The sequence below is a fragment of the Monodon monoceros genome, unplaced genomic scaffold (assembly GCF_005190385.1).
Source record: "Monodon monoceros isolate NGI ecotype Baffin Bay Population unplaced genomic scaffold, NGI_Narwhal_1 Super_Scaffold_12, whole genome shotgun sequence".
NCBI lineage: Eukaryota > Metazoa > Chordata > Mammalia > Artiodactyla > Monodontidae > Monodon > Monodon monoceros.
This window is the reverse complement of record NW_021703768.1, coordinates 122,362,316-122,434,209: the sequence shown is the minus strand read 5'-3', so window position 1 is coordinate 122,434,209 and position 71,894 is coordinate 122,362,316. Positions and strand designations below refer to the sequence as shown.

Sequence of the window (71,894 nt, the reverse complement as noted above, 5' to 3'; positions counted from 1 at the left end):
AGTTTTGATTTGCGTTTCTCTAATAATTAGTGATGTTGAGCATCTTTTCATGTGCCTCTTGGCCATCTCTATGTCTTCTTTGGTGAAATGTCTATTTAGGTCTTCTGCCCATTTTTTTTTTTTTCTTGCGGTACGTGGGCCTCTCACTGTTGTGGCCTCTCCCGTTGCGGAGCATAGGCTCCGGATGCGCAGGCTCAGCGGCCATGGCTCACGGGCCTAGCCGCTCCACGGCATGTGGGATCTTCCCGGACCAGGGCGTGAACCCGTGTCTCCTGCATCGGAGGCAGACTCTCAACCACTGCGCCACCAGGGAAGCCATTCTGCCCATTTTTTAATTGAACTGTTTTGTTTTTTTGATATTGAGCTCCATGAGATGTTTATATATTTTGGAGATTAATCCTTTGTCTATTGTTTCATTTGCAAATATTTTCTCCCATTCTGAGGGTTGTCTTTTCATCTTGTTTATGGTTTCCTTTGCTGTGCAAAAGCTTTTAAGTTTCATTAGGTCCCATTTGTTTATCTTTGTTTTTATTTCTATTACTTTAGGAGGTGGGTCAAAAAAGATCTTGCTGTGGTTTATGTCAAAAGGTGTTTTTCCTATGCTTTCCTCTAAGAGTTTTATAGTGTCTCATCTTACATTTTGGTCTTTAATCCTTTTGGAGTTTATTTTTGTATTTGATGTTAGGTAGTGTTTAAATTTCATTGTTTTACATGTAGCTGTCCAGTTTTCCCAGCACCACTTATTGAAGAGGCTGTCTTTTCTCATTGTATGTTCTTGCCTCCTTTGTCATAAATTAGGTGGCCATATGTGCGTGGATTTATCTCTGGGCTTTCTATCCTGTAGCATTGATCTATATTTTTGTTCTTGTGCCAGTACCATACTGTCTTGATTACTGTAGCTTTGTAGCATAGTTTGAAGTCAGGGAGCCTAATTCCTCCAGCTCCATTTTTCTTTCTTAATATTATTTTGTCTATTCAGGGTCTTTTGTGTTTCCATACAAATTGAAACATTTTTTGTTCTAATTCTGTGAAGAATGCCATTGGTAGTTTGATAGGGATTGCATTGAATCTGTAGATTGCTATGGGTAGCATAGTCATTTTCACAATATTGATTCTTCCAATCCAAGAACATGGTCTATTTCTCCATCTGTTTATGTCATCTTTGATTTCTTTCATCAATGTTTTATAGTTTTCTGAGTACAAGTCTTTTGCCTCCTTAGGTAGGTTTATTCCTAGGTATTTTATTCTTTTTGTTGTGATGGTAAATTGGATTGTTTCCTTAATTTCTCTTTCTGATTTTTCGTTGTTAGTATATAGGAATGCCAGAGATTTCTCTGATTAATTTTGTATCCTGCAACATTACCGACTTCGTTGATTAGCTCTAGTAGTTTTCTGGTGGTGTCTTTAGGATTTTCTATGTATAGTGTCATGTCATCTACAAACAGTGACGGTTTTACTTCTTCTTTTCCAGTTTGTATTCCTTATATTTCTTTTTCTTCTCTGATTGCTGTGCCAGGACTTCCAAAACTATGTTGAATAAGAGTGGCAAGAGTGGACATCCTTGTGTTGTTCCTGATCTTAGTGGAAATGCTTTCAGTTTTTCACCAGTGACTATGATGTTTGCTGTGGGTTTGTCATATATGGCCTTTATTATGTGGAGGTAGGTTCCCTCTATGCCCATTTTTTGGAGAGTTTTTATCATAAATTGGTGTTGAATTTTGTCAAAAGCTTTTTCTGCATCTGTTGAGATGATCATATGGGTTTTATTCATTAATTTGTTAGTATGGTGTATCACACTGATTTGCGTATATTGAAGAATCCTTTCATCCCTAGGATAAATCGCACTTGATTGTGTTGTATGATCCTTTTAATACGTTGTTGGATTCTGTTTGCTAGTATTTTGTTCAGGATTTTTGCATCTATGTTCATCAGTGATATTGGTCTATAATTTTCTTTTTTTGGATATCTTTTTCTGGTTTTGGTTTCAGGGTAATGGTGGCTTTGTAGAGTGAATTTGGGGATGTTCTTCCCTCTTCAATTTTTTGGAAGAGTTTGAGAAGGATCAGAGTTAGCTCTTTAAATGTTTGACAGAATTCGCCTGTGAAGCCATCTGGTCCTGGACTTTTGTTTGTTGGAAGACTTCTAATTACAGTTTCAATTTTTTACTTGTGATAGGTCTGTTTATATTTTCTAATTCTTCCTGGTTCAGTCTTGGAAAATTGTATCTTTCCAAGAATTTGTCCATTTCTTCATGATTGTCCATTTAAATGGCATATAGTTGTTTGTAGTAGTCTCTTATAATCCTTTTTATTTCTGCGGTGTCAGTTGTGATTTCCCCTTTTTCATTTCTAAGTTAATTGATTTGCATACTCTCCCTTTTTTTCTTGATGAGTCTGGCTAAGGGTTTATCAATTTTGTTTATCTTCTCAAAGAACCAGCTTTTAGTTTTATTGATCTTTGCTATTGTTTTCTTCATTTCTATTTCATTTATTTCTGCTCTGATCTTTATGATTTCTTTCCTTCTACTGACTTTGTGTTTTCTTTGTTCTTCTTTCTCTAGTTGCTTTAGGTGTAGGGTTAGATTGTTTATTTGAGATTTTTCTTGTTTCTTGAGGTGAGATTGAATTGCTGTAAACTTCCCTCTTAGAACTGTTTTTGCTGCATCCCATAGGTTTTGGTCATTACGTTTTCATTGTCATTTGTTTCTATGTAGTTTTAAATTTCTTCTTTGATTTCTGCAGTGATCTCTTGGCTATTTAGTAGCACACTGTTTAGCTCCCATGTATTTGTGGTTTTTACAGTCTTTTTCCTGTAATTGATTTCCAATCTCATAGCGCTGTGGTCAGGAAAGATGCTTGATATGATTTCAATTTTCTTAAATTTTCCAAGGCTTGATTTGTGACCCAAGATGTGATCTATCCTGGAGAATGTTCTGTGTGCACTTGAGAAGAAAGTGTATTGTGCCACTTTCAGGTGAAATGTTCTATAAATATCAATTAAAACTATATGGCCTGTTGTGTCATTTAAAACTTGTGTTTCCTTATTTATTTTCTGTTTGGATGATCTGTCCATTGGTGTAAGTGGGGTGATAAGTCTCCTTCTGTTATTGTATTACTGTTGATTTCCCTTTTCATGGTTGTTAGCTTTTGCCATATGTATTGAGGTGCTCCTATGTCGGGTGCATAAACATTTATAATGGTTATATCTTCTTCTTGGATTGATCCCTTCATCATTATGTAGTGTCCTTCCTTATCTCTTGTAACAGCCTTGATTTTAAAGTCTATTTTATCTGATACGAGTATTGCTACTCCAGCTTTCTTTTAATTTCCATTTGCATAGAATATCTTTTTCCATCCCTTCACTTTCAGTCTGTATGTGTCCCTAGGTCTGAAGTGGGTGTCTTGTAGACAACATATATATGGGTCTTGTTTTGGTATCCATTTAGCCAGTCTGTGTCTTTTGGTTGGAGCATGTAATGCATTTATATTCAAGGTTATTTTCGATATGTATGTTCCTATTACCATTTTCTTAATTGTTTTGGGTTTGTTTTTGTGGGTCGTTTTCTTCTCTTGTGTTTCCCACCTAGAGAAGTTTCTTTAGCATTTGTTGTAAAGCTGGTTTGGTGGTGCTGAATTCTCTTAGCTTTTGCTTGTCTGAAAAGCTTCTGATTTCCCCACCGAATCTGAATGAGACCCATGCTGGGTAGAGTAATCTTGGTTGTAAGTTTTTCTCTTTCATCACTTTAAGTATATCCTGCCACTCCCTTCTGGCCTGCAGAGTTTCTGCTAAAAATCAGCTGTTAACCTTATGGGGATTCCTTTGTATGTTATTTTTTGTTTTTCCCTTGCTGATTTTAATATATTTTCTTTTGAATTTAATTTTTGTAGTTTGATTAATATGTGTCTTGGTGTGTTTTTCCTGGCATTTATCCTGTATGGGACTCTCTGTTCTTCCTGGACTTGGGTGACTATTTCCTTTCTCATATTAGGGAAGTTTTCCACTATAATCTCTTCAAATATTTTCTCAGACCCTTTCTTTCTCTCTTCTTCTTCTGGAACACCTATGATTTGAATGTTGGTGCATTTAGTGTTGTCCCAGACATCTCTGAAATTGTCCTCAATTCTTTTCATTCTTTTTTTATTCTGCTCCTCTGCAGTTATTCCACCATTTTGTCTTCCAGCTCACTTATTTGTTCTTCTGCCTCAGTTATTCTGTCATTGATTCCTTTTAGTGTATTTTTCATTTCAGTTATTGTGTTATTCATCTCTGTTTGTTTGTTCTTTAGTTCTTCTAGATCTTTGTTAAACATTTCTTGTATTTTCTCAGTCCATGCCTCCATTCTATTTCTGAGATTCTGGATCAGCTTTACTATCATTACTGTGAATTCTTTTTCAGGTAGATTGCCTATTTCCACTTCATTTATTTGATCTTGTAGGTTTTTACGTTGCTCCTTCATCTGTGACATATTTATTTGCCGTCTCATTTTTTTTTTTCCTTTTTTTTTTATGAGCGGGATTGTGTTCCTGTCTTACTGGTTGTTTGGCCTGAGGCTTCCAACACTGGAGTTTGTAGACTGTTGAGTAGAGCTGGGTCTTGGTGCTGAGATGAGGACCTCCGGGAGACCTCACTCTGATGAATGTTCCCTGGTGTCTGAGGTTCTCTGTTAGTCCAATGGTTCTGACATGGAGCTCCCACCACAGAAGCTTCGGCCTGACCCCTGGCTCATGAACCAAGATCCTGCAAGCTGCGTGGGGCAGAAAAAAAAAGGGGGAACAATAACAAAGTAAAAAATAAAATTAGACTATGAAACTGAAAGATGTATTAGAAAAAATATAAAAATAAAAATATAGATGAAACAACGCCTGGAAGGTAAAACAGAACCACAATAGTAAAAAAGAGGAGGAGAAAAAAAAAAAAAGGTGGAAAAGGCGTTGGCTGTGGAGGGTGGGGCCTAAGCAGGGTGAGATTTGGGCAGTGGGCGGGGCCTATGCTTAGGACACACAGGGCTGCAAAAGGCCCTGGGGGATGTGGGGGGTGGGGCTTAGGCTCAACAGAACAGAAGGGGCCCAGGCATACCTCCTGCCTCTGGTCCCAGGGGGTGGGGGGGACCCCACCTGGGAGCTCAGCAGGCTCCCCGGGCCCCCAGTGGGCAGGGCAAATTGCATCCACTCCTCTCCCACTCCTCTCATCCTGGACAGCCCCTCCTGCCTGCCTCTGCTGATCTCCCCAGCCTCCCTCTTATTCCCCCAGGACCCACGCAGCTCCGAGGGTACTTTGGAGGGCAAGGGACCAGCCTGGGAGCCCAGGAGGCTCCCTGTGCTCCAGTAGGCGGAGCAAATGCCCTCTGCTCCTCTCCAGATCTTCGGTCCCTCTCACCTACCTTTCCTGTTCTCTCCTGGCCTCCCTCCTACACCTCCAGGACCAATCTGGCCCAGAAGGGACCTCTGAGGGTGTAGGACCCAGCCCAAGAGCCGGGCAGACTTCCCCCCAATTGGGCAGGGGAAATGCTGGGTGCTCTCCCTCCATCCAAGCCCCTGAGCGTCTCTCCTGGCGTGGGAACCCCTCCCCCGTCTTAGCCACCCCTCTGGGGTGCCAGTCCTGTATGGCCTCCACTTCTCCTCCCCCATCAGTCCCCCCACGTCTTACCGGTTTGCTTGGGGGTTCTTCCCATCTCCTTGGGTGTCGGGGTCCCCCCCAGCATCGAGCAGGCACCCTAGTTGTTGGGAGATGCGAACTCCGTGTCTTCCCACCCTGCCATCTTGACTCCCTACACATATATTTTTAAACTGATGCTCAAGTCTGTTACTGGAAGACTTTTTTAAGTGTGATTGGAACTACTTGGGTATGTGAATCTACTTCATCAAGTATCAATCTTATGAAATTTGAATACTGATAAAATGTTTCTAGTATTTCACTTGTTTCTTTGTACTTTTTTAAATGTTGCTAGTGGAAAATTTAAAAATATATATGTGGGTTACATTACATACATATGTGTATTTCTACTGGAGGGTGCTGAGATCAAGAAAATTCAGGACCGTTTTGCAGCCTCTGAGAGCCCTTCTTGCTTTCTGTCTGGTAGCAATGTACAGCAAGTCAGAAGTGAGAGAGGAGTTAGAAAAACGAGTTCCTTATTCTCTAGCTGGCAAACCAGGGGCCCTAGGGACAGGGTCTTTGCAATGGTAGAATAATCCCAAGTGATTATTATTTTTTAATGAAGTCCCAGATTTTGGCCTGTGGTTTCTGGCAGGGTTGCTGTTTTTCCACTACACTCACCCTCTGCTCGGTCCTCTGGGAACCTTCCCTTTACCTTCTGACATGGGGGTTTTGGCCCGTGATGCAAAGACTTGTGCCAGCTCTGCTCAGAGGCAATGAGGAAAAGGCATTTCAAAGTGCAAGGAAGATGGCCTATCTCTCCATTCTGGTGAATTACAGATAATGCAGGTGGTTAAATTTCAAAGCAAACTATGGGGTCTCCTCTGAGACAGAACATAGAGACCCAACCACACTGGTGGCTAAGTTATATCCCAGCCACAGAGAGGCCTCACTGATCATATATTCAAAAGTCTATTATGGGTTTTAGATTACGATTAGACTTCTTAAAATTAATTTCTATCCCACTTTTTAAAAAAAATATTTATTTATTTATTTCGCTGCAGCGGGTCTTATTTGTGGCTCAAGGGATCTTTCGTTGTGGCACGTGAGCCTCTCTCTAGTTGTGGGTGTGGGCTCCAGAGTGCATGGGCTCAGTAGTTGCGGTGTGTGGGCTCTCTAGTTGTGGCGTGTGCGGGCTCTAGAGCCGTGGGCTTAGTTGCCCCGTGGCATGTGGGATCTTAGTTCCTTGATCAGGGATCGAACCCACATCCCCTGCACTGGAAGGCGTATTCTTAACCACTGGACCACCAGGAATGTCCCCTCTATCCCACTTTTAAAGAATTGACCTTTTTCCCCCAAGTGATCAATTTGATGATGTAAGAGAAGCATGAACTTTGGGGTCAGACCTAGGTGAGTATAGCAACTGACATTTCGTGTCTCTGGGACCCTGTGCAGATAACATAACCTCTCTGAGCTTCAGTTTCCAGTTTTCTTATCTGTGAAATACCTCTCTCACACATAGCAAATGCTTAATAAGCTGTAACTGTTTTTCACTATGAAGAGGGTGAGAGTCAGAGGTGGGGAGAAGTTTTAAGCAGATAAGCATCTTCTAACGGCATCTCTGAGACATTTTTCTCAGAACACTGGTTTCCTGAAATAGAATTCCAACAATAAAAAGAGTTTTGTGGGCACTACATTTTGGAAATGCTGTGTCCCCTGGTGGAAGTCGACAAAGTACATTAGTATATTTAACATTCTAAGAAGTTCTGCAGTAAAGAAATTAGTTTAACTTGACTTAACCCATAATTTCCCAAACTTATTTTATGAGGATTTTTTTTCCCAAGAAGTAACTTTTAGCTCTGTCGGTCACACTTTGGGAAATGATGGCGTGGAAGAAAATGTCTTACCCTCTAATCAGAGCCCTTGATCTCACACTTTGGATGGGCTGGTCTCCTCATCAGATTGTCCTGTGATATGGGGGAAGACAAGTCACCAGACTATGTTCCATATCACCTAGGTCCGTAATGAAAAACTCATTCCTGTGGGAGCTTAGACAACCTTGTAAAATTAAAAAAAAAAAATAGTGAGATATGAGTCTCTTGAAGTATTGCCTTGGAAATTTCTATTTTGGTTGTGATAGAGTAGGGGTACTCTAAACTTAGATTTTGTTTTTTATAAAGTTGCATGAACCCTCACAACTCTCTAGGAATGATCAATAACTATAACAATGTTCTACCATAACAATATTTCAAAAGGAAATGCCAGACTGGGGTTTAAATACACACACACGCACACACACACACGCACACACACACTATGTAGTAATGTATGAGCATTTTAAAAGGATATGTTTAATTTATAAGCCCTACTCTGATTAGAAAAGATAGATGTGGAAAGATCGCTAACGGATAATGTTTATACTCAATTTGCAATAATTGCACATTTCTTTCATCAAGACACATATTTAATATAATCTCCCAAATCCCAAAGTACACATAAAAATAGAGTCCAGTAAATGACATCAGACAGGATAGGATAAAGATTCTACTCCAAGAAGATTCAGAATACACTAGGTATAAATCAAAATGCATACAAGCAAACATCTGTGAATATTTTTCTAAGCACATTATTTGCCCCCAATTTTTATCATAAACATTTCAAACATTAAAAAATTAGAATAGTATAATAAACAACCGTAAAGAATTGTTAATATTTTTTCCATTTTTTTACTTTATATATATGCATATGTATTTAAGTATGCATATATACTGAGGGGATAAGCTTTTTTATAATAAATTGCAGACATTATGACATTTCACTTTAAATATTTTAGCATGTGTCTCCTACAAAAAGGACATTCTCACACATAATCACATAGTGTTATCCTGCATAAGAAAATGAAGAATAATTCTCTAGGTCCCTCTGATACCAACTCTAGAGTCAAGTTTCTCCAGGAACCAACCAAGGTTCATATATTACATTTGGTTATATCTCTTTAAATCTAAAATGTCCCACTCATCACAACATTTTTCCCCAACGTATTGACTTTTTGGTGAGACTAGCTGTCTTGTAGGATGTCCCACATACTGGCTTTGTCCATCTGTTTCCTCTTAGGGTCATTTCACTCATACTTCCATCACCTGTGTTTCTTGTAAATGAAAAGTTAGGTCTAAAGTCTTGATTACATAAATATTAAATATTTTTGGCCAAAATACCTCATCAGTAGGGTGATTATTTATTCCCGTTTGTCTCCTCTCCCAGTGTAACTATAAATAGTGACTTTCAGTGTCAAGAACATCTTGGTTTGGACACCCCATCTGTAAATGAAGCATCTCATTAGGAGACACAGAATGTCAGTTTGTCCCACCATTAGGGACACCAAGTCTAATCACCTGGTTAGGTGTCCATCAGAGCTTTTAAAAATTAATGAGCCCCATAATGAGATTATAAATTGATTGATTTTGTTATGTAAGTCACCTCTACTTTCAATAACCCATCAAAATTTTCTGCATCTGGGTACAATCATGAGTAAATGATTCTACCCTAAGTTTTACTTAAGTTAAAATCACTTCTTTTTGTGTTAAAATGGTATGAAAAAAATATATTTTTACAATAAAATGATATAATTTCCTATTAGTTGAATTTATCCGGAAGAAAAATGGCAGTGGTTGAAGATTTAATGTTCTCCAGCCAATTGCATAAATTCATCTGTATTTTAAAATGTTAAGGCAGTTTACTTTTAAAAAACCTGTTTTTCCCTAATATTAAAATCAATATTAGCTAATTATGGGAAATTTAGGAAAATACAGAAAAGTATAAAAAAGAAAATAAAAATCACCCCTAACTACCTTCTCAGACAGAACTATTTTTAACATGTTAATGGATTTACTTTTGTCTTTTTCTCGTATAAAATTTTACATAGTAAAGTCTATATCACAGAACAAAAAATTTTGTTACACCTTTTCTCACTTAATTTGTTTCATAAGTATTTTTCCATATTATTTCAAGCTCTGTAAATCTTTTAAAAATGACTACATAATCTTTCATTTTGTGGAATTCCTATGTTGAACATTTAAGTTGTTTTCAAATTTTTTTCCTACTGTGAATAATTTATCCATACAAATATTTTTCTCCACTTGAAATCATCTCCTTAGGAGCACTCCTAACCACTTCCTGTTTGGCACTGATAGATTTGAATTGAGTTTTGCTCAAATAAACTCTTAAAAATTTTAATATGCCTCAGTTTATCTTTTCACAGGTCTGGTGACATAAGAGGGAACCCAAGGAGACCCCCGAAGGCCCTCAGGAACAACGAGCGACAGCAGTGAAGGCACCTGCAGAGCCCCTTGCGTTGCTGCTTCCTCGCTGCCTTTGGAGGTGGTGGGTAAGGTCCCTCCATCCTCCATCCACAGCTTCTGCACTATGCGCTTTCAGACTTTATTTGAACATTTCTTTCTGGAAACTGCTGAAGTTGGCCTGGGTCTACTTGAGAAACCAGACTGGGTCCAGGGTTGGACTGGTTCTGACTTAAACTTGACTGGGTCCAGTGTGAAGCCTCAGTTTCTGGTGGCCAGGAGGAGTCCCGCTGGGACACCCCACCGTCTCCGGGGCCTGCAGATGGCATCCTGGGAAAACTGGCAGAAGCCCACAAGGGGTAAGAATCCTTACCAAAGTCAGCTCGCCCAGATCTCTGTGGTGTCTGCTCAAGAGAGGAAGGTAAAATTTCACGTTGTCCCTTCCTTTCCAAATCCAGATTGGCAGGAAAAAACAGTTATCAATCCTTAGTTTCCCAGGGACATCTATTGCCTTCTTGTTTGTCTCAATTTGTGTCCTGAGAACTTGGCTTGACATCTGTTAGGTGGGGCCCCCAAAATATGACCGTACAGGACTGTGGGTTGCACTCCATTTGCAGCTAGGGTCCTACCGACTGTTGTCAGCTCTCAAGGGAATTTTCTAAGTCTTTCTTTTTCTTGCTTATCTTTGGGAGGAGTCCTGAGTCTTGGGAGGATCGTATCTTTTGCACCCTCTTTGGGGAATGCCTCTTCATCCAAGGGGTTCAGTACTGCCAGGAAATTTACTATTTGCCCTGATTGAAAGCTAACAAGACATTCAAAAGGTTTTTTTTTTTGTTGTGTGTGTGTGTGTGTGTTTTCTTTTCTTTTTTTTTTAATAGCTCTATGGTCAGAAGTTGGCCAAATTAGAAGCTGATATTCAGAGCCTGGTAGGAACTTTTTTTTAGGCCTTCTCTCCTAGACTAAAATGAAACTGTGTATTCAGAGGGAAAGAAAACATTTTGAAGCCCTTGTGGAAGGGTTTACTCACGCATTTCAATGACACACGGCTCTCAAGCTATAGTACAGGAATCTTTTGACTTCCGTCTTAGTTGAAGATCTTTTCCCTGATATAACCAAGCAAACTGAGTATGATGTAATTGGGTAATCAACCTCTTGATTGCGCAACCCAATTCTTTACGGAACGAAAAACAACTGTGCTTGTCTTACAAATTGAGTCTTGACAAGAACAGAAATTCGGCTCTAGAAACAATTCGAAGCCACCTATTCTTTTTTTATCCAGTCCCAGAATATCCCCTATTCATCTCAGAAGCCTTGCCGATATTGTGGAAGATCTGGAGTTAGGGGGAAAAAGAGTCCTTTTTGGAGATAGCCCGTCCTTTCTCTGTGCCTTTGAGATATAAATGTTCTACCTGGTCTTCTCTAGGAAACTACAGCCATCTCTTGAGATGCCAACTTAAAGGAGGTAATTCTGATCTAGAAAAAAAAATTTTTTTTTGGAAATTAGCTGCATTAAAAATCTTGAAGTCTTGGGGGCTTCCCTGGTGGCGCAGTGGTTCGGAGTCCGCCTGCCGATGCAGGGGACACAGATTCGTGCCCCGGTCCGGGAGGATCCCACATGCCACGGAGCGGCTGGGCCCGTGAGACATGGCCGCTGGGCCTGCGCGTCTGGGGCCTGTGCTCCGCGGCGGGAGAGGCCACTGCAGTGAGAGGCCCGCGTACGGCAAAAAAAAAAAAAAAAAAAAAAAAAACTTGAAGTCTTTACCACAAATATTAGTAAGAGCCCTAGCCATCAGAGAGGTAACCTTAACTTATTGTATTCACCAGAAGCACAATTTGTATCCAAATGTTCTTTTATAAACTAGTGAGTTTTATATTATTGTAACTGTCTCATGGCTAAAATTTTAAAATGAAAGCTGTAAGAGTTCTGCATTTGTCTGTATGTTTATGTATGTCTATGTATGTATGTTATAGATACGTGGTATTTTTCTACCTCCTAATGGTATTGCCAAAATTAATTGGTAAAGAGCTCTATTTAATTGGCTTAAAGACAAAAAAAATTTATATAAAATCAAGTATACTCAGAAATATAGAAACTAACCCAAATGTCTTTCAATTTCATGTGATCTAGGATAATCTTTGACAAATAAAAGCTAGTTTAAGCCTGTTGGTTTAATTAAAACAGGCATGTCTTTAGAGTTACAGTATTAAATAGAATGCTTTCATTCTACCTAGGTTTACTAAAAGTCAAATAAGCTCATGTCTTCTCTGTTACAGAATTTGTCAGCAAGAAACATAACTTAAGATGACGGTTAGCTGTTTAATGTCCCATGAAATTTTCATGAGTAATCTAAACATAATTGTTAAGAACAAGTAAGTTAAATAGATGTAAGTAAGGTTAAAGCTTATAAATAAACTTTTCAACAATAATAATGCTTTAAGGAATGTCTACTTAAAAATAATTTCCAAAATATTTTTGATAAATTGAAACCTTAAAGTTATGTTGAGATCAGTTAAATGATGGATATTCATTGAATAGCCTGATCATTTCCAAATAAAATAAAGTACTGAAACATAAATTACTGACATAGGTTTATCCACTTTTGCCTTCCTTTTAGAGAGGAACTAAAGATATTTGGATCTATTAGTAGACACATTTTGTAACACATTGAAAATTTTACTATGAGGAAGAATATACGTCTAGAAATTGTGAAATATATTTATGAATTGGCCAATCCACAGAATGCTACTGTAACAGTCCACAATTGCTTACTTCTTAGTTTTTATTAGGAAGAAAGGATTCTAAGGGTTAAGAATTCTAATCAATAAATGTAATTAAAACTACTTAGAAAAGTTAAAGGAAACAACTGTGTGAAAAGTAGGTAAGGAAAGTAAAATGATGGGTTGTTCCAGCTGAGGAAGAGAAAAATGTAGGACAAAACCTGAATGGATATTTAAAAAAAAAAAAAAAAAAGCTGTAAAAGTTTTGTGGAAAAGGATGTTGGAAAAGGAATTTTATGTGTGGTCAAGCTGACTAAAATGAGAATGGATTTATTTAAAATTTTAAAATATGAGTTTTAGTATCAGAAGTACACTGATACAGAATTAGAATTTGGCTTTCTCTCTGTTAAAAGGACAGAGTTTTCTTGGAATGTGGGTTTCCTCTTGATTGTGAAAGTTTGTTGTTGTTTAACTTTTTGGGTAATCTACCTGGAAAGCAAAGATTTGGTGTCTTCCAAAATAATTTATTGTGCTTTACTTTGCCTTTATCAGGTCTTTGATTACTTAAGAAAACCCAGTCTTCTCAATATTAAAAGATCTAAGTTTTGTTTACAGCTTTGTAACCTTCTGTGTTTGCTTTTAAAATCTTCTATTGTCAATTTAGTTAAATTGATAAGTATTATTTCATAAAGATATGAGATCCTATTTAGTCAAATGTTCAAACCTTTTGACATTTTGACAACTTCCCAAAATCAAAGTATAAGTGCAGTCTTTTTGACCTCAAAGTAACTTTGAAATTTCCCAGAGGAAGCCTGGAAAATCTCAAAGGATTTGTTTCTCACCTTGTAAAAGAGAGATGTTAACCTAATTATGTCTATTTGGTATGTTAAAATATGTGGGGTGCATTGTCAAATAGTAAGTAATGACAAACCTTCTTAGGTTATATGTTGTTGGATATATGTTACTAATATAGGTATTCTAGAAATTGTTTAAAGTTTCTAGAAATTTGTCAGCACTCTAATAGTCCAATTATTATCCTAAATTTTTGTATACTATAGAAATAACTACATTTCCTTATCAAATGCACTCTCGTCAGATGTTAGTCCATGGCCATTTTAAAGTTTTGTGTTTTTTTTATCATTTACAAACAGTTATTGTCTTACTGTGATGCTTTTGCAAAGGTGTTTCATCTTTAGAGAGATTCACGGGAAGGACTCTGACAAGTACTCTAGAATGTAAGTTTGTGATAAAGACCATAAAAGTGACTTGGGTGAGAATTTCCAGAACTAATGGGAAACTTGTATTCAGCAGAACAAGAATTAATAACATGGGATTGAATGAACTGATGAGGATGATTATAATTTTTTTTTACAACTTTTTCTTTGAAACATTGCTGGATCTTTAATATTCTTTCCCCCCTACCTCCCAGATTTAAGGAAAACGTTTTCTCCTTTCTCTTAATCTGTCTATGACTTAGAGTAATTTTGTAAAGTATACCTTTATAAACAGAACTGGAACATTTACTTTTTCTCCCTACCCAACCCCTCCAGAATTTAGAAAGTTGTTGCGTATTCTTATTTTCATAGCAATATAGTTATTTGCATAAGTTCAATAAGAATATTTTCTTCTTATAATAAGATACAATTGGAAACATTGGTTATATTACCAAAGCTTTGACTAGAATGTCATATTTGAGAATATGCATAAAATCAGTTTTGACCTGATACTTTTAAGGAACTCAGGTGGATTCTATGGAGTCAATAAAAGCCCTTTGGAAAAACTGGCCTCTTACCTTGCTTAAGGATTCCTGGAAGCCCTACCAGGTGAATGAGGAAGCCCGCTTCCTGGCAGGCCCAGAACCTTAGGGTACCCTCAGAAAGGGAGGAATTCACTCACATCTGTAGGTATTCCAGGTGAAGTTTAATGTTGAGTTCTTGGCCTGGTCTCTTAGCCTGGAGAGGCTTTTAAAAGTCCAATCTAAGATTCCTTATGAAAAGTTCCCACAAAGCAGATTTAAGAGAATCTATATGGTCAATCACTATTCTTGCTGCATTTATCTGAATAATCAGGCCAAATTTAATGAGACTACACTTGCAAACAAATTTGTCTTACTATGATTATCTTTGATAGAAATGAGGGTGATTGTAGAGGAAATAATTATATTTCATAGAAAATTATAACACAGTCTTGTGGATATCGGATTCTAGTCCTGTTCATTGTCTTTGAGGTTTTGTTATATACCAATAAACTGACTGGATCCTTAATTCTAGTTTCCTCAAATATCTGGCTACAACTGCCCAAACTAATGATTCCAGTTTTCTGCCACCCTTCTGATTTGGAATCACTAAGAACAAAGACTGCCCTTGAATCTCCTTGAAAGGGACCATACCAGGTCCTCCTCACTACCCAGATGGCAGCTGAATTTTAGGGACTTGAACCTTAGGTCTACATCCCCCAGTTATAAAGGGCTTCTCCAGACTCTTGGAACTACATACCAGCTGGAGATCTAAAATTAAAATTGACTAGGGAGGTTACTTCCCAGAAGCAGACGGCATCTTGAGGTGGACAGCTCTCCCAAGATCACAGATCAAGATCTTCATCTCCAGTGTGAAAACTTTATTCCTTTTTCGTTTTTACTACTTGCTTTTCCTCTCTGTTAATGCATAGGAAGACAATGCTCCTTAACTCTGGCAACTATCACAGAATCTACCGATAAGGCCATAGCTACACAACAGAAGTCCCTAGACTTTCTTGCTAAGGCAGTTTTACGTGATAGAATTGCTTTAGATTACTTGGCTGAAAAAGCAGTCTATGCCATAGCAAATACCTTCTGCTATACCTAGATCAGCACCTTTGGTATTGTAGCAAATACAAGAAATTAACAAATAAGCCACTTGGCTAAAACAGGTTGATGCCTTTTCAGGTACCTTCTTTGATTTATTTGATATCAACTGGTTTGGTTCACGGGGTCCCTGGCTAAGGAGTATGCTTAAGTCTCTTGGTATTATCCTCCTATCAAAGGTCTTAAATGCATGTTTGTAGCCATCAGCAGTACATCAGATGGTCTTTCTGCACTTGGAGAAACAGAAACTAGATGAACAACGAGATGAACAGCAAAAACAATTCTTCTGTGGATCTGACATCATAATCTGTGAGACAATGAGACAAGAACAACTTAACTTTGATGGTGATTGAGAGGCACTCATAGCAAATGTTTGGTCAGTCTCTCATGTATGAGAAGATAGCAAAAAGAGGGGAATTGTTAAATTAATTAAACAAGGAGGCTATTAAATTGGTGTAGCTTTAATGCTGTGGTGGCCTATGTAAGCAAATCAAAGTCTAAGCCTGTAAATGCCTCATGGTTATGAAATCAAAATGCTAAGGCTGACCAGTCACAAACAGACAACTAGGCTTTGAGCTATAGCCAAACAATGATTGTCTTACTTTGCTTCTGCCTTTTCTCTATAAAAGTCTCTCCCCAAGCCCCTGTTGGTGGAACACTCCTAACCACTTCTGGATTGGTGCTGCCTGATTCAAATCAATTTTGCTCAAATAAACTTTTAAAATTAAAAAGAAAAATCATCTCCTTAAGAAAAATTATTGGGTTGAAAGTAATGAATTTTTTTTCATTTATTTTTCCCCGATTATTAAAGTAAGATACATTTATCATAGTCAAGTAAAATGTAATGAAACTGGGAAGGAAAAAATAGTCATTGAGAGTCTTCCACCTGGGGGCAACTCATGCTAATGTTTTGACATTATTTCTTCTGATTTATGTGATTATTTTCTCTTTAGTAAGGTTCAAGGATTTGAACATTTTTAAAGCTTTGGATAATACTGCCAAAATTGTTTTCATTTTATCAATGTATGCTCCATCTGGATGTGTGTAAGTTGTGACTGTCCTGAAATCACTAACATCTAAAAATTATCGAGTAAGCATGATTGTTTCAAAACTTCCATGAGTTTGGTCTGGCTTGCTGAAAGTCTGTTTGCGAACGTGGGAATGGGTGTAAAAAGTACAAAACAAATGTTACTTGGAAAACTCATTGCCAGCTTTTGACTTCTGCACATAACTAAAGGATTCTTTTTTTCATAGTGAGAATCCTATCCAATTCATTCAGTTGTGTTCATAATTCTATCTTAATTTAAGCTTAACGAATTTTCAAGGTAGCAGAAGCACAATTGTGCAAAATGCATCAATGTATACGCTCTGGTTGAAATCTACCCTTTTGAAAGTCTACCTTTTTAATGATGTTTATTCCGTGTTCAGTGGAGAATGCCTATTTACCAGGTAGTCATGGAAGTCCACTCACTGGTCCTCTGGATGAAGATAGGCTATAAGTCACTTACTAATACTTGTTTCTTGGGATGGATAGAAGAAAATGTTCTTCTAGTTAGGGCTTCCTGGTCTTTTTCATGGCATGGTATACTTAGAAAATAATGGTACTTGTTTTTTTACACTGGAGGAAATAGATGAGGCTGATGTCATCCGAGGTGACCACCTGGGAGCCTGGGGCCACACCTGGCTGTCCTGAGGGCTGAGGGGTCCATGTTTCAGCCTCCTGTCATCCATTCATGGCACATCACAGCCAGCTCTGCATCCTAGGGAACCTATAGGCATGTATCTTCTGATACTATGAAGACATATCTTTCTTTCTTTCTTGTTTTAAAATATTGTCTCTGTGTGAGTGTGTGTGTGTGTGTGTTTAATCTACTCCTTGCATTGATTACACAGAGACCTTATAACCAGGAAACCCTTTTTTAGTAGAAATGTAGATGTTTTTCTTGACAACTTTCACCTCTTCACTGTTCTCCACAATATGTGCTCATCTCCTGTTCCAAAGTTTTATTTATTTGATTTCTCTCACCTGGAAGTCATTCATTGAATAATTATTAACTGAGTTTTATTAAATACTAGGCATTTTGATAAAAACTAGGGGTAAAGAAATGGTCAAGATAGCGCCTGACTCTGATGTGTTCACAGTTTCATGGAGAACACAGGAATGGTAAGAGAAAAACAAGAAGCAGTTAATGGTGGTAGGTCCAAAGTCCTATGGCCTTCTCCTCGGGGCAGGTGGGAAGGCTTCCCAGAAGCTGTGACTTTGGAGGTGTGACTTGAAGGATGAGTGAAAGTTTGACATTTCAATCAGGAAACAGTTTGTTCTGGATAGGAGACAGAAATCTGTAGTTTTGAGAAATAGGTGAGATTGTCAGTATGCCTGGAACACAAATTCCAGGCAGCACCTGGAAGAGACAGAGGACAGTCTGGAGAGGAAGACAGGGTTAGGTTTTGAGGAACTTTGCCCGCTGCATGAAGAGTTAGGACGTTTTATGCAGGAGAGTGGCATCCACAGACTTGTGCTTTGGAAGCATAGCTCTGGCATCTATGTGGAGAATGGACTTGTGGATGGGTGGGGAGGTCACCACGAGGCTGCCACAGCTCTGAAAACAGAAGTGATGAGGGCTTGAGCTGGGGCCGGAGAGGTGGGGCTGGATGGAAGAAGGCAGTGGTGATAGAATCCATGGGAATGGCTGCAGAAGTACGGGAGAAATCAGTTTGGGCAACTAAGTCAATTATGATGTCGTTAGCAAAGACTGGGAGAAAGTCTTAACCTCCACCCTGTCAGCTCTTCAAATCCAACTCGTTCTTTTTTTTGCCAATACAAGGGCCCTTCCATTATAAGCCTTCTTCTTCCATCCTTGTCTCCTGAGGGACTGCTCTCTTCCCAGAATAGCTGTTCCGGCAGTTAGCAGTGGACGGTTTGCTCCCTAAGCAGGAAGCTGTTACTCCATATGTGTTAGGCCTGTTTCCTAAACTGAATTATAGGACTGTCATTCTCAAGCCCCATGTCTTGTGCTTCTCTGATATTCATCCCAGCAACTATCTCACAGTGTGGGCATTTACTAGGTGCTGTCTTCAGTAGGCATTGGGGCTCATGCTGTTCTTGCAGATGAAATCTTAAATATAAAATAGATATAAAGTGAAGGTGCGTTGGTTAATGCAGGGGTAGAAGGCTCAGGAGGACCCATGGCTTCTTCCTGTCTAGGGCTCCATGAGACACGGTTTGAAAACTTTCGGCTTGGTGGACTGGTCATGGGTTTTGGAATCAGTTAGAACTGAGTTCGAATCCCTGCTCTGTCACTTACTTGCTGTAATAGAGTAAACTAATGGAGAATCTGCTGGGGCCCACACTTTCCCCTCTGTAAAACACAGATAATAATAGTTTCATTGTAGGTTTATTGTGAGGACAAAGTAAGGTAATGCTTGTAAAAATCTCTGGCACATATTAAATGCTCACTAGGTCATAGTTGTGGGTAAGAATAACAAGACCCTTGCTAACTGATCCCTGCTGAACTGATTACTTGTTCAGCCTAAATAAACCTACTCATGCTCCTATTAAGAAATGCCAGGGTTGGGGTGAAGGCACGGGCGAGTTTGGGATTCTGAGAGGACCCAGTCTTGTCTTATGCTCCGCCCACTCCATAGACCCGCAGCAGCCTGCCTCGGCATGAAGGCCTATCAATATTTAACGTGCAGGTGTCAGTTGCTGTAAACCGAGCATACCCCAGCACCAGCCTGAATTAATCATATGCAGGAGAGAAAATAAAATGCCTTTTCTCAGAGCCCCAAGTTTCACTGGCTACACCAAAGCCTGGAAACCACAAGGTGAACCTTCTGCTGATGGAGGACCCTGCGAAGAAGCTGAACCAGAAGAGTGACGGCAAACCCCGGAAAGTACGATTTAAAATCTCTTCCTCCTACAGTGGCCGGGTGTTGAAGCAGGTCTTTGAGGATGGGCAGGAATTAGAGTCGCCAAAGGAGGAGTACCCTCACAGTTTCCTCCAAGAGTCCCTTGAACCAATGGATGGTGTTTATGGGTCTGGGGAAGCCCCCAAACCCCAGTCATACTCCCCTAAGCTGACTGCTCAGAGGATCAGCGTGTTTCGAGAGGGTAGTGCCTACACCTTGGCGAGCAGCCAGCCTTTCTTCAATGATTACAAGGCGAATGACCGTAAGGTTGGTATTGCCCATGGTGTATAAGCTTTAAGGACTAAAATGTGGTTAGAGAAACACCTGAATTGTTCAGATTTGTATCTCGCTCCTACTCTGGTACTGACCAGAGCTATAGGTGCACCAAATGTGAAGCCGCTCTCAGAATAATATTTCTGGGATGAAAATAACATTCTTGTTGACTACCTATTGGAAAGTGCAATATGCATAGCTAGTATTCAAATTCCATTCAGGGTAGCAAATTGTAATTGGGTCTTTGGCTGGGCAATCTTGGTAAGTAAATGAAATAGAGATGCAGCGGTTTTCAGGTTGCCGGTCTGCCGTTTTAAAAAATTATGGGGCAACAAGTTGTTCTTTTTCCTGAAAGAGCTAAGTGCTTGAAGGTGCTTATTTTATTCCAGCCAATTATTCAGCTTGTGGTTTATCCATGTCTTCTTTTATTTCTTATCTCCCTCCTGCTGCCTGCTTTTTTGTTTGTTTATTTATTTATTTTGCCTTTCCATTGCTTGTTAACATGAATGCTGGGTAGTTGGAGTCCTGGGAAGAAATGGTGAAAAGCAAATCAGCCAGAGGAAATGTTACATGGGAAGACATTTGAGCTAATATTTCACTTGAAACATGTATTTTATCTGTGAATTTCAGTTATCTTCTCCAGTACCATGGATAATCAAAAGCCCATACATGATCTTCTTTGAAGCTAGAAGAACCTGGAAAATATTCGCTGATTTCCAAAAACAGAGATGTGTATATGCTCTCTGCCAGTAGGGCCATGAATGCCTTAAAAAAAAAAAAAAAAGAGTGAATACAATGATATAATGTACCAGGTTATTAATGAATAGCACACCAGGATATGTTTTCATATTTAAAGTATGAAATTCAGATAATTACTCTCTAATCATTTTTATTGTTCGTTTCCTAAGGGAACAGATTATACATCTATAGCAGACAAATGTATTGGCCTTGCTGGCATTGGTAAAAGTGTAATTATGGGCATGTCCACATTTATCAAAGATAATACCAGGTTTCTTTTTGATATTAAAGGGAGCTGGAATGAACAATCCCTCATGTTAGTGGAGTGACTTACGCATTACAAAGCACTATCACATTCTATCTCATTGAGTCTTCTTCACAACCTTGAGGAGAAAGGCAAAGTATGGTATTTTCCATTTTGCAAGTGAGGAAAATTGAGTTCCAAGTTGTAAGGGACCCACCCAATATTGTAGGGTCATTAGGCGTAGAGTCAGAATAAGAACCCAGGTCTTCTGATTCCTCATGCCCTTGGCCCTATGGAACGTTCCTTTTAAGAGAATAAGGCCATTAATAATAGTGATGATGATAATAATAGTTACCATTTATCAAGTGCTTATTACGTCCTAGGTACTTTGTTATATCCTGTACTTACAGGATTTCTTTTTAACTAAATCTCATTTGTAGCTTTAGAATTTATAAAGTCATAGTTTATACGAACTTTGTACAAGGCCATGGTTTATAATGTTGGACTTCTTGACCTTCATCAGTCATGTGTCATACTTGGCATTTATGTAAAAGTATGATTAGGCATGGACTTGATAAAACCAGCTACCGGAGTCTTCCTCGCAGCACGGCACAGTGGTTTTGAACATAGTACTCTAGAGACAAGGTTCAGGGTTTGATTTCTGCTTCATCCGGTTATCCTTGTTTTCTTTGTTTCCTGAACAAATGCCACATCCCACTGCTAGGCCGCCTCTGGTGTGAGAGTGATCAGGATGGATTCGTGCAGCTCCACCCACTGAAACAGGTTGTCAGTGCGGTACTTAGGAAAAATAAGGAAATGAGAGCTGGGAAGTCATGATTTTTCAATAGTGAATCCAACTGTAAAATAACCCTTAGTAAATATCGGCTTTGCAGCAACACTGGGTAGCAGTGAAACACAATAATTAAAAGTAATGGCTCTGAACTTGAACAGATATCTGTACACCAGTGTTCATAGCAGCATAATTGCCCATAGGTGGAAACAACCCAAATATTCGTCAATAGGTGACTGAACAAACAAAACGTGGTATATACATACCGTAGAATATTATTCAGCCTTAAAAGGAAGGAAATTCTGATACATATTATAACATGCCTGAACCTTGAAGACCTTGAGCTAAGTGCAATAAGCCGGTCACAAAAAGAGAGTTGTATGATTCCACTTTCATGAGGTACTAGCATAGTCTAATTTACAGAGACAGAAAGCAGAATGGTGTTCGCCAGGGGTTGGGGAGAGGAGAAGGTGGAGTTTAACTGAAGAGTTTCAGTGTGGGAATAAGAAAACGTTCTGGAGACACGTGGTGGAGAGGGTTGCACGATAATGTGAATGTACTGAGGTCCCCGAACTGAACCTTAAGAAGGTTAAAGTGGTAACTTTTATGTTATGTATATTTTACCACAATAAAATAATAATCATAAAAAGCAAGGCTCTGGTGTCAATTAAACCTGGACTTGATGTCCGTTCTACCCACTTACTCTGTGAGCTTGAGCAAGCCACTTAACCTTGTGATAATAAAAGTACCTACTTTCAAAGATTATCATGGTGATTAAAAACATATGACATTAAAAGTACTTAGCATTGTGCCTGGCACATTGTATATGCTACCTACCATTGTGATAATGACCAGGCTCTTACCTAGGAAATATGGAGTCTTTTAAAATTTCATGTGATGGATAGAGAAAGTGGTTATAAACAATCAGATATTTTAAGGAATTGAAACTGACTAAAATTTATAAGTTTCATTTAAAAAAATGAAAGGGAAAGGAAGAAGGGATGTAACATTTATTGAACAGGTACTTTGTGGAAATTATGCAATTTTATCTTCACAGTAACTCTGTGAGAGTTTTACAAATTGGAAAAACAAGTTTATCGGGCTTAAAAAAACTTGCAAATCTCACACAGTTTGAGAGATTTAAAATTTGAACTCAGGTCTGCCTACCTCCAAAGCCCATTGAGTTTCTGGTACCCACTAGGCATGTCTGCATTTAAACACAGAGCAGTGGAAAGGTTTCATGGTCCCTGAATGGCAATTCCCAGTCCTGTTGCTTTTGACATCAGAGTATTTGTGAATGTTTAATCACACAAGTTGCCATTCCGGGCGTTGGAAGGACACAAAAAATTCCTGGCTCCATCCTGGTCCTCTATAATGTAAGAGTGGGTATTCCTCACGGGCAATTGGGTGTAACTGGATAATGTGAACTTTAGTTACACCCAGAGAGTTTCCTTAGACACAAGGAAGAACTTGGCTGTCAGGGTGACTGAAACTTAAACACACCTTAAAGATGATTTGGGACCCTCCATCTTTGGAGTATCTTAAAAATAAATTTACTATCCTGGGTATCTCAGATGCTGACCAGCTTAGAGAGGCAGGATGTTGGACCAGATGACTGCAATTTTTTTTTTTTTTTTTGTATATTGAGAATTTTGTCTTGAAAAAACCAGCCCTATGTGTGAAAAAAGCTTCCTAGTAACTGAACCTCTTTGGCTATTACTGGAAAGAGATATGGAACCTTCCAAAAGTGCCACCATCTTTATCTTCTGATGCTCAGAAACTGATAGTCCAGAGTGTGAAACAGGAACCCAGCATGCATCAAACAGTAGGAAATGGAAGCTGCCACATGATCTCCTGAAGAGAGGGAGAGAATACAGGGCCAGGCAGGAAGCCTGTGGCTCCGTAAATAATTATTGAAAACTCCATGGGTGTTTCAAGGAAGGGGACCCGAAGATTGAAGTCCTGCTCAAGCCAGGCTGTGACTGAATGCCTGATGGCTTTAAATAGGAGACTGCTTAACTGTGGCATCTAAATAAATTTGGTTTATACAGTTCTGTAAAAGCAGGGCCAGATATTTCACGCTGGGGAATGTAGTTGTGTAGCATGATTGTACGTGCACTACTAAAGAAGTTTTTAATACTAGTGGCAGTAACAATGCCCATCACTTGTGTAGTATCTTCAGCTTTTGCAAACTCTTACATATTCTTCATTGCACCCTCGCCCCTAGACCTTGATATAATTAGCCTCAGGGATGAGAGTCAAAATATTTAAGCACAGGAACACTGCTCAGTCAGCACAGAAGCCAGCAGAGTGCTGGGGCAGGGTCCTGAGACTGGGGTCTTAAGCATTAATGTCTACACTGCTGGGTTTGGGGATGTGAGAGGCTCCCTGAGGAGAGAGGCTGGGGAAACAGGAAGGCTCTCAGGAGTATCAGGACAGCACCTGATTACCACCCAGTATGGAAATATTCATATATTTTAATAAGTAATTTGTCTCTGGTGGTGCCCATCAGTTGGATGTCAACCCATTTGCGTGAGCAAATAGGTTCTGAGAGGCCAAATGGCTCTCCCCATCTCACAACTGGTGGACAGTGGAACTGGGATCTAGTGTTGTTTCCCCCCAAGCTATCCTAGCTCTGCGAGACATTTCCTCCCCAGGCTTCTCTACTGCATTGTAGTATTGCCCAAGTTGTTTCTCAGCAAATGATGAAGTAACACATGATAAATCCTTACAAGGGAACATAGGCTATTAATAATGATGCTATAGAAGTACATTTATTGACATAAAAAATTTTCATATTATATGAATAATGAACACACACACACACACACACACACACATATATCTTATCTGGTGGTTGTGGGGAATGTTTGTGAATACTACAGTATAGGTGTTAAGAATATGGTCCTTAGGGTGAGACAGACCTGGGTTTGAATCCTGGCCACAAACCCTGAGTAACTCTGTAAACGTGGAAGACTCTTAACCACACTGAACCTCAGTCTCCTTCTCTGTAAAATGTAGAAATCATAGCATCTACCTCATAGGGATGTTTGGGAGGGAAGTGAGGTAATGTTTGTAAAATGCTTAGTATGAAGCCTGACCCAAAATAAATGCTATCCACTATAATAATAATAATAGTAGTAATTCAATAAATTGTGTCTACTGTTATTATTTATGCATAAAAATGTTGGAGAGAGATTTATTTATTTTTTTAAAAATACAGTTACTTTATTGATTTCTTACAATCAAATACTGCCAACTAGAATTACTTGCATTCATGCATCATTAAAAACAAAAAGATATTTCCTTGGTATTTTCAAATGATGCATTATACAATAAACAAAAAAAAGTTAGAACTTAAAAGGCACCCTGATTAATTATGTAAATGGTAATTTTTTTAAAAAAAAGCATAACTAGTAATTTGGTTGCTGAGAGATTTATTTTTTAAAAGCTTTCCTTTGTATGCATTAAGCACTCACTGTGCCCAGCCCTGCACCAGATCGCATGGTATGTAGTAGGAATAGAAGCTCTGGACCCTGTCCTGCAGAGTCCTACATTCTAGTTACATGATTAATTCAGCTTTGGCTGGTTACCATCAACAGGAAGAAAGAAGCTGGTGTTCAGGGTTTTCAGACTGAGCAAAGAAACCAGAGAACGAACTGTAGCTTTGGGCTGTGATGGGATCCCTAGTGCCAGACCGTATCTCTCTTTCCTGGGATGTTGAAGAGGTTCTGCAGCCCTGTATTTGGTGACTCCCGGTGAATCACCATGCTCATTCTTCATTTCTCTAGTCCCCACCTATTATAGATTTTGGAAAGATAATCATCTACACGAATAACCTGAAAATCATTCGAACTCCAATGGACAAGAGAGATTTCATGAGGAAAATGCTCCAGAAGGAAGAGGAGGCTGAGGAAGAGTCTCTGATGAGCAAAGAAGAAATCTATGGAGACCAGAACGATGGGCCTTTGGCAGAGACGGGAGGCACCTTCCCCCATAACCAGTACCCACAGGTATGTCAGAACGGTTCACTGCCCTGTGCAGAGCTGGCCCTATAGCCGTGGTCTCCAAATTGTTTTCACTGTGCACTATTTAAGTAAGAACTTTTGAATGTGAATACTTATGTCTAAGTGTTAAAGATGTTGAGGAATTTTATTATATTCTAGTGGTTTATCACATTTTATTGTTAGCAATAATAGTTATAAGCCCATATTTCAAATACTCATAATTTGAATTATTTTGAATGATTTAAGATCTGATTAGGAACTTATTGTTTTCCCTTTGCATTGAGGCTTAGAACAGTTTGTTCTAGAGATGGAAAAAATCAGCTCTGTCCTTTTCTTATGGGTTTGCTTGTGCTCCTATTACTGTTGGTAATCCTCAGCCCGCAGTTTCCTTGAAGAAATCTAATAAATCTACTTGTCTTTAGAGTTTGTGGAGATTAGTTTAGTTAAAACTAAGCAATATCATCTGTAAATCCACTAGACCAGACACTAGTGAGCCACATGTTGTAATATGCTGAAAGTGAACGAATGAGCAGGGTCGTCATTGTCACCTTATGTAAGGTGAGGTCACTTTACATCATGTATACAACAGGGTCCCTTGGGTACCACCTATGTTAAGTGACTGCCCAACTTAGTGAGGGTGCTGGTGTCACCTAGTTTATTAAAAATCAGTATAACCGTTTCTTATGAAGATATTATTAAAGCTTAATTCTTGTTTTGTTTTCTTTAGATAAAAAATAAATATAGATAGTACGAATGTTTTTTCTCCCCACACATTTCAGAGGTGTGCACACCCCACCTTGCTCAGACATGCTCAGACAAGCGGGAAGGTGATGACATTCGTTAGTTCACAGTATGGGGTTGAGGGGGAGAAAAGCAATTTTGGTGAATTTAAGCTAAGAGAGTAAAAGCTTGGAAAGCAGCAGAAATGAATTTTCTCTCTTTAGATTCCATCTCTTGGGACTTGAAGCTGAACCTCCCATGCGTTAGCATGACAAAATGGGCCAGGGACTTCCTCGCACTTGAGCGATGTCAAGGGAATGAGAAAGCCATGACCAGACTCCAGTTCTCCTCAGAACCATTCCTGTCTCTTTCCGACCTGATCTCACACTTGATAAAATATAGTTGAAATGCAAATCTGATCATGCCATCCCTTACTCACACCCCCCCCACACCCCGCCGCCCCGCTGCCAAAAGAAAACAACTTTCAGTAGGCTCTTATCACTTGGGATAAAACCAAAACTCTTCACTTGTTCTAGAAAGCACTGTGTGGCCTGGCTTCTTCAGCCTCATCTCTTACACATCTCTGCACATTCTCTCTGCCCTAGACACACTGCCCATCTGGCTACCCCTCAGATGTTCTTTGCTCTGTCCTGCCAGAGGCAACTTCCTTGTGCCTAGAATATTCTCCAGACTCCCTACCTCCTTGCCCACAGATCTCGGTGGAGGCATCACTTCCACAGAGAGGCCTCCCCTGGTTTCCATGAGGATAAAATCCCATGAGGATAAAAATCCACAAGGATGGACCCCTCAAGGCACCTCCCCCTCCCCGTGCACATGTAATCTTACATTTATTTGTGTGATTCTTTGGTTAATGTTTGCTCTTACCCACTAGGATTTGGTCTCTATTAGGTCAGGGAGCATGTTTATGTTGGGTGTAACATAGTAGTTCCAATGCCAAAAAAAATAGAGCCTGGAATATAATAGCTGCTCAGTAAATATTAGATAAATGTTTGTGGAAAGAATACTGGAATTTGGAATGAAAGTGCCAACTGATAAGAAATATTCTGCCTCTGCCTTCTCTCACTTTCTACAAAGCACTATTCAGAGCCTAGCATAGCAGCAGTCAGACAACTAAACTTTGTGATCCAAAGCATTACCGTCCCACTTTAAAATTCATTAATTCTATCATTTTCCATACCATATTGTAACTTGGAGCATGCATTTTCAGAAGAGGACCAGAAATGCAGGTCACATTGCAGGCCTGAATGAAAAAGCAACAACAAGCCTGCTATGACAATTACCTTTAAATTCAATTTGGAGAGAACTGTGTTTTTTAGCTATAATGCCATAAACCAAGACAGAGGTGTGCAGCAGAAAGTTGCTGTGAAAGGTTATACTCCACTTGCCTGTCCTTTAAGCTCTATTTTATTTTATTTATTTATAAGTAATTAATTAATTGATTGATTTTTGCCTGCGTTGAGTCTTCATTGTCGCACGCGGGCTTTCTTTTTTTAGTTGTGGCGAGCGGGGGCCACTCTTCATTGTGGTGCATGGGCTTCTCATTGCAGTGGCTTCTCTTGTTGTGGAGCACGGGCTCTAGGCACGTGGGCCTTAGTAGTTGAGCACTTGGGCTTCAGTAGCTGTGGCTTGCAGCCTCTAGAGCACAGCCTCAGTAGTTGTGGTGCATGGGCTTAGGTGCTCCACGGCATGTGGGATCTTCCCAGACCAGGGCTCGAACCCATGTCCCCTGCATTGGCAGGCGGATTCGTAACCACTGCGCCACCAGGGAAGTCCCTAAGCTCTGTTTGAAATTGCTATTTGTTTGCCCCATCCCTCATGCAGTAAATGCCCAGACAACTTTTATTCTAAAACAGAGGGTCAAAGAACATCAAGGAGCCCATTCTGACCAAGAGACTCTTTGTTGTGTTATATGGAACAGGGAAACAGTAGGACCTTGATGAAAGAGCAGGGAGGGCTAAAAGCCAGGCCATGCTTGAACGTCTGTATTAACTATAAAAGAAAAGGAGAGGAATAATTGAATTGAGCCACAATGAAAAGTAGAAGGGGAAAAATCTGACCCTGTATTCAGTGGATTTGAGACCATAAGTCATCTGGGCTTCTTTATGCTTTAGGTGATCTTACCTTTGAAACAGAATAATGATAATAATAATAACTGCCACTTTTTGAGGGTTCATGTTAGCCAGGCCCCATGCCCAGTGCTTTCCATGCAGTAGTCCATTTCATTCTCACAAGGACTCTGTGAGGTGGGTATTATCTGTAGTCCCATTCTGCAGCTGGGGAAACTAAGGCTCAGAGAAGTTGAGTAACTCTCCAGAGGTCACCAGAGTCAGTAGTCAAACCCGGGTCCATCTGACTACCAATCTCATGATCTTAATCACTCTGCTGATCGGCCTCCAGATTGGTGCTGGTTACTATCTTAAGGGCCACGCAAGCCTTTGAGTCTCTGATGAAAGCTGAGACCCCTTTTCTTGGTCATGGAGCTAATGAGAGGTGGTTTGCGTAGGTTGTTGGGTTCTCGAACCTAAGTTACACTGTGCAGCGATGTTCTATATCTTCTTACTAAATGTTTTCTGGGAAGAATTTTTAAAAATACTGAGACTGGTACGCAGACGCTGATATCATGCATGCCTTATATAGAGTAGAGGCTCAATAAATACCTGTTGAGTTAACTGAATGATTAAAAAGAGCATATTGAGAGCAAACAGTTGGAGGAAGGGTGGTAACTTAGGATAAGAATGGAAACTCCAGGGCTTCCCTGGTGGCGCGGTGGTTGGGAGTCCGCCTGCCGATGCAGGGGACACGGGTTCGTGCCCCGGTCTGGGAAGATCCCACATGCCGCAGAGCGGCTGGGCCCGTGAGCCATGGCCGCTGAGCCTGCGCGTCTGGAGCCTGTGCTCCGTGACGGGAGAGGCCACAACAGTGAGAGGCCTGCGTACCGCAAAAAAAAAAAAAGAATGGAAACTCCAGTGAAACCTCTAACAATGTGTCATATAACCATGTGACATGAGATGAGATTTGATTGATGATTTGTTCTTGTTCTTTATGGTAGGCTCACCAGGTCATTTCACTAATCTTTCAATATCTTGCCTGGCATTCTATGCAAATGAATTTTTGGATCACATGTGTAGCATTATGGTAGGATTTTACTGTATTTTCTTTGACAACATTGACTCATATCATTAAAATCTCAGTGGGATCAAGTGCAAAGCAAAAACATGATGGATTTGGCAGAAAAATGGACCATGGCAATTTGCTTTAAGAATATTTTGGCAAATATATTTATTCTGCATACTTTAAGGGAAGAAAACCAATTTCCCCATTGTTAACATATCAGAATATGGCAACAATCAGTAAAATATTAACAAAAGGGGACATGGACATCATTTGGGATTTTGTCAGCTGGAAAATGACCTCCATTCCCTACATCTAGAATAAATACAATTTAATACCTACTTAGGCACTTTGCAGTGCGATGGGGCTATTTTTAGAACATAGGCCTCCCTTTTCAGAGATGATTTTTATTCTTAGGTTACAAAAGAAAGCTGTGTTAGCTGGTTGAGGCACCCAGTGAACTCCAGCTGTCTTGTTAGTTCCTAGAATTTAAGAACACTAAGGGATCTCCAGACGTCATTGTTTTGTTTGTTTATTCATTCAGCAAGTATGTGAACAGCAAATATTGTGCCAGGTACTACGCTAGATGTCAGGAAGTGATGGGGAGAGGCACGAGCCCAGAACACTTCCTGTCTAGTCAGCAGGAACTTTCACGGGAGTGTGAGACCTGCCAGGCTAGGGGCAGTAGAGGTGGGGTGGGACTCCTGGTCCAGAGGTATGAGTGGGCAAGGCTTCCTGGAGGAAGTGCTGCTAAGCTGATATCTGAGAACAGGTAGGAGCTGGTTGGGTTGAGAGTGGGGAAAGTTTCCTCGACACCAGCTAGAGAGAGACCTAAGGATGAGAGCCTGATGTGAGAAGTAACTGACAATGTACATCAGCTAAGGAGATTTTTTTTTCAATAAATTTATTTATTTATTTATTTATCTATCTACCTTTGGCTGTGTTGGGTCTTCATTGCTGCACGCGGGCTTTCTCTAGTTGCAGTGAGCAGTGGCTATTCATCGTTGCGGTGCGTGGGCTTTTCATTGCGGTGGCTTCTCTTGTTGCGGAGCATGGACTCTAGGCGTGCGGGCTCAGTAGTTATGGCGCACGGGCTTAGTTGCTCTGTGGCATGTGGGATCTTCCCGGACCAGGGCTCGAACCCGTGTCCCCTGCAGTGGCAGGCAGATTCTTAACCACTGAGCCACCAGGGAAGTCCCAGGGATTGGGTTTTAACCTGAAGTTTATCTGGTGGGCAGGTGTTCATTACAAGGTTTCTTGGGTGCTTTCTATGTGGCAATCACAACTGTAGGTTCATGAGATTGGTATCCATGGTGAGAACATCCCACAAGCCCGGAGGCAGGAACTATGCTGAATTGATGCCAGAATCGATAGGTGTCTGGATCGGGATTGTGGTTGTGGAGGGGAAACTGAAGAGATTTGAGAGATGTTCAAAAGGTGAAATGGACAGGAACTGGTGCTGAATCTACCTGGTATCGGCCTGGTATTACCCCTTATTTCACAGAAGGTTCGTGGTCTGTGCACAGTCATTGCATGGCAGCGCAAAATTGCCAGTTTCCTTGAGATGTCTTAGGGGAAGAGCACAGCGATAGCCAAGAGGCATAGTCTGGTGTCCCTGGCAGGAGGGGACAAGGCTTAGAAGTAAACTAACTTTAACGGAGAACCTATAATATGCCAGATAATATATTAGGGCATTTACATATACTCTCTCATTTAATATTCCAGCTACTCAGAGAGGTAAGCAATATCCCTCCCAGATCACAGGTAAAGAAACTGAGATTTAGGGAGGTTAAGGGAACCGTCCCAGGTGCACAGTTGTTGTCAGAGGCAGGCCTCAGCTCCAGGCTGCTGACTCCAGAGCCGAGCTCTTAATCACAGGGCCTTTTCATGGCTCCCCAAGAGCATAAAGATAAAAGTTCTGTAGGAACTCAGAGCTACGCTCCAAAGGATTGCAACATCCATTCATCCATCCCCTCAGTCACACAGAACAATCCTGGGCACCTACTGCTGGGCGACTCCGATGAGGACTGCATATGGAGTCAGTAGGAGCATGATCTCTGGCGCCCGACCCCCTGGGACCCAAGCCTGCCTCCTTGTCTTCAAGCTGTGTGACCACTGGCACAGAGAGAGCTCTTAGAACAGAGCCCAGGGAATTCCCTGGCAGTCCAGTGGTTAGGACTCTGCCCTCTCACTGCCGAGGGCTCGGGTACAGCGCCTGACACCTCCCAGGTGTTTCACAAGTGTTGACTATTAGTTTGGCAATGAGGAACATTAAGTCCTGCCCTTATGGGCACAGAAATAATGTGTCAGATGGTGACAAGAGAGATGAAAAAGGTCAAGCTGTGGAGTGCACGGCCTGGTGGCAGGAGTTGCTGTCTTAGAGAGGTCCATCAGGGAAATCTCCGATAAAGTGCTGAGCTTATTCTGTGCCTCTGGCCAGGTCCCTCGTTGGCACGTGTGGGACACATTTTCCTCTAATTCTGCCCCAGCCTCTGCAGGCTCCCAGTGCTATTTTGACCTGTGTGTGAGCAATGGATTTGAACTGCTGCTGTAACTTAACCCTGACCTGTCTCTTGCAGGAAGGGGAACTTCCCGAGGACAACTGTTTTCACTGCCGAGGATCGGGCAGTGCCACCTGCTCTCTGTGCCACGGCAGCAAGTTCTCGATGCTGGCCAACAGATTTAAGGAGTCCTATCGGGCCCTGCGGTGCCCTGCCTGCAATGAGAATGGCCTGCAGCCTTGCCAGATTTGCAATCAATAGCCCGTGGCTTTGTATGTCTGCTTTTATCGCATCCTCCCTAAAGCTGTTTGTAATCAACTGCCCTTCCTCCACCTTCTCCTCCCTCTCCCAGCAAGGAAGCCACCGTGGCTGCCATCACTTCCTCCACTGGCACAACTGAGTTACTCGATGATATTTCGTGAGGCTCCATGTGGGTCTAAGTGGCAGAGGCATTTTTGAATTAGAATCTGCTTTGAAACTGGTTCTCAAGTGATCCTTCCAGGACTGTGTGCATGTATCTCACTTGACTTAGCTCAGGTTTCTCCTTGCACAAGTGAACAAATAAATGTACAATTCAGGCAGCAGGCTGAAGTCATTTCCCGGTTGGGAGTTATTTGAAAAATTCTGCAGAGAGAAAGGAATAAAAAAAGGCAGGTTTCTGATGAACTGCATTCTTGTTGCTTATAATGCATTTCACACAGTTATTGGTCAAATTGCATTTTTAATCAAGCAGAGGAGGAAAGGGAGGCCCAATGTTGAATGCACTAGCAGGCCGCTGAAAACAAAACAAGATGTGTTTGCTTCTTGCTGAAGAGAGGCAAGCTGAGGAGCCCCTTTTTTTTCAAAGTCCTGAGTCTCTCCTGTGTGATGTGCTTGGGTAATATGCATGCAGGCAATGAGCAATGCTACTTCTTAGGACAAGATGAGATGAGACATTTCTGTGCGCCTCTACACTACCGAGGTTATAAGCCAAGTCAAAGCTATTTATGATAAATTTGGTGCTTAAGTATATGGGTGTGTGTGATAACGACTTCTTCCAGCCCCCAAATTACTACCAAAAGAATGCATTTATTTTAAGGCTAAGATGTAGCCATGATCTCTTCATAGAAGACTGTGGGTATTTTATAGGTATCTACTGGAAACTTCTAAAAACAAACTAACCAAGGCTGATGTTTAGCAATGATGTTTCTACTGTCTATGAACATGCGTACTAAGGATAATTTTTCCTCTTCAAGTTGGTTGTAAAATTAGAAAAATACGTTTGTTAAATGAACTTTTGCAGCTCTAACAGCCATAGATAACAGTAAAATCTGTTATCTATTTATACGCATTGCTTTTCTATGGTAATTATTTTGATTTTCATAACTTAATTTTTTCAAGATTTGTTTGTTATTCTCTAATATTCAGCTGTTAATATAATTCAACAGTGGAGTGATCTTCAGACAATATACATACTTCTAATAAAAATATTAAACTATTTTTCAAGACCAAGATAATTTTGCCTGTTCTCTTTCAGCCAAAACAATGGCACTATCGCTCACCAACTTTCTTTGCTTCTGTACTTAACTATTTCCTGACTCTGTTTATGTTTTCTTACAGCTATTGGCTCTTCTGTCTTTCCAGAATATCAGAGGAAGGAATGATGTCAAGAGATCCTAAGACCTTTAAGTGTATTCTTCTGCTTTTTGACAGGAACATTTGACCACAGATACTGTTTGTTGGACATGCAGGATGGTATTACCAGGTGCTTGATGTGCAGTGTTTCCCAGAGGTGCACCACTCTTTGGTATCTTATGGGACCTAGAGTTTCAATGGAGGAGACAGATATATAAACAGATAATTACAATATAGTGTGACAAGTTCTGGGAAAGGGGAATTCCAGGGAGCATTTGGAGCACATAGAAGGGACCCCTAACGTAGCCTGAGTGGGGTTAGAGTGGCTTCCCAGAGGAAGAGGTGTGAACTCTGTTGGTTTCTTTTCCTTACCCCAAGCTCTTAAGAGCATTTAATACTTTTCATTTCATAATAAATACATCTACTAATGATTACATTTATTTATTCAGTTAAGTATTTATTGAATACTGGGGATGCATCACTAGACAAAATGGACACAGTCCTGGTCCCTATGGAGCTTACATTTTGGTGCGGTGATATTGACAACCAAAATATATGTATTTAGAGACAACTAAAAATATGTAATACAGAATAAAAAGATACCTTTCTGATTAAAGTATATACGTATGTATATAATGTATAGTGTGTTACAGAAGGATAAATGTTTGATGAAAAATAAAAGATTGGGGCTTCCCTGGTGGCGCAGGGGTTGAGAGTCCGCCTGCCGACGCAGGGGACACGGGTTCGTGCCCCGGTCCAGGAAGATCCCACATGCCGCGGAGCGGCTGGGCCCGTGAGCCATGGCCGCTGAGCCTGCGCGTCCGGAGTCTGTGCTCCGCAACGGGAGAGGCCACAACAGTGAGAGGCCCGCGTACCGCAATAAATAAATAAATAAAAATAATTTAAAAAAAAGAAAAAGAAAACATTGGTGAGGATCGGGAGGGGTTGCATTTTTAAATTAGTTTTCAGGGAAGTGGCCTTGAGAAGGTGCCCTTTAAATAAAGGCTTAAAGGGGATGAAGGAGTTGCGAAGTTATCTGGGGTAGGACTATTCCAGGCAGAGGAAACAGCACAGGAAGGAGAGCATGGTGTGTTTGAAGAGCAACGAAGCCAGCGTGGCTGGAGCACAGTGAACAAGATGACAAGAGGAGGTCAGGACCTGCCTGTGCGTGTGTCGGGACCAGGCGGTGCCTTCTTGTGAAACCGTGGTAAGAACTTGGGTGTTACCGTGAGAGAGGTGCTGCCCTGGATGGGAGCTGTTTTCTGAAACCCCTCACCCTCTCCTTTAGCTCCCTCCTCTTACTGCTGGGGCAGGGGACCTGCAAACTACACTTCCCAGAGTCCCTTGCCCGCTGGCGTCCTCTTAGGTTCCGCCCTGGGAGGTGCTGGCAGGACTGGAAGAAGGGAGGAAGGAAGAGCCTTTCTTGTTTTTCCAGCTGAGGGTCCTGGCAGCCTTTCCCATGTGGCAGCTGCCCTAGCAGCAACGGCAGCTGGGGACTCTGGCTCAGGCAGCTCCTTCCAGCCATGGTCCCTTCAGTGGCTCTGATTGCAGGTTCCATGTCACACCATATTCCCTCTGTTCCTCCAGCCTGAGGGTGGCAGTGGCTTCCTGCAGTTACTCCTCTTTGTCATCAATTCCTTATAATCCGTAGCCTCTCTCTTTGAGATATCTAGAGTGGTTTCTGGTTTCCTGATTGGATGCCGACTGATACAAATGTTTGGAGCAGCAGAGGATCACTATCTAATTTACGTTTTAACAAGCTACTCCGGCTGCTGTGTTGAGGGAAGATGCTACGGGGCAAAAGTGAAAGTGGGAGGCCAGTTAGGAGACCACTGCAGTAAGCCTGGTGACGGCTAATGGTGGCCTAGGCCAGGGTGGCTCCAGCAGAAGGGGTAAAGATGGTCAGTTTGTGGATATATTTTGAAGGTAGAGATATAGGGTCTACTTACTGTCCTTTGTATGCAGAAATATTGCTTGTGACCTACTTAACTGTATACAAAAATTTCCTGAGTCCTTTGCTTACTAGTGGAGATAAGTTTGCACAAAAATCCGCTTTCTGATTTGTATACTACAAGCATTACCAGTGGGTTGGGCAGTGTCAGGGATAGGTTTAGGGCAAGGTTAGCCAACCAGGACGCCTAAGACTATGAGAATTCCTTCAGAGCTAGAGACAAATGAGAGGGTTAGAAAGTATCACAGTGATGCTGTGGTCAAAATAAAAATAATGCTATATCCTTTGAAAACTCAAAAAATTTTCAGTGAATACATGTTTGCAAAAGGCACACTATCTATCCATTCATTTATATTCCAGCAAGATCAGATTCCAGGAAGCTAAAGTCTATGCATTAATCTCTTTCTTATTTTGAGATTTAAAAAATATTATACATAAAAGACAGTATATATAATATAATATCACAGTGTATTTGTATAGTCTTAGTAGCTATTTTTTTCTGTTTGGTTTCATAGACTTTTGTGTGTGCTCTTCTTTTGTTTGTTTGTTATGTGTACTCTTTTAAATCATGCTTCTATTTAAGAAAGAATTAATAAGTAGGGGATTCAAAGATGAAAATACACTTAGTATTTCGCATTAATGAGATCATAATCTTGGGCCTCTGGTCAGCATAATGAGTGAATCTGGCCTTACAGCTCGGGGAGGATGCAGTTACCTCCTCTGCTACTTCCTCCAGTGACTTTTGGTTCCTGTGCTGGCCCAGGTCAGCTGTATTGCAGAGTTAATTTACTTGTTTATTTTAACAAGTACATATCAGCTGTAGTGTGTGCAAGACACTGTTCTTTTCTTTTCTTTTAAAAATTTAATTTTCCTTCTTATAATAATACTTTTTTTTGAATTTTAGAACTTTATTTTTTTATACAGCAGGTTCTTATTAGTTATCCATTTCATACATATTAGTGTACATATGTCAGTCCCCATCTCCCAATTCATCACAAGACACTGTTCTTAGCACTCCACATTTACTAGCACCTTGAATCGTCCTAACAATCGAATTAATTCAGTTTAGGGATCATCTCTTAGTCCTGATGCCAAAAACTCAGCCTCTCTGCACCAGTGCCGAACGAGCTCTTCGAAACAAGAGTTCTGGGTGACATAGAAAAGAGCAGCTTTACTGCTTTGCTAGGCAAAGGGGGGCCACAGTGGGTTTGTGTGTCCCCTCTCAAAACTCTGTGTCCCAGCCTGGGGAGATTTGGTAAGGAGTTATTTTATATAAATTTATATTTATTTATTTATTGTTGGCTGCGTTGGGTCTTCGTTGCTGTGCATGGGCTTTCTCTAGTTGTGGTGAGCAGGGGCCACTCTTCATTGCAGTGCGCGGGCTTCCATTGCGGTGGCTCCTCTTGTTGCGAAGCACAGGTTCTAGGCACGTGGGCTCAGTAGTTGTGGCTCGCAGGCTCAGTAGTTGCGGCGCACGGGCTTCGTTGCTCCGCGGCATGTGGGATATTCCCGGACCAGGGCTCGAACCCATGTACCCTGCATTGGCAGGTGAATGCTTAACCACTGTGCCACCAGGGAAGTCCCTGATACGGAGTTTTATAGCAAAGCTTCAAGGGCAGAGTTGCTGATAGGGATCAGAGTGTGTGCAGGGCCTGCACTCCTTTAATCTGGCCTCCTGATGAACTTCTCTGGTTCCTTTAATGTGGCCTCAGGTAGTCCTGATGAGTTTCTCGAGGTTATCAAACTGTGACCTTCTCTCTGGGACATCTTCCAGTTGGTGGAGGTTTTAGATCTGCAGAAGAGCTTAAAGATATTGTTATGTCGTGTATCCCTTGAGGTGGAACCAGGATCCTGTTCCAAGGCTGCACTGTTGTTTCTTGGTGGCTCTGCCCGTGTCTCTGCATCCCCTCCCTTCCCTGATTAGCAACTGTTGGAATCCGCCCTTTGGATCTCAGGGAAGGTCATGGAGGCTGGAAACTATTCCCTACAAACAAGAAATGGGGGACACGGTAAGGCTTCCGTGCCCAGGAGCTCCACAGGGTCCTGCTCGATTTCAGTCCCACACAGGATGTTCCTTTCCATTGGGTGCCACGTCCACCCAGACTATACACCTGCAGGCCCTTGCTGTGGTCCTCACAAACGTCTTGCTTCACTGTGCCTTTGTGAAAGGAACAAGCTGTATGAAAACGGGGGCTGACCTTATATGATTGTAATAAGGCAACCTAACTCAGCAAGACTACCTTTGCTGACTGTGCTGGCCACTTGCCACCATCCTGCTGCTCCTTCCTTTCTTTTCTAGTTCACCCTCTGTTTTTATTAATCTGTTGGGTAGAGTGACTCATCTTCATGGCCCCTATTCCCAAACACGGCTTAGCCTCAACGCCTATCTGCTTCTCCACAGGCCAAGATCTGCAGGGCCAGGGGTTTTCTTTCACACACCCCAACCTTCTTGGAAGACGCTTGTGGTTTGAAATGACTTATCTTCCCTTCCCTTCCTGTCCAGGGGATTCTGTGGAGTGAGGAGGGCAAGAGTCCATACTCCCGAAACCTTTGCCCCTAGAATAACTCTATGATTTTTCTGTTTTTACTTTGGCTTCCTTTTTTTTTTTCCAGATAAGATTCCTCTTGAAGAGAATGTTGCATATTTAAAATATTTTTTGAAATCCACATAATTTACCTTTCCAAAGACATGAATTAAGTTTACATTTATAGAGAAGATGTTCTTATTCTAAGTCTTCTGAAAACACGAACCGCTGTGGTAAAATATTCATTTAGACCTGTGCCGGTGACATTTATAAAAAACTTCTGTGGTTCACTAGAGCTTAAGCTGAGTGAATTTTATGCTAAAGGGAAATTTGAAAGAAATGTTCACAGTTGTTTTTATCACCTGTCCTCATTAGTTGCGTCTCCTCATTTTCTAATTAACCACAGTAATTATAGAGAGTTTGCATTCCTGCAATTATGTGAGAGAGAAATGGAGTTATGTCAGTGTCAGATTGTGGCATATAATTACTACCTGTGTTAAAGAACGTGTACAGCCCAGAGAAGAGACGACTTGGAACCATAATACAGTAGAACTTCCTCATTGCTTGGGGGTGGGAGAGTGGGGGAAGGAAGTAGGAGGGGGAAGTTAAATCAGGCCTTGACAAAATTAGAGTCAACCTGTATCTCCTTTAACATGACGGGATTCCTCTTTGTACATTTCCCTTAGCATCACTTTTGTCCAGCTCCCAAGTCCTTCTTTCCCTATTAATGATTAATTCTCAGAAGACTGAGGCCGTTAATTCTCATTTAGGTGTGAATGGCTAGTAGATTATTGACCATGGCTGCTTTTTAGGTTCAAAGTGTTATGCTGTTGAGGGCCTCCTATGAGTCAGGCCATGTGCAAGACACGAGGAGCCAGAAGATGAAACAGACATAGTAGCTTCTCTCTGGGACATTATAGTCTCACAGGGAACCAGAGATTTAAATAAATATTTGCAAAATGAAATTATGTTTGCCATAGGAGAGGAAGAGAAGAGAGAGTGGCTAACTCTCCTTGAATTGTGGGTCTCTTTCATTGAGCTATGAGCTCCTTAAGGGCAGGAAGTGTGCCTCATCTATCACTGTATCCCCAGCATCTCCTACAAAGCCTGGTGCATAGAAGGTGCTCAGTAAATGACTGGTGATTTGGTGTTTGCAGAGACATGACATTTGGTTGCACACACATGGCCCTCAGTGCATTGCCGTATGGGCCAGTGCCTTGGGAAATTTCACATGTAGACAGCTTCTAAAATGGCTCCCAATGATCCCCACCTTCTGGTAATCATCCTGTGCAATCACCCCCTTGAGTGTGAACTGGACTGAGTGATTTGCTTCAAACAGTAGGCTATGGCAAAAATGATGGGATGCCATCTCTGAGAATAGATTATAAAAGACTATGACTCTTTCTCTGGCTTTTCTTGCTTTCTCACCTGATGAAGCCAGCTACCATGCTGTGAGCTGCATTATAGAGAGGTCACGTGGCCACGAACAGAGGGTGGCTCCTGGCCAACAGCCAAGGAGGAATGGAGGTCCTCAGTCCAGCAACCACTAGGAGCTAAATCCTGCCGACAACCACATGTGTGAGCTTGGAAGAGGCTCCTTCCCTAGGTGAGCTTGAGACCCAACCAGAGTTGACCTCTTAATTGCAGCCTTGTGAGGGACCTGGGGCCACAGCCACCCAGTTAAGCCCTGCCCGGATCTCTGGCCTGTGGGATGCTGAACTTCGAGATAATAAATGTTGTTTTAAGCCAGTAAGTTTGGGGACCATTAGTTACATAGGGATAGATAATTAACACAATGTAAGACCACCTTCTCTCTAGGTCTTTATTGACAGATCATTTCTTTTGTTTTGTTTTGTTTTGTTTTTGACAGATCATTTAAATCCAAAAGGTTTTCCCATGGAGAGGAATACACAGAATCATTTATTCTTTGTTTAATGTTCAATTTATTAAACTCATGAATCTAATAACCCAAACTGAAAATGAATTTTTTCTTGGGGCCTTTAAATATTGATTACAGATTTATTAAGCATATCATTTTAAACAGTTTAAACTACCTGTAATTATATATTTAGAACAGCTGATCCTTTTAAACACTTTGAAACCATAATTCACAAACATATAAAACAAAGGCCACAGAACTTATTGTTATAGTTTCACTTAAATTTCCTCTAAAACATCAATATCATAGGTTTAATGTCTTTCTTATTTCTCTTCTTATTTTTCTATATGTGTTTTTAGATACCCTCAGAGTTTCAGCATTATTAATTTTATTCCTTTCCTTGGGTCATAAAATTCTTAGCAGACCCTGAAGAAAAGATTACCTTATCAGAATTGCCTAGATTGCAGAACTTTGGTTTATTGACTGACTAATTCTTGATTATACTTGTTTGTTTCTCTCAAGGTGATTCTAACCCAAACTACCTTTCTATATTAAGCTTTTCTATGAAAGCTTAACTATAAAAATTAACTATAATTTTCTATAGTTAAATTACACCTGTTAATTCCAGGTGTATCTTATCTTATGCCTAGGGTTTTAATTTTGCAACCTAGTATTTATCTCTGATTAAAAAAAAATCACTTGGCCATTGTTATATATAACCTATTATCTTGTCATAATCAAATATTGATTTTTGTCTCTTAGCATTAAAAAGTTACATCTCCCTTATTAGCATTGAGATTTAATCTCCTAGGAGTTGAGAGATTAAGTCTGTGTAGTTAGTGTTCCTCTGTAGGTCATCTGGCAAACACTGTGGAACCCCCTTTCTGGTTGGTTATTGTGGGTGCCCACCCAAACTGAATAGTCCTTCTTGTTCTTGGCATCTACATTTTCTGGGGCTATTTGACTTACACTGTCCAGTGTTTATTCTTAACAGATAAAGTAGACATATGACTGTGCTTTATAAACATACAAGATTCATAGAAGAAATATCAAACCCTCTTAATTATTAAAATCAATGAAAAATAAACATGATCTATTATAGTCACTACATTCTATTACAGTAATCTTTCAGGCAAACTCCATAATAACTTTTCTATTTTGAGTCATTTTGAATTCATGGTCTTTCACAAAACTCATCTTGTCCTGTAAACCATGATGATGACTATGATGGTGACGGTGATGGTGATGATGATGGTGACGGTGCTTTTGATGCTCAAATTGTAACTTCATCCTAAGAGATGCATCTTCTTTTAAATGGGCAAGAGTAAACTATAGTGTTTAAGGATGCACATTTGGGTGATAAAATCAAAAAAACAAGAAACAAGAAAGTTATTGTTATAAAAGTGAGGATATGAGGAAGGGGAAGGGGGCGTGATCAGAATGAGGCTCATGGTAGGAGCTTATGGAATAGGTGGCAAAGTTCTATTTTTTGACCTGGGCAAACATTTGACTTGTGCGTGTGTGTGTGTGTTATATCTGCTCTATTTGTATAATAGTAATTTTATTTAAAAAACTGTCACCGTATGGTCACTGGGGGGCTCTTTATGTTGACTCCTTTATCCTTTATACACTGCCCCTAATATTCTTGAAAACTCTCTTGCTTTTTTGGCAACAATAGGATGTTGGAGAGATGTTCTGAAAATTTTTTTTTCCATCATAAATCATGAAATTAGCTACCTTCCAAAGGATTCTGTTTTCTTTTAATAGGAAATAATTCTAAAGACCAGGAGCTGGGCTCTGGGGATGCACATGGAAATGTGTGGGGAGCAAGAATGCATTGCTGTTGCTACTGGGTCACTGAGAGCTGAAAACATACTTATTAAGGTTATTATTTCACACTGGTATTTCCAATTTAACTTACGGTATTGCTATTCCATACTTTTCTTGTATTATATAAGGTTTCATCAAGTACAAGCCTTTCTCCTGAATTGACAATCTTTTTGGTCTGATGAAGCTCCTGAATGGAACCAAGACATGCTTTATATCACATTCTGCTCTTTGGTACAATAATTCCCAAACTTCTGTCAGTCACATAATTCCTACATTTTTTTCTACAAATTTGCTAAGTTTATATCATTTATATTATTGTTTTCTTAATATTTTTGTTTAATCAACATTAAAGTGACCCCCTTAAAAGAATGATATTCATATTAGGCAATAATATCTGTGGAAATATAAGGTTTCATTAATGGGCCATATATTTTTTCCAGTATCTATTAAGATGGATGTGAGTGTTGGAATTTGAGGCGACTCAATAAATATCATCTTTCTCACTCAAGTTTAGCACCATCTGAAAGGTAGACAAAAATCAGGAAAAAAGAGCTCAAAATATGAGGTTCATTACTAATAAAGGCTGCACTGGGGGTGTTGCTTAGGAGCTCGATGAGTATGGGCTCCCTTAGAGTGGACCCCAGGCTTGGACAGACACATCCACTGACAGGCTTGACCTGCAGTGTGGCCCCATTTTCCTCACAGCCAAGGACAGCACAGAAGTTGTCCTCCTTGAAGGAGACAGATTCAAACAGTAAGGAGAGAAAGACTGAGCTACCATACTTAGTTTTTTCTCCAAACTCACCAATCAGGCAGGAATGAGTAAGGGAGCAGAGAGGGGCCAGGGAACATTAAGCTAATGGATATTTCTGTAAATAAAACACAAAGCCAGGGGAAATAACTACTAAAAATACATGTTTGTCCATGTATCGAGTTAAAGCATCTAAGTACAACTTTTGGGAAATGCTGCTATAGTGAACAGTGTTACGATAAAGTGCCTGTGAAGTTCACCCTGTCCAATATTTCTTGGGTACCTTCCCTGCATCTCAATTTATTTGTTGCATTTGGAGGAACACATTTAACGTAGAAGAGTCTGTCTGAATCCAAATCAGAGTGAGTCATATTGACAATGTAGCACATATGCCATCTGGGTCATTTTTCAGATACTTGTGTTAAATAAACTATCATTATGAAATCATAATCACAAGGTTCCAGCCCTTCTTATGCCACTGGGTGTTATTTTACCTTCACTATTCACAAAGCGACTATACTATGGCAAAATCTTCTGAGCTTTCATTCTTTATTTCCTTAATTGAGTCGGGGACACTTATCCCATTCAAATATTTTGATATGGTAGTTTCCTCTGTTCAGGCTCCATAGAATGACAGTGCTTAAAGGAAAAAGTAGAGATACCCTGACTCCCCCCTTGTTTTATAGAGATGAGAAGTGAAGGTCTGAAAAGGCAAAGGACTTGTCCAAAGTCACATCCTACTTAACTGACTTAACCTCAGATGTGGGGTCTTCTAGCTCTCAGTTCATTAATTCTTTAATGCTGCCCCTGGGCTGTTAAGCATAAAGTCAAAATGAGAAAGCAAGGGGTCTTAGCAGAGAAAAATTATTTCCTATCATTTTCTATCTCTAAAATATATTTTGAATCTCTCCATTCTTTTCCATATTCCATACCATCACCATAGTCCAGTCAACATCACCTCCTACCTGGATCACTGAAGCAACCTCAAAACACGTCTTCCCCATTTTCAACCTCCAATTCAGTTTCTTCCCTTCACATGAGTTGTTCACTGGAATGCTTTATCTTTTATTTTTCACCACTCAGAACTCAAGCCCTAACTTTTTTGATTCCTCATACTGTGATCTCTAATAGAACACAAACTTCCCCCCATATTTAGCTGATTTAAAGATCTGTAAAATGAAAATATAGATACTAATTTATTGGAAAAAATCCACCTATAAGTGGACCCATGCAATTCAAACCTGTGTTGTTCAAGGGTCAACTGTATATCTCTTTGGTTTATTGATGTTTCCTCAGTGTCTGGAAAACTGCCCGTATGTGATGGCTCCCCAAAAAATATTTATTGAAAGAAATAACAGCAAACACTACCCACTGGATACTTACAGATTTTAAGATAAAGACATGGAACAGAATTTTGGGGATTTTGGCTCAAAGATACATGGCCTGGTATGTCTAGGTTAACAAGGAGATGCAGTTTTTTTTTTTAATTTTATTTATTTATTTATTTTTGGCTGCGTTGGGTCTTCGTTGCTGTGCAAGGGCTTTCTCCAGTTGTGGCAAGCAGGGGCTACTCTTCGTTGCGGTGCGCGGGCTTCTCATCGCAGTGGCTTCTCTTGTTGCGGAGCACGGGTTCTCGGTGTGCGGGCTCAGTAGTTGTGGCACACAGGCTTAGTTGCTCTGCAGCACGTGCGATCTTCCTGGACCAGGGATCGAACCCGTGTCCCCTGCATTGGCAGGCGGATTCTTAACCACTGCGCCACCAGGGAAGTCCAAGAAGTTGCATTTTAGTAAGACAGTACAGCTAACAGATTGCACTAATAGCATGGATTATCAAATGCTTCTACAATAACTTTTAGACTGCAGCAAAATGAAAAAAAAGGGTTTCCAAGAATCTATAAATCAACATAGCATATTAAAGTGTTGTAAAAAACTAAGCAAATCTATATTTTTCAACCTCTCATCCTGTCAAGAAGATGAAACACAATCCTGTTATGAACTGGCTTAGGTAAGTCCTATTGGTTGAAGTATGGAGACTTTAAGGTTTTCTTTTTATTAGTCACTAGTTAACTACTGAGAATTTTCATCTTAAGTAAACTTTCTTATAAGTATCTGAGTAGGTGTGTTGGCCCTCACCTTCTTTGTCTGTAAACTGTGGATATAACAGTTCCTGGCTATTGTGGTGAGGATGAGATAAGTTAACACATGCAAATTACTCAAAGCAATTACACAAAGAACAGTGCCTGACTCATATTAAGTGCCCAAGAAATGTTACCTATTATTACGAAAAGCTTGTATTCGTGCTTTAGTTCCTTTATTATTTTATTTGAATAGCAATTTCCTCTATCAGAGAACTTATTTATACATCACCTTATCAGAATTGCATGAAAGATTCAGCACTTAGTGTTTGCAGGGTGCCAGAGATACAAAGAAACGTAAGACCCAGTCCCATCTTTGAGAAATACGCAATTGAGTTCCAGCAAAGTACTTTATCCTATGGTTTGCTTTTAGAAAATACCGCTCCAAGGGAGCTAAATTTGGACTGTCAGCTTTTTACCAATTAGGATTCTCTAGGTTGCAAGTAAGAGAAGCCAGCTCAGACTGGCTTGGACTACAAAGTGGATTTGTTAGCCCATGTATGGGGCAATGAAAATAGTGTGGTGTAATTGGGGGTAATTGGTGAGGGGTTCCATAGTGTAAGGCCGAGATTAAAAAAAAAAAAAAGACTGGGAATTCCCTGGCAGTCCAGTGGTTAGAACTCCACGCTTCCATTGCAGGGGGCATGGGTTCAATCTCCGGTCAGGGAACTAAGATCCCACAAGCTGTGCGGTGTGGCAAAAAAAAAGAAAAAAAGGCATAGAATTTCCTATCTGTTTTTTCCTGTCATCACAGGGATGGCATCAAACCAAGGCTGTGGCCCCAGTAAAGCTCTCTTTATGTCTCACAGGTCCAGACTGGGTCAGATGCCCATTCTACTGCCAATCAGTGGTAATGAAGATTTTTCCTAGGCCAGTAAGGCCCACCACTGAAGCTAGGGGTCGAGTGAACACCTGAAGAAAAACAGGGTTCTATCCTGAAGACAGAGGGCAGGATGAAAGCAGAGTAAACGACCAGCAATTCCCAGCCTACCCTTCGAAGGGGGAACTGTATCTTCCTTTTCTTTATGTTCTAACACGTTCTGTGCCAGCTGCACAGAAGGTGCTTAATAAATACTAGCAGAAAGGCTGGGTAGTGAATAGACCCAGGAAGAATGATTTATTCACCTTACATAAGCCTCCTGCGTCCTAGAAACGCTTGTCCCAGGAACTAGCATGACCAGTTCTTTCTTGTTTAATTGCCTTTTCCCTTAGCAATATAACCATGGGTTCCATCTAGTCCCAGTAGTGCTAGAGGGGAGGTCTGGATTGACCCTTCCTTCTGGAGCCCCATCGTTGATTAATTATAAGTTGTGATGTTCCTCATTCATTCCCAGGTCATGGGGCATCTTTTGGCTGGTTGGTATCGTACGTCATGGTAGATGAGTCAATCTTCTAAGGTTTGCGCCCAGAGAAATTGCCATTTAAGCTCCCTCTTCATTCTAGCTCTGAGCTTAGGGAAGCAGTTGTTGATGGACTCGTTAGCATCTTAGGAAGACTCAGAATGACCTCCCCATCCTTAAACTGTTGTTTAATCGGTTGTCCCAGAGAGACACTGAGAGCCTCACTGGAATGTTGCTTCATGCAGAAAAAACAGCCCGGCCTAGCCTCCAAGTCATCATATGTAATGACAATGGTAACAACTATAGTAAAAAAAAAAAGAAAAGCAAGTCTAATGCCTGGTCACAAGTAAGAATAATGTTAGGTACATGTGACATTGGTAAATGTGTTACATCCCTGGAATTAACCCTTTGACTTGCATGCTCAGCATCTCTTTTATCTCATCTCTAACTAAGACAGCATCCATATTTTAGGGGTAGACTTGGGGTAACCAAGTACACACAACCACTGCATAATATCATCTACAATAGTCATTTAAGCTTTTGGGGAGCTAAAAGCAAAGTCAGGAGCCGCTTTATTCTGAGACATCACTACCACGTTAATTAGATATGCTCTTACTGGTAAGATCAGTCTTCTTGGTGAGCAAACAAAGGCCGTTGCTTGATGGCTTAAGTTAATCTTGATGTGACCGTTCTAAGAAAAGAATATTTTTTTCCAAAGAGGAAAGAATTATTCAAAGTCCTTGCATGAATCGTCTATTTCTAGGGGTACTTTCTCTAATATTTATGTTTACCTCGAATTTTATTTTTTCATGCTTTCATGAGTCACCAATACCTCTTTTGATTGGCTTATTCTTTCTTCGGAATTATGAATGCCTTTAATCTAAACGCTCTTTTGTGTTCTGCCTTCAAATCATTCCAGTTTTCTTCCAGTGACTTTGTGTCTATTAGTTTACACCTCTGCAGAGAAAAATTGGGGGAGACTGGATTCTGCTCCCTTCGGATGAGTTAACCTCTGCAAGCTTCAGTTTATTCATCTGTAAACTGTGGATAGGAATGATAATGGATGTGGTACTCTACCCGGATCCCCTCTTCAGGACCTATGCTTCCTCCAACCCCCAACCCAAAGCCGTGCTCCTCACTGGGAATTGTCCTGCACTGCAAGGGAATTGCCTCCCCTAGCCCCTCGCCTCAGTGGGACTCACCCAGAACCAGAGCTTCTCTTCCTATAGGGTTGGCTGAGACTCAGTTGGAACCATATTTTGGGTTAGATTATCTCTTTGCCTAATCTTGCATTCTTCACTACCGGTGGTTGTATCTCCCAAAGCACCCCCAATCCTCCTGTACGTCATTGACTGATGACATTCACATTTCTGCCTGATCTCATCTATCAGATAGTCCTTTGAGAAAAGTAATAACTAACTTAAGGCAAAGTTAAGTTGTCTTAAGTTTGTTGTTTGTCCCTAAACTCACTCTTCTTTTGCTCTGGGGCTCTTCATGGTTGCCTCTTTCCCCTCCAACAGTTCCAGCCCTCCAGTTCCTTACTGCTCACACCTTCTTGCCCTAGAAAGATAGGTGGGAAGGGAAAAGACTTGGTAAACTTATTCTCATTGAGGCTGAACATGTTACCCCTTAGCTTTCTAAGTTACACTTCTTTTGAAATTCTCTCTGTGTGCCTTTTGTCTTATTATTATTGTTCCCTGTATTATGACCACAACTGCCCTTCCATAATTTCTGGTTTTCAGTCTGGTGTGAGATCACTCTTTTAAAATTGGTCTTCTCAGACAGGAAATATCTTAGATTCTTTTAAAATTCATGCCATTAATTGCTACCACTATTACAAAGAAAATTTCCCCTTTTGTACGAACATCATGAGGTAAATTGGCCTTAAAGGATGCAGTTTTACCAAACAAAATGAATAAAATTCTCAGTGGATTTCTAAACAATCAAGGTGGAAAAAGTAAAAAGAGAGAGTTGAAAATATAAATGTGAAAGGCAGCTCAACTTTCAAAGGTATCAAGAGTTGGGTTGATTTGCAGATGGAATAAGGCCTGGCAGGCAATAAGGGGTTCTTTTCTCTTTTCTTTTTTTCCTGGCATATGAACTCATAACAGCTAAATTTTTCTCCCACATTATATTAGGCAGGAGTCTCAGCTGAAAGTGTTAGAAAACTCAAATTAAGTTAAGCAGAAAAGGCGATTTACTAGAAGGATTCTGGAGAAACTCAGAAAACCCAAGGAGCTGCAGGAAACGGCAGCTCATGGGGTTCAGGGACCAGACCTTGAAATCTGGTTCCACCAGCCTCTCTTTTCATCTTTGATCTCTGCTTGTTTGTGTCTGGTGTTGTGGGTTGATACCTTTGTCCTCTAAAAGGTATTGAAGTCCTAATGCCCAGTACCTGTGAATACCTTATTTGGAAAGAGAATTTTAACAGATGAGCAAATTAAGATGATGTGTTAGTTTGTTGGGGTTGCCATAACAAAGTACTACAGACTGCATGGCTCAGACAATATAAATTTATTTCCTGAGAATTCCCTGGAGGTCCAGGGTTAGGACTCTGTGCTCTCACTGCCGAGGGCCCGGGTTCAATCCCTGGTCAGGGAACTAAGATCCCACAGGCTGTGTGGCATGGCCAAGAAAAAGAAAGAAAGAAATTTATTTCCTTACAGTTCTGGTGGCTGGAAGTCTAAGATCAAGGTGTTGACAGGGTTAAAATGGTCCTCAAACGAAAGTCCTATCTTTTTACCCTGTAACTACCCTTCAAGGACTCTGTTCTAAAAAAGCAATGAAACATGCTGATAAAAATTTACCCACCAGGATTTTCATGATAGCAATAGTTCCTACCATGTCCCTCCCCAGCTCAAAGTTTTCAGTAACTTCCCATTTCACACAGAGATAAAGCCAAAATCTTCACCAATGGCCTAGAAGACTCTATGTGACCTACATCCTTATTACTTTTTTGACCTTTTCTCCCAGGACTCTGCTCCAGCCACACTGGCCTCAGTTCTCAAATACACCAGGCAAAGGAGCGCTGTCTTAGGGCCTTTGAACTTGCTACTCCCTCTGCCTGGAATGATCATCCTTCAAGTATGAACATGACTTGCTCCCTCTCTTCTTTCAAATCTTCTACTTAAATGTCACTTTGTCTGGGAAGTCTTCCCTTCTGCCCTGCCCCCATTTATCATCCTTCTTCTCCACTTTTTCTCCTTAGCACACATACTTGTGTAATACCAGATATTTTACATATTTGTTTTGCTCTGCGTTGGAAATTGAATACCTTCTAGGTTCTCTATAACACGTGGATGGTATGATGACCAGCTGGCTCCTTGCCCTGGAACGTTTCTTCTCTGCCTGATTAAAATTCTTGAACTTCCTTTGTGTTGAGCTGCACCCCTCAGGCCTGCAAGCCCTTTACTTGCCCAGACTTAAGACTGAAGAAAGAGCCCTGGGTCAGGGACAGAGACATCACCGGTTTAATGGATGGGAGAGCGTACACGTCTAAAGCAAGGACCTGGAGCTACACCCCACTGTCACTCCACCGTCTGTAGATGGAGGACAGGGCATGGCAGAAGTCTTTGGCTGGGGAGGAATGTGTATGTGTTACCAGTTGCAGAGGGAATTGAAGTCAGGTTACCAGGGAAACCAGCAGAGGGACACACCCCTTTGATAAATTATCATAGTGGAGATAGTTCTGATCTAAAGATTGGAACAGTCACTAGTTGGGGCTAGGGGCAAGTATGTAGGCATTTACCAATTAGGCTCTATGATTTAGAGGGAAGGTCAGTCATGTGAGTAGGTGTAGTTAAAGCAGGGGATGTACAGAGAGCAAGAGAACCGCTATTCTGAGTGACCTGACCATACACTCTGTCTCCTCAGTGTCATCCTTAGTCAATGGGGGGAAGAGAAGTCTGGTTCAATGATGCCATGGGTCTAACTTACCCTGACATTGTGAACTTGTTCTGAGATTTTGCCTTGTTTTCCCTGCAGATTTCTGCTTTGTGCCCTTGTATCCATGTTGCCTGCCCTGAGTCTCTTGTCCATATCTGAAATCTCAGGGAGCTAGAAGGGAATTTAGAGATAAAATTGGCCCATGTGGTCATTTTGTTGATAGTGAAACTGAGGTGCAGGGGCGGGAAGGAACTCGCTCAAGGTCATGTTCTATGTTAAGTACATTCATGAATTTATTCAATATATACTATGTGCTAGGCACTTGTAGAATAATAGAAAAAATATATATTGGTCTCTGCCCCCCTCCCCCCCTTCACTCCCCTCTCCCACCTCTTAAACTCCTCCTGGCACAGAGCTCCTAAAACCCTTGTCATATCCTAAGTGATAAAAGCACTAGGAGCATATTTTTTTCTAATATTTGGTCTTTGACTCTGTTCCTGACACCAAGCTCCTAAATCCCCTGGAAATTTCTGGGTGATAGGAGTGTCTTTTGTTCTAATGAGGCAACTCTGGCTAGGCTGCTGGATGGAGGCTGATCACCAGAAAGACCAAACCAGGATTAGAAACTTGGAATTTTCAGCCGCATCCCCCATGCTCCAGAGACGGGAAATGGGCTGGAAGTGGAGTTAATGATTGATCCTGCTTATGTGTGATGAAGCCTTCATAAAAATCCCCAAAGTATGGGGCTTGGAGAGCTTCCAGGTTGCTGAACATGTGGAAGTGCTGGGGGAGTGGGATGGCCGGAGAGGGAATGGAAGCTCGATGCCCCTTCCTACCTAGTCCTATGCAACTCTTCCATCTGGATGTTCATCTCTAACCTTTGTCATATCCTTTTATAATAAACCGGTAAACAGTAAGTAAACTGTTTCCCTGAGTTCTGGAAGCTGCTCTAGCAAATTAATTGAACCATGGGAACCTCTGATTTATAGCCCATCAGGTAATCACCTTGACATGGGCTTGACATCTGGAGGGAGGGGCAGTCTTGTGGGAGTGAGCCCTTATCCTTGGGGTCTGAAGCTATCTCCAGATAGATCGTGTCAGAATTGTGTTAAATTGGAGGACACCCAGTGTGACACCCAGGTGTCACAGAATTGCCTGATGTGAGGGAAACCCCTACGCATCTAGTGTCAGAAGTGTGAGTGTGGTAGTTATGTGAGAATAAAAGAAACACAAGAGGCGGACTGAGGTTTTTCCTACTCAGCACTGAATAGGGAAGAGTGAATAAGACACAGTTCTTTCCAGTCTGGACAACCTCACAGTTCAATGGAGAATTCATATAAACAGACAATTACAAGACTGGATAAAAAAGATCAGTGAGGGCTTGCCTGGTGGCGCAGTGGTTGAGAGTCCGCCTGCCGATGCAGGGGACATGGGTTCCTGCCCCGGTCTGGGAAGATCCCACATGCCGGAGAGCGGCTGGGCCCGTGAGCCATGGCCGCTGAGCCTGCGCGTCCGGAGCCTGTGCTCCGCAATGGGAGAGGCCACAACAGTGAGAGGCCCGCATACCACAAAAAACAAAAAACAAAAAACAAAACCCTATTAAAAAAAAAAAGATCAGTGAGAGAGAGACGGTCAGTATGAAGAGGGTGAGAACGGCACAGAGGTGAGAGGGCAAGGAGAGAAGGTCAGGGCTGAAGCTCTCCATCCACTTAAATCTCACAGTATTTATAAAGGGCCAATCATCCATTCTTTCCACCCAAATGTATTGGATGTTCTTCTACTGGGCCTTGCCTTGAAGATACAAAGATGAGTCTGGTATCTTAAAGGTCAAATAAGGTCATGAACTTGTGAGGTTGGCCCCCAAATTTCCAAACTCAAGTCCCTGACTGGTTAAGCCACTCAATTTCAAAGCAAAGGAAATTTGTTTCACAGCCCCTTTCTCTTCCTTGGGACACAGTGAGTAAGTTGTGCAAACTGGCTGTGATTCTGAGCCACAAGACTGCTTGGAGGTGGCCTCCCTTGTCAAGCCTGGCACCCCTTTTCAGCTTCAGAGTGCTCTGATGTCCTTGGAACGGGCAGGTAGTGTTTGTTCTTACACAAGGCAGTTGGCCAGCCAGCCCAAGTAGAGCCAACAGGTGCTGGGTCCTTTAATCTTTCAGGACACAACCTTGGCCTTTTGTGGCTGGTTAATCAGGAGTGGGTGAGCAGCTGTCCAAGGATACATTCTGGAAGAAATCGGTGGTCCGGGTGGAGCGTGGGCACAGGGTCCAGTCTGGTAGGAGCTTCTCTTTCACACCCAGTATCCAGCTGCTGTCTGGTTGCAGAGGCAGATTAGAGACACCATCAACTCCACAAGTAAATTATCTCTCCTTTGTAGGCCTGTGTAATTCCCCAGGGACATTGGTGTTTGTTCTTTTCCTGTAAGGATGGGTTGGTGATATAGTAGAGTTGCTTTATACATACATTCAACATGTAATGGCTTTGGTGCCTAACTCTCCACCCCACTTCTCATTCAGTATTTCAAGGTAATGCAGCCCATAGGTTTAGTAAGGTGGGGATTAAGAATTAACTACTGGGTTTAGCAATTTGGTCCTTGGTGACCCTGACAGCAGTAAGTTCGGTGGAGTGCCAGGGGCCTGAACTGGCTGGAATGGGTTCAAGAGATTATAGGAAAGAAATGGAGCAGAGAGTTGAAATAGAGCTAGAAGAAGATATGGGGTTAAGAGTAGATTTTTTTTTAAGATGGAAGAAATCACAGTGTACTTGTATGCCGGTTGTAATGATCCAGTAGAGGCAAAACTGATGATTCAAAAAAGAGGGAGTGGTTATGGCTTGAGATGTCCTTGAACCAGAAAGAGGACAAAGAACTTTTACGGATGTGGTAGAGCTGTGTAGGGGAGGAAAAAGTTTTCCTTGACCCTCTTAGGGTCCCTGGCTAGATGTGAAAACTAAACTGACAAAGACAGATTAACAGGAGAAAAGCATACACATTTACTTACTGTAAGTTTTATAAGTGACATGGGAGCCTTCATCAGGAAATGAAGACCTGAAGAAATGGTTAAACCTAAGTGTTTTTATTCTAGGTTTGATAAAGAGTGGGCAGTTGTGGAGAAATATGATAGGACAAAGGGTACGAGGTAAGTATAGCAAACTGGGGGAAACTTGGCAAGGCCTGTTTGTTCGGATTCTTCCTGGTGATCCTTCATCCTGGAGATGCTTCTTTCCTCCGGGTATAGAGGGGCACCTGTTAGAAGAGGGTCTGACCTGCTTCAGGGGAGAAGGGTGGGGGACAGCCAGAGAGATCTTCCTGCTTCTGCTGTTTTCTCAGACTCCTTCAGCTTAAAATATCCTATATGCTAAGGTGCATGTTTTGGGATACTGTGTTCTGAACCTCATCAGCTGGTTGTTAAACACAACTGTAATTAAATATTAAATTATATAAATTTACTATTAAATAAACAATATTTTAAAAGGTAATAGATATCCAAAAAGCTTCCCTTCCTCACTTCATTACTACCTTTACCATGGTCTGTGTTCTTGCAGTTATGTCTATCGTGAGTGGGTGGTGGAAGTGACACCATGCTGGTCATTTCAAATTGGTCGTGGTGGGAGTATTTACACCACAAAAATTGCAGCCATTAGACATCAGGGCCTTGTTTTGGTTAGTTTTTTAAAGGAGAGCTGTTTGTTAACCATCTGCAGCCCATGCCTGGATTTGGTGGATAAGTGGAGAGATTGGCCCTCAACTAAGTGGCAACAGTTTGTCCACAAGAACAGGAGAGAAGGCAGGGCATTTGGACAGGTGGGTAGATAGGTGTGGTAGAGAGATGTTTCCTATTTACTAAGGGAAAAAGGAAGCAAGGTAATCACCTGAGAATAAGGCTGGGGAGGGAGGTGTTGGAGGTTTGAAGAGAGAGGAGCCTGGGACAGTAAGTGGGTTAGAGAAATGCAGTGTTTTTGTCTAAGCACCATTAAAAAGGCCCCTTGAGTTTGGTGGTTATGAATCTAAAGAGAGGCCTGGGTGTATAGTTTTCCTCCAGGCCCTTTCAGTGGCTTGGGTGAGGCAGTGAGTAAGTGGAGAGCTGGATTTATCCACGGCTAGGGTTTTGCCAGTCCAGTATGACTATGTGTAAGCGAGATTATAAAATTATAAATGAAAAGGCCACCACCTCAAAGACCTCCCTTATTTATCCGAGCTAAAATCATGCCGCCTGTAACTTTGACCTATTATCCTGCTTCTTTTTCTATTTTGTTAATTGGGTGTTAACTCATCTGACAGCAGGCACTGTGCTTTCCTTACTGCGGAATCCAGTGCCTACCACAGTGCTTGGCACATAGTAGGTGCTCAGGAAGTAACATGTTGGATAAATTATTGGATTAATGGATTCACTTGCTTGCTCCATGGTGTTTAACCTTTCATGAGCGTAGGATTTCCTTACGGAGTCAGATGCAGATACAGGCAATTTTTAAGTACCTGAGATGCAACCTAAAGCCTCAGAGGCAGCTGCCCGGGTAGTGTGAGTAATGCGGTTGTTGGTCTTTGTCACACAGGACTCGGCAACACGAGGGAGGTTATATTACAATCCCTAAACTTGGAGGGAGGGTAGTTTATGTATTTATTATTACTTTTTTTTAGTGCTGCCCATAGCGGCTTAAGGCTCCAGGAGAGGTGATGACAAAAGCCCCAGTGGCAAGGTCCAAGCCTCCAAGGAACTGTGCCGCGGCTCCCGGGCGTATACTTGGGTCCATAGGCGTGGTCGGGGGCGTGGCGTGGCCAGGACGAGGCGTGACCGGCGCGGGGAAGGGCGGGGCCGGGGCCGGGCTTCTCCAGGCGCCTCCAGCCAACACCGCCAGGGGCCCCGGCACCTCCCGCGCCCGCCGCCCGACGGGACGCTGACGGAAGGGGGCGGGGGCGTGACCGACTGTCTGGTTCTCTGGACAATAAAGTTTAGAAAGTTTGAAGAAGGAGGAGAAAAAACCTCCCACGCCCCTTCGGCTACCCTGGCGCGGACGCCTGCGGCCCGGCACATACAGAGCTCCAGCAGCAGTGTGCTCGCGGAGGCGTGGCAGGCGCGCCGGAATGGGGGTCACCGTGGACGTGCACGAGGTGTTCAAGTACCCCTTCGAGCAGGTGGTCGCCAGCTTCCTCCGAAAGGTATTCCCCCCGCTCCGTCTCGGCCGGGGATCGCATTCTCACGCGCTGCCCCGGTGGCCCAGCGGTATGCGCTCCGGGCAGCGGGCCCCCGCAGCTCCCCTCACCTCCACTCTGCACCCCTCTGCCCGCTCGGAGGTCCACACCCACGGTCGGTCTCCCCTTCCAACTGCGGGTTTCGCCTCTGGGATGTGCTGGGCGAGGGCGGGGGTGGATTTCCTTGAGAGCTCCCCCACCAGGATGAGGGAAAGGCTCCGTGCGCGGCAACACGTTCACACCCTGCCCCAGCTGTAGGGAGAGTCGCGGGGAACCCAAGTTCTGGAGCCCCGGTGAGGCTGCACAGGGCTTCTCGATCTCTCTAGTACATCACTGACTCCTTCAAAGCTAGTGGAGGCTGTTGAAGCCGTCATCTACCACCTCACGACTTTCTCTTTCATTAACAGCTTGGGACTTTGGGCAGTCCCCATGCCTTAGTTTTGTAATATGTAAAATGGGAAAAATAATAGTAACAACTCAGGAGTTGTGAGGATTCAAGTGAAATAATTCCCGTAAAGTGCTTATCACAGTGACTGATGCTTGCTAAGTTCTTTAAAATATATTGTTGTTCTTTGTGCTACTATAACTGTGCACCCTAGCCTCAATATTCAGTGGCCCTCTTTATCTCAAGGGCTGCTCCTGGGACTGTGGCTCGTAACAGTAGAATGGGAAATTTCTTTCTAGTCTGGTTCTGCCTTTAGTTAGTTCACTTGATGACCTTGGTCAAGGGTCATTTTCTCTCTAGGCTTCAGTTTCTGCATCTAAGATGTGTCCACTTAAAAAGAATGCACAACCTAAAAGTTGAGAATTATGTTTTATTGGGCAGACTTGCTGAGGACTTAAGCCTGGATACAGCCTCTGAGATAGCTCCTTGGGGCTGGTCTGAGGAGGTAAGGGAGGGGCCAGGATATATAGGAGTTCAAACAAAAAAAAGGATAGTTGACCATACAAAGATTACTGCTAATTAAAGAAAACGGGACATCTCAAGTTAATGAAATTAGTGTTTTTCTGTGTATGGAACAATGCAAGAGTATGGGCTCATTGAAATTCCTTTGATAAGTGCCTTAACTATCTAGGACCTGTATCCTGTTTTTCTCTGTCCTGAATCCCCTCAGGGTGCACCGCTGGGGATGGCTGCAGAGGCTGAAGGACTTATGGCCACAACAGCGTTTGTTCACTGAAATGGCAGGTGACATTTTTTGTCCACAGATGAGTGTTGTATCAGATCTTCTTTCGGCTTTCACGATCTTGAGGAAGATTTGCAAGAATTGTAATTTGCCTTGGACAGCTGCCACCGACAGTGCTCCCGGTGTGCCACCTGGAAGCCGGGAGATGGATTTTTTTAAGTGATAAGACCTGACCTCCATTAGAGGATGCACTTGGGGGCCCAGGTCACAAAGGAGTGAGTAGGACCCTGCTTAACATGATGTTGCCATGGAGGCCTTTTGGGCGGGGGAGTGTCAGCTGGTTAATATTGTTAATTATCTGCTGTATGTAGTACCTGGTACCTACTAGGTGCTCAGTACAAATCTGATGAATGATGAATGAATAAATGAATGAATAAATGAATTACAGATGTGCTGTAGACTTTGCCTTAGGCTAGGCTTCTGGGCCCTAAAGAGAAAAAGCCAACACCCCATTTTTGTTTTAGGGCTGGCACTTTGGAGTGTGGATTCTCCAGTGTCACTGCCCCTTTGGAAAGCCTTTCTGGATTGTCCTCATCAGGAGGCAATCTCTGCCTTGTCAGAGCTGGAGGGACACTTTGGGCCTCAGTGACCGTCTTCTGCAGTGTTGGGTAGTTACTACTGCATGTGTCTTTTCCCTCATTAGACTCTAACCTTCCTCGGGGTAGGTCTCACTCCTGAAGAAGCACGTAGCACAGTGCCAAGCTCTCATTTAGAGAGTACTTGGTATGTGTCAAGCTTCTGGGCTAAATGCTTTTCTTTCATTCAGCAGGTGTTTAGAGACACTTTGTGTGCCAGGCTCCGCGCTGGGTGTAGGGCACCACAGACAGACTCTCTTCTCATGGAGCTGATGGTCTCTGGTGGGTGAGACTGACATTAATAAATGATTAACAAGTGAACACGTAACTCCAGCTGACGATGTGTATTTACACAGGGAAAGTTCACAGTGTTGTGAAGTCCCGGAGGGTGGCATTAGGGAAGACTTCTTCGAGAAAGTGACATTTGTGAAGTGATGGCTGAAACGTGAGACGAGTTTCCTAGGCCAGCGGGGCGGGGGAGGAAGTGCTGTCATACGTTATCGTTTTTACTCCTCCCAGCAGCTTCAGGAAGTAGTTATGATTGACTTCCATTCCATGGTCTGGAGAAACTGCGGTTCAGATTCCAAGTTCCCACAGCTAGCAAGTGGGAGAGCCAGGATTTCAACACATCTGACTCCAAGCTCACACCCCCGAATCACCAGGCTGTGGTGCCTTGCACATAATAGACACTCAGATAAACACTGAAGGAATACAGTGCTGTAGACTCTACTTTGTGTGCTCTTTATCCAGTCTCAGTTTCCTTTTGCCTGCAGTCTTCTCTCAGGGTCTATTCATCTCCGACCGGTTGTGCCTGGTCTAAGGGTATAGCTTTGAAGGTGCGAGGGTGAGAAAATGCATTGTTTTGGTTATCTGCTGTGTAACAGATCACCCTAGTGATTTAGTGGCCTAAACCAATGGTAAGCTTTTGATGGAAAGCTTTTAATTCTCACATTTCTACGAGTTGACTGGGCTCAGGTGGGCAGTTTTTAGGTGCCATGTGTTATAGCTGAGGTCGCTTCTCTAGCTGGGTTCAGTTAGGATCTGGAAGAGTTCTTTTTTTTTTTGGCGGTACGCGGGCCTCTCACTCTTGTGGCCTCTCCCGTTGCGGAGCACAGGCTCCGTACGCGCAGGCTCAGCGGCCATGGCTCACGGGCCCAGCCGCTACGCGGCACGTGGGATCTTCCCAGACCGGGGCACGAACCCGTGTCCCCTGCATTGGCAGGCGGACTCGCAACCACTGCGCCACCAGGGAAGCCCTGGAAGAGTTCTTATCCAATACTTAGCAAAGTGCCTGGCACATAGTAAGTAAAAACTGAGGAGGACATTTTGGAAGGTAAGGCTAGGGAAAGTGGAGGAGAACATTTGCAGAAAAGGTCTAGGGGTGGGACAGTGTTATCTCTATGGACATTACACTTGCATTCTTTCTATTCACAAGGCAGTCCTTCAGAGATCCCTGGATGGGGCTATGTGACTGTCTCTAGGATGTCGGTAAATTCAGTTGCTCTGAGAATTTTCACCTTATTTTACATTATTCATTCATTTTTCTTTTCTTTTCTCTCTCTCTTTTTCTTTTTTGGCTGCGCGGCATGTGGGATCTTAGTTCCCTCACCAGGGATCGAACCTGTGCCCCCTGCAGTAGAAGCTCGGAGTCTTAACCACTGGACCGCCAGGGAGGTCCCCACCTTACGTTATTTAAAACCATGAACCGGAAGTCAGTACACCTGGATTCCAATCATTGTGCTTCCTTCATTAAAAGCAGTTTTGAGGTGGCCTTGGGAAACAGTTTTCACCAGCCTATACTGTGCCCTTGAGCAAATTAGAAAGGGGCATCATCTAGGTGGTCTACACCCAGAAGCTCACAGTAAATGGGGCTAGTGGGAAGTGTATGGGGCTACTTATGCAAGTTAGAAAAACGTGCTCCTTCTAGGTGCCCAATGGCCTGCTTGACTGGAAAACCTTGTGCAGTGAGCAACATGCACAACCTTATGAGACAACCCTACTGTCTTAATTTCTTATCTGTGAAATGATATGCTGTGTACCCCACCAGTCTCCCAGGATTGTTGTGAGGATCAGATGTGTAACAGTTTGACAAGCATATGTTTCTTTTAAAGCATAAGGTAGTAAGAATGATCCCTTTGGCAAAATACCTTTTATTTTTCTTTAAGTCTTTTTGTATTTTTTTTTTGTTCAAAGGAAAGCACTTGGCAGAAGGGACAATCATAGGATCTCTGGGAAGCATTTAATCTGATTTTGCACAATGGTATGTTTGAAGGTGCTACAGCACTGAGGAAGTTCTATTTTAAATAGAGTCTACTGATCTCTGGCTTTTGGTATGTTAGGGCTTGCCTTCCAAGTTATAATATCCTGCTATTTTTAAAACCTGAGGAATGTTTGCTCTTCTTACACCTGCCTGTTGGATACTACAGGCAAAATATTAGCTACATGCTTTCAAAGCTAAGTGGCACCTTGAAAGCAAACACCACAATACTCTTTGTTCGTGGAGTGCAATGTTTCTCGTTGAACTCTTCATGGAGGAGTGCTGTGAAAACCAAAATGGTTTATTCATAAGATGCTAAACTGTACTTTCCATGAACTACAGTGTCAGTGCTCTTGACAGTGTGTTTTGGTTTCTTTCTTTGAATGACTCTTAGCTTTCTAGTTCTCATCGTTTATAGCTGTTTCCTTCGTTTTACTTAAAACCATCTGCAAAGAGAACACACTGTTGCATAGATGGATATAGCAGCTGATAGGCTTACTCATCTCTGGAAGCTAACATGGGTCCGTTTAATGGGCTTGCCTTGCATGAGCTGGATTCCTAGATTTTCTAAAAATTTCTTCCGAAAAGACTTCCTAAATTTTGTCTACCTGAAATTTAAAGTCATACAAAAGGCCATTATGTGGCCTGGATTTTTCTTGTTTATTCTTAAATGAGGCCAGAGAAGCTACAGTTTTTCTTAGCATAGAGTTGTTGAGGTTGATTTTCTTGTTATGCTGTAGGTAAAAGAGTCAGTGTGAATAGAGTGTAAGCTTCGTGGGTGGAGATTTTATCATCTGTTCCTGATGTATCTCAAGTATCCAAAGAGATCCTGGAACATAGTAGGGACTCAGCAAATCCTTATTGAATGAATGAGTGAAATACTGTCTTCAGGATTTAGCCTTATGTAATTTCAGACCGAAGCCCGTGTGGATTCAGTAACATGTCCTTACTCTGGGTACTGTAATCAAAGGGACAGATTAAAATAATTTCTTTGCTTCAACACAGTGGCCTCGGATTTTATTTATTCTAGCCAGGAGCTTGATGTTGTGAACAAAATGGTTTGAATGTTTACCCTTAAACTCAGAAAGGGGATTTATGAATGGCTATTTCCATTTAGAGTAGAAAGTTGATTGGGTAATTAATAATGTTTCCATTTCTGATCCTATTTTTTCTTCCTTGCGTATCTGACACATGTGTGGAACATCTCTCCCTACAGAGCTCCTGAAATATTGGGAGTGGACCCGTATTTCCAAAATAAGTGATTTGAAAATGATAGGCCTGGGTTAGCATAATGGTTATTTATCTTTTTGTTCACACTATAATAGTCTTTCTTCACTTTTATCTTCCTATCCTCAATTCTACTAGAAAATTAGGCGCAACGGGAAGAAGGTGAAGACAGGAAGAGCGTGGGCTTTGACATCAGCCAGGTGTCGGGGTGCTTCTAGCTGTGTGAGTTTGGGCAAGTCAGTTCATTTTTCTATGCCTCAGTTTTATCTGCATAATATTAATCATATCTTCTGGAGTTGTTGGGAGAAAGTAAGTTGGATAATGCACACAGTTGCGTACAATATACATAGTTTAATGTCACCACACAGTAGGTGCTTTAGTACTTGTTTAAAACAAGTACTTTTAAAGTACTTGTTAAAAATCGTTATAGTAATACTAACAGAAATAATTTATGACATGTAAATCCATGAACTTGAAAATAAAAAGCTGAGAGAAGTAGTCTGCGGAAATCTTTTTAACTTGGAGTAATTAAAGGGAGAGTAAGCATGAATAAAGGTGCATATTTGAATTATGACTTTTTTTTTTTTTTTTGCGGTACGCGGGCCTCTCACTGTTGTGGCCTGTCCCGTTGCGGAGCACAGGCTCCGGACGCGCAGGCTCAGCGGCCATGGCTCACGGGCCCTGCCGCTCCGTGGCATGTGGGATCTTCCCGGACCGGGGCATGAACCTGTGTACCCGGCATCGGCAGGCGGACTCTCAATCACTGCGCCACCAGGGAAGCCCCGAATTATGACTTATTTTTAAAATGTCATTTAAATAATATTAAAGCATACTTAGTGAGTTACCTAGTAGAGGTTGTGGCTTAATCAGTGCCTGAAAGATAGGAAAATTTTAACTATCAAAGTATAGTAGTTAAACATTCATTATATGTCTCCTAATAGAAATCCACAATAGGTCTGTGTATCGTTTGGCCCCTGGGAGATGAAAAGCTAAATAAAACATAGCCCTGGCCTCAAGGAGCTCACTGTCAAAGGGGACAAAGGGAAATAAATTAATTTTTGTGATAAGTGCCTTCTCAGGGGCATATCACAGACATACAGTGTGGTGCAAGATTCATGTTTTAATTATAAATCTGTAAGAGCTTTTAGAGTACTTAGAGTTTGTTGCCTTTTTTAAAAGTAAGTATTCTCTCTATTCTCTTCTCCAATGTGGCGCTTTCCTTAATGCTAGTGGGCAGGGATGTGTCAAGGAGTCCTTGTCGTATCTTCTACAAATTCTGCAGTGGTAAAGCATGAGCTTGTGAGGTTTTACTAGTCTAGGAAAATAAGAAATATCTTTTAGTAATTTTTGAGTAATCATTTAAATATATCTGGATTGCAAATGGACACTAATAGTATACTTAGTACGATACCACAGTAAGTTACAAGATAAAGACTGAAGTCTTGAAAGTAAGTTTTCAAAAATATTGAGTCATTTTTTAGTAGCAAAACCAGTAAGGTGCCAGGTGTTACACTTTACATAAAATTATTTCCTTGAATTCCTATAACAACTCTTTGAGGTAGATTGTTTTGTTTTGTTTTGTTTTTGTTTTTCTAATTTTACAGATGAGAAAACTGTGAATGACTGAGATAATTTGCCAGAGACTCCCATAGGTGGGCTTCAACTGAGGTCCCTTAGGTTCTAAAACTCATTCTGTTTCCCAGACTGTCTTTATTTTACTTTCATTTATTTCTTAACTTTTCATTTAGAAATAATTCGACTTACAAAATGTTGCAAAAACAGACAGAAAATTCGTGTCCTTAACTTCCTCAAACCACTATATGATTTTTAAAATCAGGGAATTAACACTGGTACCGTGTTCACTGTCCTATAAACATTATTCAAATTTTGGCACTTGTTTACTAATACGATTTTTTTTTCAGTCTAGGATTCAATCCAGGATCCCACATTACATTTAGTTGTTGTATCTTAGTCTCCTCGTCAGTTCCTTAGTGCTTTCTGGACCATGGTGCTTTCCAAGAGTACTGATTAGTTACTTTGTAGACTTTGTAACTTTAAATGCATTGGGTTTGTGTATGCATTTTTAAAAAAAAAATAGATCTTTATTGGAATATAATTGTTTTACAATACTGTGTTAGTTTCTGTTGCACACCAAAGTGAATCAGCCATATGCATACATATGTCCCCAAATGCCCTCCTTCTTGAGCCTCCCTCCCATCCTCCCTGTCCCACCCCTCTAGGTCATCGCAAAGCACCGAGCTGATTTCCCTGAGCTGTGCTGCTGCTTCCCACTAGCTGTTTTACATTCAGTAGTGTACATATGTCCATGCTACTCTCACTTTACCCCAGCTTCCCCCTCCCTGCCCCCGTGTCCTCAAGTCCATTCTCTATGTCTACGTCTTTATTCCTGCCCTGCCACTAGGTTCATCAGTACCATTTATTTATTTATTTTTTTTAAGATTCCATGTATATGTGTTAGCATACAGTATTTGTCTTTCTCTTTCTGACTTACTTCACTCTGTATGACAGACTCTAGGTCCATCCATCTCACTACAAATAACTCAGTTTCCTTTCTTTTTATGGCTAATATTCCATTGTATATATGTGCCACATCTTTGTCCATTCATCTGTCGTTGGACATTTAGGTTGGTTCCATGTCTTGGCTATTGTAAATAGTGCTGCATTTAATGTTTAGGGAAGAGGATTTTCCTTGGTGTCACAATTGTATGAATGATTCTTTTTAATAAACTTCATTATGTCATTGCCAATTATTGGGACATTTTGGTATGAATGAACGTGAAGTGACGTTGGTTGGCCTTTGTTTAGAATCATAACTTGTCCCACCAGAAGGGCCTTTGAGGATCATCTGGTGGTCTTCCACCCGGGCTTCGCAGATGGCAGCATCACAGTCTGCACATCTTGCCTCCTTGTCCTTTGTTTCTTCTACTTCATCCTCCTACTGCGAAGGCCAACGAACAGCCATTCAGAATGTCTGTTGACTTAAATGTGTTTAGTCTTTGACATTTTGACTAATCATTTGGTCTTGGTATAAAGTCAACTTTGCTTTTCTTTTAAGATAGACAATAGTATGTAGCTCATAAAGGGAATTTGGCACAGCTCACAGTGATTTCTTTGTGTAGTTAAATGCCATATCTCTTTTCAACAGCTCCATCCCTTTGTGTGTACATGTTTGGCATCAGCCTGGGTAGCAGAGATTCCCTTAATGCTTATAAAACTGATATGTTAATATACCAGACTTACTTTAGGTCTCCTTGGCCTTCTTTGAAGGACTAATACAGATATATCAGCTTAACTGCTTCCTCGTGCTCTCTTGGATAATGCCAGTTGGAAGTTGGTAAACAATGGCTTCTTTGGAGGTCATTGACTTTTTTGGTGGGAGTATTATAAAAGGCAGGCATAGACTTCTGAGCTTTTTGGAAAGTTGTGTCTTTCTTTTCTTTTCTTTTTTTTTTTTTTTTTGTGGTACGCGGGCCTCTCACTGTTGTGGTCTCTCCCGTTGCGGAGCAGGCTCAGCGGCCATGGCTCACGGGCCCAGCTGCTCCGCGGCATGTGGGATCTTCCCGGACCGGGGCAGGAACCCGTGTCCCCTGCATCGGCAGGCGGACTCTCAACCACTGCGCCACAAGGGAAGCCCCTTTCTATTTTTAAAAATATTAATTATTTATTTATTTGGCTGCATGAGGTCGTAGTTGCGGCATGCATGTGGGATCTAGTTCCCTGACCAGGGATCGAACCCTGGCCCCCTGCATAGGGAGTTTGGAGTCTTAACCACTGGACCACCGAAGTCCTGGAAAGTTGATATGTTAATAACTCCTTGCTCTCTTAAGAGTCGCCTTTATGAAAGCTTATTATATTTTCCCCCTGTAAATAAGAAACGTAAATATACCCTATCTTCATGGACCTACTCCCAGAAATATACTGAATGTTATTCCTGTAGTTAGATGGACTCTATTTCTTGACCTCTCACTCTTCATAGCTATGTATTTGTTTTAATGTGTATTTTGTTTTTTACCCATTATTTTGAAATTTTTGGCCTCTTGCCTTTTAATATGTAAAACACATGAAAGCAAGGTATATGACAGTGTAGGAGAGTCTATGTTTTACTCTTGTTAGACTGTTACATACATATAATATAAGCAGTGATATTTGCAACACATTTATGTCTTGGGGAAAGGGAAGGGATTAGTTTATACATTCTGTGAAGAATGTAAAAATTATAAGTAAATTCAGAATGAACTCAAATATACCTTGAAAAATCCCTTGTGTCACCCAGAAAGTATGGCAAATGTGCAGAGCCCTGTGCAGTAATTATTAGCCACTGCAGTTTGTGGTCCACTGATTGAGGTCCAAGGATGGCAAGGGTTTTTGGTAGATATTTGGGTCATCAGTCCACTTTGCTTCCATGAAAGCCACTAGTGTGGAGCGGGGACCGGAAGATCCCAGGTTGCCCTGCTCGTGTGCAGGTCTTATGCCATTATGTTTTTAACATGGAGACTCCTTATCTTAACACTTGTTAAGAGATTTACTCATTTTGAGGAGGACAAAATGAGATAATACATATGGTGACCTCTAATACGGCACTCTGCACGAGCAAAGTAGATGTGCAATTAAGTCTTTGATGGGCTTGATCCTGATCTAGCTTAACCCTTTCCACTGTCACACTGTGTTTGTACAGGTGTCCAGAAAAACCTGGTTACCTGCTTCCTGTCTTCCCAATTGGCATTCCTGGTGGTGACCCTCTCTGAGCAGCCCTCCCTCTCTCGACCCCGTATTAGCTGACTTCAGATACATTTTTGTGAATTCAATCATGAATATTCAAGTTACCGCAATATGGTGTCAGAAAATTTTGAGTAATGCCAGGTAGGGGGCGCCTCAGCACAATAAATCTTTATTTTAAAAAAAGTTAAAATATATGCCTTTCATGTCATGGTATTTAGCTATTGTAAATAAACCTCTGATTTCTTTTTCCATTCTCGTATGGAAGGAGACTCGAGGCTCACGTCTCTTCAACTCCAAAAGTAGTTGCATAGGAAAATGCCTTGAATCTTGCAAATGAGTTTACTAGAGTGAATAGCTTAGGATTTCTTGTGTTTGGCTGAGGCAACTTCCATTTTACTTTGTAATTTGCAAGAATTGTCTAATGAGTAACCCTTAAGTATTTTACAATGGCTCCTCTTCATGATTTCCCAAGCCCCTGTTATCCCTTAGTCTGATTTATTTTCGCCTTATATATTTTATTTTTTGTTTTTCTGACTAACCTGTAAACTCTCTAAGAGGCTACAATTTTGTTTGTTTCATTACTCTGTTCCTAGTGCCTGGAACAGCGCCTAGGTAGTCGGAAAACTGTTAAGTGAAGAATAGCGTCACTATTATTTAAATCAATACCCTTCACCCTAATAAGCAGATATTAAAGTTATATAAAAGCGTGAGTAAAGCATTTGAGTTTATAATCTTTAGGAATTTCACTGATAACTTTGTGAAGTAATCAGAACTTGGGAACTTTTTATCATTAGCCTTCTCTGGTGATTATGTTTCCAACCTCTTTCATAATTTAGTTCAGTCATCTTCCTACAGCTTACAGTGTATTTATAATATTCAGTCAGTCAGGATGTATTGATGAATATAATAAAATGAGTAAAATAGAACTGTAGTAGAGGCAATATTCTCATACTCTCATTTTACCTTAGTATAAAAGTTCTGATTTCTATACACACACACACACACAATAAAAATTAAAGGCATCTGTGTGAGTCTCAGATGTCTCCCTCACTTCAAGGGTGTTGTGTAAGTGAAGCCCCCTTGCTGAGGGACAGAACAGCTAAACCTGACCCCCTGTGATGGACATTATCTTCAAAAAAATACTGAAGGTTAAACTTCAAGAAAACAAGCATTGTAATTTTGAGCATTTTTTTCTGGAGCAAACATGAATGAATGAATACATAAATATTTAAACAGCCATGCTGGGAAATTCCTTGGCAGTCCAGTGGTTAGGACTTGGTGCTTTCACTGCCGGGGCCTGGGTTTGATCCCTGGTCGGGGAACTAAGATCCTAAAAGCCGAGCGTGTGGCCACAAACAGACAAACAAACAAACAAAAAGGCAAGTTGTTGATTTGTTATCAAGATTGCAGCTGCCCGGATGGGAGTGTGACTGGCAGAGTTTACGGCATGGCGTGTGATGTGGTGTTGAGGATGCCAAGGACTGAGCCCACTGCTCCCTTCATAGATTGGTTCCCCTGGTCCTCGAAGGGAGTAAGGTTTAGTTTCCACATTGGTCCCGGAGGTCAGCAAGGTTTGTCTTCCAGATTGTTCATTCATTTGGCAAATATTCATTGAGTGCCTGCTCTGTGCCAGACGCTGAGCTGGCTGGTGGAGATACAGACTTCCTGCTCTTGCAGAGTCTGTGTTCTTATCCCAGGTCTTTTGGGGCCACAGATATCTGTAACAATATGTAAAAGTGATGGATCCTTTTCCCTGAAAAATCAGTCAGTCAACCTCTTATACAAACTGATGCATGCAGACACAGAGCTGCCGTGGGGTGGGGAAGAGCCCTCCTCACTGAGTTTTGTAGACCATTTCCTGGGTTCAGAAGGCTTAAAGCTCAAGCTTACCAAGTGGAGGGCCCTGTCCCTTGCCCCCCCGCCCCCAGCCCCCCGAGCCTGTTCGCTGCTCTCATCTCCCCCTCAGCACCTTACGGTGTTTTGGGTAAGACTTCCCTGTGATTTTCCTTTCATATTAGATCGCATGATGAAGCAGTAAACCTCTGGGAATAGAGCCTGACAGGCGCTCAGCAGGCCTGGTCAGCAGCCTGCTTGTCCTCTGGCTTTGAGGACTTCTACTGTCTGAGTCTCTTTTTGCATCTGAGCAGTGCAAAGGGTGGGGTTTGAGTGACTGAGGTGTTTGAGGGTAGGTTAGGTGGGCAGGCCTTGAAGGCAAAAGAAAGTATCTGTGGCTAAATTACAGTCTTGATGCTCATTAGCTGGGGGATTTTGAGCAAATGACTTAGTTTATCCAAGCTTAATTTCTCACAAGTGAAAGGGAAAAAAAAAACAACCCAGAATGTAACTCATGGAATAGTTTTGAGAATTAAACTGAAATAATATATTAAACTGCCTAGGACAAAAATGGTAGCTATTATCAGTTTTTTTTTTCATAAATTTATTTTTGGCTGTGTTGGGTCTTCGTTGCTGCGCGCGACCTTTCTAGTTGTGGCGAGCAGGGGCTACTCTTCGTTGTGGTGCATGCGCGGGCTTCTCACTGCGGTGGCTTCTCTTGTTGCGGAGGATGGGCTCTAGGCATGCGGGCTCAGTAGTTGTGGCGCATGGGCTTAGTTGCTCCGTGGCATGTGGGATCTTCCCGGACCAGGGCTCAAACCCATGTCCCCTGCATTGGCAGGCGGATTGTTTTCTTTTTTCCTTTCTTATTAATTAATTAATTTATTTTTGGCTGCATTGGGTCTTCGTTGCTGCGTGCAGGCTTTCTTTTTAGTTGCAGTGAGCGGGGGCTACTTGTCATTGCCGTGCGCGGGCCTCTCATTGCAGTGGCCTCTCTTGTTGCGGAGCACCGGCTCTAGGCGCACGGGCTCTAGAGTGCAGGCTTGGTAGTTGTGGCGCACGGGCCTAGCTGCTCTGCAGCATGTGGGATCTTCCTGAACGAGGGCTTGAACCCGTGTCCCCTGCATTGGCAGGAGGATTCCTAACCACTGCGCCACCGGGGAAGCCCTGGCAGGCGGATTCTTAACCACTGTGCCACCAGGGAAGCCCTGTCAGCTTTTTATTAACATGAAATTGTGTTTCAGGGGAATTTAATCAATAAATAAACTTTTTTTTTGTATTTTTTTCTTTATTGAAATATAGTTGATTTACAGGGCTGTGCCAGTTTCTTCTGTACAGCAAAGTGACTCAGCCATACACATATATACATAAGTAAACTATTGAGCACCTGGCATAGACTCCTGTGATTATACTCCTGTGATGCTGACCCAGCCACCAGGCAATAGTACAGGACAATAGTGAAGGAATTCACTATGTATTGATACTAGGCCTGATTTAATTTTGTGGCTCTACCACTAACCAGCTGGGTGACCCTAAGCTTTCTGATTTTATTTAGTTTCCATTTAGTTTCTGAAAGATGGGATAATGATATCCCATGACCCAATCACAACAGAGAGGCTGATTTTAGAAAAGATCATGCAAGTAAAGCATTCAACACAGTGCCTCGTACAAAGAACACGCTTGATTTATGTAAGGCTGGTTCAATATTAATAGTATTATTTATTAATTAGCTTAACCTAACCTCCCCCTCTCCATCCAGAGCTGGGTTGACTCCAAAGAAGGTTTCTCCTGATTTCATACAGGTCCAGTTGATGACAGCATCTACTTACCTATTCCAAAGTAGTAAAATTAAGACTCTTGATTGAAAACTGGCCTTAGAGATTGCTTGGATAATATTTACTGTTTCTGCAAATAACTGGTTACTGTGAAGTAATTCACTTTGGTAAAAAAAAGAATGGTAATTTTTCTTTATGTGTTTTCATTTAGTATCCAAACCCCATGGATAAAAATGTCATCTCTGTAAAAATTGTGGAGGAAAAAAAAGGTAAGTGGTACTGATCTTTGTAAAGATGTGTGTCTTTGTGTGTGTGTGTGTGGCCTGTTACATATATATATATTTTTTTGCGGTACACGGGCCTCTTGCTGTTGTGGCCTCTCCCGTTGCGGATCACAGGCTCCGGACGCGCAGGCTCAGCGGCCATGGCTCACGGGCCCAGCCGCTCCGCGGCATGTGGGATCTTCCTGGACCGGGGCATGAACCCGTGTCCCCTGCATTGGCAGGCGGACTCTCAACCACTGTGCCACCAGGGAAGCCCTGGCCTGTTATATTTTAAACAGGTATATTAACAGGTATAGTTCTGTATTCGAGGCGACTGATAGAAAAGAGCACCTGGCATTTCCAGCAGTAGAAGGCTTGCCTTATGCTCTTGTCACTTTCTCCATTAAGAATTGATGACAGCTGTGACAGTTTACATTTTTGAACACTTAATGTGTGCCAGGCACTCTTACTTTTATTAACTTAATCCTCAGAACAGTGAGGTCACATGGCTATCTCTTGATATATTCGTATATCCTTTTATAGATGGCAAAGTAGATATGACTAATAGCATGTATATGAGATGTGACTGTAAAATGATTGGATTATGGAATCAAAACTGCTTAACAGTATGGTTCAGTATTGACTAGAGTAGGGCTTGACACATTATGCTTGTGTTGCCTGTTGTTGTAAATAAAGTTTTACTGGCACACAGCTATGCCCATTTGTTTATGTATTATCTGTGCTTACTTCCTTATCACAACAATAGAGTTGTGGTAACAGAGACTGTATGGCCCACAAAACCTAAAATATTAATATTTACCATCTGGCGCTTTACAGAAGATGTTTACTGATCCTTGGACTGGAGTGTAGGAGTCTTTCCTGTTCTCTGTCATTTACATCTCCGGTAGAAGCGTTTTCACTGTCAGTGTTTGAACTCGAGAGCTGGCAATGAAGGAAGCTATAATGATGCACATCATCAATGTGTAAACCTTTGAAGACACCCAGGCTCGGTCTCCCATGCTCTTGAACCTTCTGAGAAAACGTATGAGATGTTCATTTCGTGACCCTGAGCCATTCTCTCTGTTTGGTGAAGAGAGAACGGTCTTTGCGAGGGTATTTCCTGCACTTCCATAACTCTGTAAATATGATTAAAAGCCGTTTTCTCAGGTACCTGCACTCGTAGGAGAAAGGTTTTATATGGCATTAGAAAAGTCTGATTTCAGGTCCTGATTTTGTTACTATCTACATGAACTAACTTCTTGGAGGCTCTATTTCTTCATCTGTTAAATGGGAAAATAATAACAAACTGCCTTTAGGTTGTTGAGAAGATCAAATGATAGAACAATGTGCATATTTCTAAGTGGTTAATTGTAATTTCTACCACTGACAGGGGCATCTTTGCCTCCGGGAGTGGCTCATCCATTTTCACTACATGTACTGCAGACATTGGATGAGATGGCCAAAGGCATGCCAGTAGGCAGAGGAGGTGAACCCATTTCTCACCCTACCAACAACTTCTGGGCACTCAGGGTGTTTGCACCAAGGTTCAGGGCTGTTATAGCCAGAGCTTTGAGAAACTGTAGGAACATGCTGAGTCACAGTAATTCACAGAGCAAAAGACAACACTTCAGAGTTTATATTTTTCTCTGATTTGGTTTCCTTTTTTTCTCAACTCACATTTATTGTGTTTTTTTTTAATGTCCCTAGTGCTATTCTGTAAACTTCTTTGCAAAACAGAATAGTTCCAGCCACAGGGGGTCTGCTCCCCTACGAGAGAAGAGTATGCCCAATATAATTAATAAGAGGTTTATTCAAAAAGAGTCATGTACCAAATGTTCATTGCAGCTTTATTTACAGTAACCCGGAGATGGAAACAACCTAAGTGTCCATCATCGGATGAATAGATAAAGAAGATGTGGCACATATATACAATGGAATATTACTCAGCCATAAAAAGAAATGAAATTGAGTTATTTGTAGTGAGGTGGATGGACCTAGAGTCTGTTATACCGAGTGAAGTAAGTCAGAAAGAGAAAGACAAATACCGTATGCTAACACATATATATGGAATTTAAGAAAAAAAAATGTCATGAAGAACCTAGGGATAAGACAGGAATAAAGACACAGACCTACTAGAGAATGGACTTGAGGATATAGGGAGCAGGAAGGGTAAGCTGTGACAAAGCGAGAGAGAAGCATGGACATATATACACTACCAAACGTAAAATAGATAGCTAGTGGGAAGCAGCCACATAGCTCAGGGAGATCAGCTCGGTGCTTTGTGACCACCTGGAGGGGTGGGATAGGGAGGGTGGGAGGGAGGGAGACGCAAGAGGGAAGAGATATGGGAACATATGTATATGTATAACTGATTCACTTTGTTATAAAGCAGAAACTAACACACCATTGTAAAGCAATTACACTCCAATAAAGATGTAAAAAAAAAGTTTAAATTTGTAGCCAGAAACCTGTGCTTGGAAACATGTTTGGTGCAGAAGGTGGCAGAATCAGATTCTCCATCGTTTTGTTAAAACATTCTCTTCGTTGGAGCTGAGCAGAGAGCTCATTGGCCATGGCCATTGGAGTGTTGACATTGATAGTCCTGAGCAGTGAACGATTTACGATTCTTTCGTCCTTGAATTTAGAATGTGCAGTGTGAGTGGCTAGCTATTTTATCCTTATTCCTTGCTCACAGATATTTGGAGGGATTTGGCCCAGAAAAGTGGTCAGGGATGCTGGGTTTTGAGTTAAATATTTTCTCTGGGAATTCTACATATAGAAAATTGAGATTGACATTAAAAGTTTTATTGACATTAAAACAAGAATACATTTCCGTCAGTTCTTTTTTGAGTGTACAAATTTTCTGTTTCTAGATGTGTCAACAGGGATCATCTATAGAAAGAGGATTGCAGTCTGTCAAAATGTGGTTCCAGAAATTTTAAGGAAGGTAAATTCATTTCAAAATTTAATCAGATTTGGTGTAACGTTGGGTGTTTCCCAAATAGTCATGGAAAGAGATAGCATTTTCTGATGTGAAGGAGTGTTAGAACTTCCCCAGTTCTCCTACCTCAGAGCCCTTCTAAGGAAGAAATCTGTCTCCTGTCCAACCTCAGTTTTGACAGGTGCTACCAGAGAGAGTTTTTTTCCTGTCTGTTTTGTCTCTTTTGTGGAGGGCTCT

At 41.5% G+C, this 71,894-nt stretch overlaps 2 protein-coding genes across 4 annotated transcripts in view; both read left to right on the top strand.

The window, feature by feature from the left end:
- The first annotated feature begins 19,287 nt into the window (after nucleotides 1-19,287).
- GRXCR2 (glutaredoxin and cysteine rich domain containing 2) lies at nucleotides 19,288-33,163 on the top strand. The gene is made up of 3 exons (XM_029216842.1): nucleotides 19,288-19,623; nucleotides 25,193-25,414; nucleotides 31,840-33,163. The coding sequence occupies exons 1-3, from the start codon at nucleotides 19,288-19,290 to the stop codon at nucleotides 32,020-32,022; spliced, it is 741 nt and encodes a 246-aa protein (XP_029072675.1). The 3' UTR covers nucleotides 32,023-33,163.
- A 21,553-nt stretch (nucleotides 33,164-54,716) lies between these two features.
- The window catches only part of PRELID2 (PRELI domain containing 2), an 81,011-nt gene continuing 63,833 nt past the window's right edge, over nucleotides 54,717-71,894 (top strand). For 2 of the 3 annotated variants that reach the window (XM_029217789.1, XM_029217788.1), the window contains exons 1-3: nucleotides 54,717-54,826; nucleotides 68,665-68,722; nucleotides 71,590-71,663. In XM_029217789.1, coding sequence (XP_029073622.1) covers nucleotides 54,752-54,826; nucleotides 68,665-68,722; nucleotides 71,590-71,663 — 207 coding nt within the window. In that variant the 5' untranslated portion in view covers nucleotides 54,717-54,751. Of the gene's footprint in view, nucleotides 54,827-55,974; nucleotides 56,262-68,664; nucleotides 68,723-71,589; nucleotides 71,664-71,894 lie in introns of all 3 variants that reach the window. The other variant, XM_029217790.1, reaches the window with a different exon arrangement.

Bases quoted from the DNA above. Each gene is read 5' to 3' on its own strand.
- GRXCR2 (XM_029216842.1), top strand. From the start codon at position 19,288: ATGGAGGACCCTGCGAAGAAGCTGAACCAGAAGAGTGACGGCAAACCC. The intron at 19,624-25,192 runs GTTGGTATTGCC...TCATTTCTCTAG, and splicing joins ACAAGGCGAATGACCGTAAG to TCCCCACCTATTATAGATTT. The intron at 25,415-31,839 runs GTATGTCAGAAC...TGTCTCTTGCAG, and splicing joins CCCATAACCAGTACCCACAG to GAAGGGGAACTTCCCGAGGA.